Below are 72,089 nucleotides of genomic sequence, written 5' to 3' on the forward strand. Positions count from 1 at the left end.
CACGTTGAAAGATTGGCCAGAGTATAAGTAGCACACCCTTTGGGAGTATTCTTAGGCCAGTAATTTCAAGCACTTAATTGGGAATATGAGGCCAACAAAAACTTAGGGAAGCTTGACTAATCATCTGCAGGATAGAAAGACAATGGAGAAATAAATACAGAGAGAACCAGGCTGCACAGAAAATTGTCCTGGTGGTACATTAAACCCTATCAGGGACTCATGATCTCCAACACATGTGACATCTTTTGTGACCTCTCAATACCCCCACCTCATTGCCCTTCATATGTTCCCCCCTAGAATCCCACCTTTGGAAGTGTACTTACCCATTTTCAAGTCTTTGAAGGACAATAAGCACCCTTCCTCTTGGCCCTCCATTTGCATTCTCCTGATAATCAGGTGCTGTTCAGCCTCTATTGACCCGTTGAATACACATTGCTCAGCTTGCCTTATCAAATTACCACTCGGTACTGCCCCTCTCAGCACACCCAGGCTACACTTCTTTAAACCAGATATACATGACCTGTCTCCATATTAGCTTGATCTTCCCCTTGTGGATCACATACCCCAACCAGCGGAGGACAAATCACTTGGCAAGCACCCCAACTGATCTGCAGACACTGCCAATCCATGTACTGCCGCTAATTTTGCATGCCATGTTTATTATCTACGCCCCATCCAAGCAACTGCCACAGGGACCCTCTCCTTGCCTCATTTGTTTACACCTCCTTATTTGGCACATTTTGTTGCTCCCAAACGTATAGCAGGCATCTCTTCTTGCTCTTCACCCACTTTTCCCTCTCTTTGTGAGGATCCCAAATGTGCTCAGATGGCCATTCCTCCAAGCGTCACTGCATGTTCGCCTTCCTTCTTTGTCTCTACCTTATATAACTATTTCAGTACCTGCACACAAACTTTTTGGGTGCCCCCTTGAAGTGGGTGAATAAAGAAGAGGGTACTGCACAAGAAAGTTGCCCCATCTGACCAGTCCTTGTATACCACTAAGGGCTCCTTTCAATATCGTAACTGCAATAGGTCTGTGTGGTGCCCCCTCATGGTTGGTAATAGAAACTGTCATTGACATTTTCCCCAAGTCCCTCTACCCTTTTGGGGTACCCCATAGAGGAAGGAGAGCAATATAATAACTATGGGTAGCCCTCCAAAAACCCCACTAGCCACAGCATTCCGTGCCTCCTATCACCCTTTTCATAGTGCATCCCAACATCCCTTTTAATACTGCTCCTACAAATTTGACTGCCCCCATCAACTTATAGGTAGGGTAGGGCAGTAGAGAAAACCCCATCTGTCTCCTAAAGTGGGAGGGGCACTGTTGATTTACCTGCAATTGGCATCACTTACCTATGCTTCTTCTCTGACCCCCTACTCTCTACCCATGCTTGCTCGGTGCCCCAAACTCCACCTACATCAACAATCCTTTCTTTCTTTCTGGTACTGCCTTCCCTCTGTTACTCCACCCACCAATGTCCTCTTTCTCCCCTATGTTCCTGGTCTCCCTATGCCTCTGTGACACCACCCACCAGTGCTCCTAGGATCATCCCACACCTGTAACCCTTCCACTTCACTACCCCACTCAACTTGACATTCTTGCTTCACCTTCAGCACCTATGCTTCCGCCTCTTCACTATTCTTGGACCCACCCTTGTTCACGTCGCACGCACCCACACAGGCATGCACTCACACACACACCCACTCATGTACACACACACACACACACACACCCAAACACACACACAGAGGATTACCACAATCCGCTGGTGTACCCTCAAAAAGATACAACCCTATAAACACATTTCTTAGCTTTTCATTATTTTATGTATTTTTACTCTATTCGATAATGTTTTTAACATCAGTGCCAATTTTCTCCACAACAAAATGATTAAATAGGGGATAATAAAGGTGAAATTTGGTACCCCAAACCTTGGTTTTCACCTACCCAGGGTGGGATGGCAAATGTTGCTGGGATATGAGTTTACCTTAAATAATGAAAAGACAAGAGGTGTTTGGAAAAACAGGAACAAGTTGGATCAATTACACGCTGCGGCCAGGGGAGCCTGGACAGAGTGCATCAGCTCAAAATCTCTTGATGTACAAAGTTTTGGATGTCAAATTATACAGTTCATGTGGTACAATAAACTGATCTCTACGTTCCTAAATATCATCCTAGTAATAAATCAATCAAATATGTGCATCTGACAATGACAGAGATGGCCCCCCGACCTCAGGGAGAGCTAATGTGGGCCAGTGTGTATCTGTCCAGATGTCTGGCATGAGGAGCGTGTGATCACTACGTGTGGTGTGCAAGGTGTGTCCTGATTGGTGAAGTGTACCTATCTGCATGTGGCATCAAGCGTTGTGGTATTTCTGGGGAACGTGAGAGTTTGGCCAAATGAATTTTATAGGGGTCAATTACCTCTGACCAGTTTATGGTGCAAATACCTATCTGTGGAATGGATCAGGGTTTTCCCTGGGTGTGTGTTTGCCTTTAGTTTATGAGGGACCCCACCTGTGACCTGTTACTCTTTAGACATGGGTGTGAGTCACAGCTCCCATCTGACCACGTATCTCTGACTCGGGGTTGATGGGGTGGTCACTTTAGATGAATACGACAGCAAGGAATTTAGGGGCATTAAAATGATCGCCGCTTTAGCGGCAGAAAACTGCCGCTAAAGCGGCGATAATGGGCTTGATAATATGCCCTTGAGAATTCCAATAGAAGCCCATGTTGACACCAGAACGTTTATGTAAGATACCCAATGAACTTTATCATAAACATTCAGGTCAGCGGGTATACAATCAGGGCCAGGGGCCCTGCCTCTTGGAATCGATTTTAACACTAATTCGACCTCTGAACTGGTAAAACACAGAGTGGTTGTAGGAATAGGCCATAAGGGAATATCATCACAACCACTATTGGCAGTGAATTAAGCCACAATGTGTAGAACCCAATGCTCTGGGGCAACGTGGTTAGTTAGTGTCTGATTTAATACTTCACTGCCCCATTTTACAAGCTTCCAGAATTGGATCATATTTTTCTCCTTGCTGACTATGGTCAAATGTTGCCATTGGTATCATTATTGCTGATGTCGCCGCTGCTGTGGGGGCACAAGTTACGGTATACATTAAGATTGGATTGAAGGGCACTGATGTGGTTATGTGAGCACAGGCTATGGCATATGTTCACATTTCATTTACTGATATTGCCATTGTTTGGCCTGCACATATTGTGAGATTAATTTACATCGTGTTCACCCAGTTCAACATGAGGCCCGTTGCAATTGGGTTCAAGCCATTGAGTACACTCAGATTTTTTGCTTTTTGGTTCAACTAGTTTTGGACTTTTTACCATGATTGAGTCCCACTACATGTGTCTCACTTATGATAATAACATAACAAATGGACTGTGCGCGGTTACCACCAGTGCCTGACATTTAAGATAAGGCCGCTGCAATACAGTTAGAGTAAGGAGCAATTGGCTGGTTACACATAAACAGATGTGCACACACATGTGAGGTCTATGAGTGTGAAACTACTGTTGTGCGCAACCTGGTAACTGCACACACGTAGCTTAGCACAGAGGGGACTTAGTTAGGTCTTATAATGTTAATGTATACTCATAGGGAAAGTCAATGTGATTTACTGTTTTGTCTGCAATGACCCTTTAATATACATGTGGAGAAAACCTGCAGTAGAGCACAGTATTGCTTCACTGTGGCCTACAAAGTTCAGTTATAGAATATGATGGGGTGGAACATGTATGGGAAATCTACATCAGAGAGTTCCAAGAACATAGCTGTACAACTTTTGGAGTATCCAGGATTGTCATATTTCTCTGACTCAGCTCAAGATCAGAGCCCAGGTCTTTTGTCACCCTGCTGTGCCAAGTTAATTACATTTCTCTCCAGCAGCAGAAACAAAGACTGCCCCATACAAAAGGAGTAACTAACAGTGCTTCCCTTAGCTCCTCAAGCAGAACAGAATAAAAAAATCTACATTTGTTAATTATTTGTCACATTGCACTAGGGCTGGAATGATCCAGTACCACTGAACAAAGGAGGTAGCCCAGACAACTGGAACCAACACAGGGTTCTTCTTTGAACACTTGGTGGGAATGACCTTGGCAGTGATTTCTTCAAGGAGTGGAGCTGAGGCCCCAGGAGCAGATGTGACCAGTGACTCCTGGATGATGACATCTTGAACTGTTCTACTAAGCTGTGCAGAAGAGTTGAGACAAGAGTGGAGAGATGATATGCCAACCCAAGATTCTGTCTAGGTGGGTGCTGTTTGTGCTTTTAGCTGCTGGACCATGGGACTGAAACAGGCATGGATAACTGGAAGAAGAAACCTCTGATTTCCAAAATGACTAAGGATTCTGCTCCCAGTTACCCCCAGGATCAGTGGATCTCTCCAGGGCAAGTCCAGTGAGACGGCCCTCCTACACTTCATGAGGACAATTCGGAGGAAAGTCCTGCACTTCTGCACTCATAAACAAAGACCAGGAGGCAAGCTGGTGCATGAAGACAGTTAAACCATCTTGCTGTAGAATACATCACTTTGGAGGTGATGAGGTCTGCTAACACTGCTCCTCATGGCTATAACTTCCTACCAGGATTAAAAGAAGCCCAATGTGTCCAGATTGAACCAACAGATCCCGTGATAGGTGTTTTTAAGATTGGTGACCTTTGAAAAAATGGAGTGTGGGCCTCCACCGCATTTCCTGACTTTCCCTCTGTAGTTCACCAGGGACCGAGGGTCAGTACAAGATGGATGAATTGATTGTTTGCAGGGAGTGGTTGTGAGTGGGGCCCCTCCACAGACTCAATTGGCCAGAGGACCCCATTCCGTGGATCATATATAGTGTAAAGGGGAAAGAGACACAGACTCTTAGTTTACAAATCTTGCCAACATTTTTTTTTTTTAGTGTACCAAGCTCATTTTAGGAGTCTATAGACATTTCTGTCTCCCAAAATGGGATTGCGACCCAATTGTGATTTAGTATTTTCAAGGGATATGTCGTAGCTTGCACTTTCAAAAACAGAACATGTCTGATATGTATCAATGTTTTGCAAGCAAATGTGGCGACAAATTACATAATTCAAAGGAGGATTGGCAAACGCTTGCAAAAGTGAGAGTCCACAGCCTTGCTCTTCTTTCTTCCAGGAAACTCTCCAAGATTAACAGGGTTGGATATTGATTCTACCAGCCCTCCCAAATAATCTATAGGCTTTTTGAAGGGGGAGCTACATACAGTTTGATACGTTCACCATCTTCTGCTGCAATCACTGTGTTCTTAGAAATGGCATCCCTCACACAGCACATGGATGCCTCACCATGCGCACAAGCATGACATACATTCCAACTCTAAACCAAACTTTAAAAAAGTAAACATTTATTTGCACAGCTTCATATCCTTCAAGAAAGCAGTCAGGGGCATGGTGGTCTCCTGTAGTGGTCATCAAATGAGTGAATCAGAATTTGCAACCTACTTCTTTAATATTCAGGAGGTAGGTCAAATTACGAACCACTTTGAAACAGAATTTTACAAACTAACCTATTCGTACATAAGTTGATTTATATAATATATATTTGTTGCAAAAGTACTGGTCGTAAACTGTGACCAGATTTGTGTGACCAGCGTTTAGTATATCTGACAGTCAGATGTTTTACAAAAGAAAAAGAACTTTCAGGACATTTAGTAATACTCTGCTGCTTATTGAAGGATATAAAGCATTTCAACCATCTTCTTCATAGAGGCTTTTTCATTGAATGGACTGGGTGTTGTTAAGCCATGCCACAATAACCTCCTTTAGACAACAGGGTAGTAGCTGTGCTTCATATTGTTGTTTACTGCTCATGTCCAAGGGACTTGAATACTATTGTAATCCAAATGAATAAGCAATACTCCATTGGGGCTCATTTGACTCTTGGTTCTGCAAGGGCAGTTAGTAACCACTCAGGGAGGTGGTCTTGAGTTTTTATTTCAATTACAGCATCATGTTGCGGGAGTTGACCTGCTCGACGACCTTAAATCGTTTGGAATCAACTTAGTCAACTCAGGTGTGACCCATGAGAAAGGCCATCTACTCGATCCTATACTCTCTAACTTGGACCATCTTACTCCATCTTCGGCTCTTGCCCTGCCTTGGACAGACCATTATTTGGTGTCCGCGACTTGGCAATCTGACAGTCCTGTTGCGGTGGTCCCCAGAGTTCACACCCTGGAGAGAGCCTGGTCGAGGCTCCCAGTCGACATTTGGGCGGCACACCTGGAGGCTACGCAGCCCCCTCAGGGAGTCGACCCGATAGTCGCTGACAAAAATCTACATACCTGGCTCGTAGATTCTCTGGACACTCTCCTACCCAAAAAGAAACAACTTATGAGAGGGAAGAGAGTGGGCTCCGCACCTTGGTATTCGTTGGAATTAAGAACCCTGAGGAAGGGATGTAATAGGCTAGAGCGGTCCTGGAGGAGAGAGTGGAGTGAGGCGAGTCGTAAAGAATATCGTGCGGCTCTGAGCAGGTATAAATCCGCTATTCGTGTGGCTAAAGCAGGATTCTTTGAAGAGCGCATAGGCTCTGCGTCCAACTCTTCTAAAGAGTCTTTCAGGGTCATTAAAGAGCTACTGCATGCCCCCGTACCTCAGGTTCTTCACGAGGACCCTCGCAAAAAATGCGCAGAACTGGCCTCGTTTTTCAAAAACAAAATTGACAATATACTGGCTTCCCTTCCCCGGGTAGATGAGGTCACCTCTTTGGAGGATAATTCCAGCTCTCAACCTAAGATGCATTCGGTGGAGCTCGCCTCTCTAGGTCCGGTCACGATGGAGGAAGTCCTGGCGGTCTGAGGTCTATGAAGAGTGGCTCCCCGAAAGACCCAGCACCGATCAAATATCTCAAACAGGTGTCTTCTACAATCGGTGGCCCTGTGACGGACTTGATAAATCTGTCCCTCGCCCAAGGGGTAGTTCCCCCTAGCTGGAAAGGGGCAGTGGTTAAGGCCATTTTGAAAAAGCCTAATCTCGATCCCGCCGACCTTGCCAACTTTCGGCCTATTTCCTTGCTGCCGGGCATTAGTAAGGTGGCCGAGAAGCTGGTGAATAGGCGCCTCTCGGACTTCTTGGAAGCCAATTCCCTCCTGGGCGATTCCCAAACGGGTTTTCGTCCCGGTCAGGGGACTGACACCGCCCTGCTGGCGGTCGTGGAGAATGCAAGGAGCAGACTGGATTCGGGGGGATCAGTGGCAGTGATCCTCCTGGACCTCAGTGCTGCTTTCGACACCGTGGACCATCAGGTGCTTCTCCAACGGCTGTCGGCGGTGGGGGTCACGGGTCTGGCCCTCAAATGGTTCGCTTCCTTTTTGGAAGGTCGTACATTTGAGGTGTGGGAAGGCCATGAAAAATCATCTTCAACCCCTCTCCAGTGTGGTGTGCCACAGGGCTCTTCATTGAGCCCTACCTTATTCAACGTTTATATGGCCCCCCTGGAGAGTGTGGTACTGCCGCTGGGTATTAAAATCATCAGTTACGCTGATGATACTCAGCTGGTGGTAGGCCTTTCCCAGTCGGCGCACCATCCCGACAGGCTGCACACGTGTCTTGAGAAGATCCACACGTGGATGTGCAGCTCAGCCCTAAAGTTAAATGGCTCCAAGACGGAGTTGATGCTGCTGGGGAACTCTTCTCCATCTCTGTCCCCCAGCAGCTGGCCAGACTGTCTGGGACCGGTACCCCCCCCAAGCAGGAGATCAAGAGCCTGGGGGTGTGGCTGGAGCAGGACCTATCGTTTAAAACTCATGCCAAAAAGACTGCTGGCGTGTGCTTTGGCCTGCTCCGATCAGCCCAGAAGATTCTGCCTCTGCTCCCTGTGGCTACTCGAAGGCTTCTCATCCAGGGACTCATCATCTCGCGGCTGGATTTCAGCAATGCGCTATTCCTGGGCGCGCCCGAATCCACCCTGAATAAACTGCAGCAAGTGCAGAACGCGGCTGCCAGGCTTTTGACGGGTCTCCCCAGGCGTCAATCTGCTCGCCCGGCGTTGAGGGCATTGCACTGGCTCCCCGTAAGGGACAGGGTGAAATTCAAGTCCCTTTGTATTGCCCACAAAGTTCTGCACGGGGTAGGCCCTCCCATTCTTGAGGAGATGGTCCAGCCTTACAAGGCCTCTCGTTCCCTCCGCTCTGACCATCAACATCTACTCCAGGTTGGCAGGGTGAAAAAGGCTAGAACGGGTGGCAGAAGGTTCTCAATAAATGTGGCCTCCCTGTGGAACTCATTGCCCCTTCAACTTCGATCGGAAGCTAGTCTGCTTCGCTTCCGTAAACTCTTAAAAACGTTCTTGTTTACCGTTTAATCTCTTCATTTTGTTTCAGCAGTGTTATGTTCTGGAAGCGCTGGGATGCCTATTGGTAACCAGGTGCTATACAAAACTCAGAATAATAATAATAATAATAATAAGTAATCACAAGTAATACATTGAATGTGTGATTAGAAGAGAAAATTGTTCAAGGATTTAGGGAGGCCATTTAAACATCCCCCAGGTAATTGATAGCTAGCTGAGGCTGAGCTGACCCTGTCCTTGCCACCTCAGTGGAGAACTGCCTTCCGTACAGAAATTTAATTTTCTAGTAGAGTACTTCTGTTGCAGTTGAACTTTTAGCAAAGATGCATGTTTTTTTCTGAAATACACAATGCGATGGCCCTTACACTCAGAAAGTTTTCTTTCTGAATGTGGGGGCCATTTATGATATTTCTGCCATTTTCCACCATGCCTTGGATGATTAGCCACACACACACACCTTTCAAAGCTATAGTTCTTGCATCCGTGTGTTGAGCAGGCCCCTGGCTAGCAAGTTTCGACAGTTGAGCCAGCTGATGCTGAACTGTCATGAAGCAGGCAGGCACCCACCTTTGCTACTTTTTCAAAATTATAACTGCAGGCAGGTCAATGCAAGGCACGTCTTCCTGGAGATTACTGGATTTGAAGAGGGTGGATAGACCACCAGCTGGTCACAGCGATGTATTTGGAGGGACACAGGATAAATATCTTGAGAAAGGTCCCCCTGTTTGTAGGTAACTGTGATCAGAACAATAGGCAAAGGGCAAGACCTGGTCTCTGGGTGTTGTAGTGGGACAGGCACAGGCCACACATCTCTAGAAGAGTTAGGCTGTTACTGGGATGCTAGGGGACAAGGACGCTTAGGCAGCCAAACTGGATGTTGCTTTTTCTTTGTCCCAGGCCACTGTCCAAGAGTAACTTGGTTTGGATCTTGATTCCCTGAAATCTCACAAATGGTCTCCTACAGATGTTCATGGGGGAGCTACATGCAGATTGCACATTCGCCAGGATGAAGACAATATCTATCATATGCTGCATTCACTTTGACTCACAGATGGGACATTCACCCAGCACATGGACATCCACACCTGTACGCAAGCATCATACACATGCCACCTGTCGCAATCAATCCTCAAAGTACACTCAGGGGAAACAGAAGGACACCTATTATGGAGGACTGAATAGAACTTCTGAGAGGGGTCTGTAAGCTTTCTTCCAAGACACACAATAAAGAGTGTGTGTTCCTGTATATGTGATCAACCAACACAAACTGGGCCTCATTCATGAAGAGTGTTGCATCGCTGCATTAAAACAGCGATGCAACACTTTTCAGCATGCCCTCCTTGCGACACCATGGATGCGCCGTATTTCCTGTATGGCATTCCATGTCACAAGGATTGGCAGATACGTCAGGAATCCTGACATATCTGTCGGCGCAAAAATTGCGCATTGCTGGAGTGTGTCTGGAAACAGACGCAACTCCAGCAATGTGTCATCCACATGGGGCAAGCACCTTGTGAAAAGCCCTGTGTCCCACTTTACACCTGCTTCAAGCAGGTGCAAGTATTTGACGCAGTGAGGCCATAGAAGTGTTGCAGGGAAATCTCATGAATTTCACTGCAACACTTCTATAAGACTTGTCTTCGCCTGGATGCCGACCCTGCATACATTATACCATTGCAGGTATAATGTAGCGCATGGCTTTACAAAGTTACACATATTCCTAGATGTGCCACTTTGTAAATATTGCACAGTGTGGTGCATTTTTTACGCTGCTGCAGCATCACAAAAAGTGGCACAACTATGGCGTAAGGGTCTACTAAATAAGTCCCTGTGAGTTTTCACATATCCCTTTAACAGAGCAGTACTGACCCTCTCCTCAAGGCGAGGATCACTTTGAGTGCAAACCCTGTCTAGCAGAGTGCCCTGCTGGCAAAGCAGTAAAACCATGACAGCGTGTTAGAAATGGGATTCCTGTTGGCTGAGGTATGTACCCAGGCCAGGCTGGAACTTCCACTCTAGTCAGGGTAAGCTATGCACACACTAAAATGAACCTGTGCTCACCCTTTGGTAACTTGGCACAGAGCAGTCAGGCGCATCTAAAGAAGCAATGTGTAAAGTATTTGTGCAACACACACACACACACAGTAATAGAATGTATACACCACAAAAAGACTCCACACAGGTTTAAAAAAATAGATTATTATGTTGTCAACAAAACAAGACCAAAATGATAAAAATACAAATAATACTTTCTTAGGTTATTACTTTTTAGAATCTTTATGTAAAACAGTGCTCAACACATTCTTCATACTTCAATGAATATAGGCAGTGACACTGGACTGGTGAGAAGCAACAAAATCTAATCTTGGGTCCTTCAGCGAGGTTGCCGCCCAGTATCTCAATCAAATAAAACCTCACAGTCACTAGGGAGAGATCTAGGGGGGTCATGCAGCCCAAAACAGCTGTTATGTCTAGAGCCACCCAGAAGTGAGCCCAGGCCAGCTACATATGTCTCACAGGCCCCACTAATTCACAGTTTTCTTGCAGGGAAGGCTCACAGAAGTCCGCAAGCAGTGGAAGGTGCAGATGCAGGTGCTGGGCAGTGGGGATGGCGGCAGGCCTCAGCAGTGGGACCCACATCGTCGTGTCATCCCAGACAGGGAGTTACTGGTGTACAATACAACTTGTTAATCCTGGTGGCAGGGAAATGCCGAATAGCCTCACAGACCTTTGCCACTGGTAAGCCCCTGGTCTCCCTGGCAGTGTGACACTGGAGAGCCGCACTGGGAGGTGCCTCTGTGGCATCAGAAAAGGCAGTGATCGCCCACACAGTCTCAGAAGGTTCAGTGCGAGCCTCATGTGAAGTGCCGATCCTGACCATAGCAAATGCACTTGGTCTATAGCGAAGAGAAGCATGTGTTGTTTTACAAAACATGCTGCTGATCCAGCACGCTCCACTTCTTGTCAAAGTTTCAAATATGAAGAGCTGATCCTGAGCAAAACAAAAATGCTGGATCTGTAACTAACTAAAGCGCTTGTCAGTTAACAACACAAGGCTGGCGATCAGGCACGCTCTGCTCTTTGTCAAATTTCTGTAGTCCGGCTGCAGTGGTAGGACAATGACTTTTTGATGGACCTGAGACTTTGTGAACTGGGAGAAACCCAGCAAGCCCATGGAGATAAGTTTGAGGGACGGCAGAGTCCAACCCTCCTTCCAGCAGAGTCAGGGAGCAGCAGGGCAAAAACCAGAAAATCAGTCCAATTAAGTCTTTTAAGCAGTATCGCAGGCCTTCTGACGAAGGTTCATTTTAAGATTCAGAAGAGTATGGATTTAGGGGGACAGAGACCCAGTACTTATACCCAAAATATCGTTTGACGTAGGGTATGACTTCAAAGGATCTCTCAGAAGTGCACAATGATCCTTTTCAGCCCAATCTTGTCTGCCAGGCTAACACAAGGGGTAAATCAGTGCTTGCTGTGTGCAGAGGATGCTACCTATTGAAGTGTACGTGTCAGGCCCTCCCATTCCTCCTTGCCCAGCAAGACCCATCAGAATGCAGATGAATGCAGATGAGCACTCAGAATGCAGATGAGCCTCACTTTCCTGTGTTTTTGGCTGTCTGGAGGGAATACACAAAGAGTAGCTGTCACCCAACCCAGATGTATATTGGAGACAGGCTTGTTACGCACAAAGAGCAGTTAGTACATAGAAATGTCTACTTTCTAAAAGTGGCATTTCTAAAACAGTAATGTTGAATCCATCTTCAATGGTAAGGATAATTTATCATTATCATTCCAAATACAGGAAACATGAAAATGCTACTCCTCTCTGATCAAGAATTACAGCTCAAAAGTGTACTGGATTCCCAATGCTGGCCTATGAGAAGTAAATATCTCAGAGTAGTGAAAATGGATATGAAAAACATAAAGGTACCTGTCCTACCTTTTACTTACTTACTTAAATGCCAAGTCAAAGTGGCGATAAACTGCACACACAGGCGATGCAGTGGCAGGCCTGAGACAGGTTTGCAAGGCAACTTGTATGGGTGGCACAATTAGTGCTGCAGGTCCACTAGTAGCATTTGAAGTACATGACCTGGGTATATGGTATACCACTTTACAAGGGACTTACCAATACATCAAATATGTCAACGAGATACACCAATGTTGTCATGTTTAGGGGAGAAGCACATGCAGTTTCGCAGTGGTCAGAAGTGGGAAAGTGCCCAGAGTCCTAAGGCCGGCAACAAGAATCAACAAAAAGGGATGGCAAAAGGCAAAATGTTGGGTGAAAGACCAGGGGGAAATACTGCCCCTCAGTGGATGCAAAGAAATAGGCACAAAACAGGCACGTAATGCAATCACAGACAGTAGAGCAAAAATGTTTGTCTAGCCCTTATGTTGCGATGCCTGTGCATCAGTTAACCAGATGCAACCAGTGTCCCTTGGATAAGCCATGTTGGGGTCAAACAGAAGAAAGGACTGCAGAGCAGTGGATATCTGTGGATTGTGTTTTGTGTGACCACAACTGAGTTTTTTTAATGTCTTTTGTATTCAATGTTTTACTACCATAGTCATACAGGGTTGTCAAAACGTTTTATAATTATATAGCCCAGAATATAAGCTAGGCTTTTCATGGCAATGTCATTATTGGAGAAAAAAATGTATGCAGATATTTTTTATTTAGACCCAACAGGTTTGGACAAATCCCAGTCTTCAAAATCTCCTCAAACATTTGGTTGGAGGTTATCTTGAGCCCACTTCAAATCCTAATTAAGACTGAGTTACACAAGTATTTATTTCTCAGTTTCAAAACGCTCCGCTAGACACCTTTGAGAGTTCATGGGCGTATGATGATAATACTTAGCATATATTGTGGTCCCTCCCCATATGATGTTGCAACATGGCACATTTGTGAATGCCTGTGTACGTCATCCTGGTAAGGGCAGGACCAAAAATATTGGATCCATTGCAATATGTTACCATTCCCACTTTATAACAGTAATGGACTATTTCCTCATCACACCCACTATTACAATCCAACAAATAAAAACATACTTGTGAAACCCATTTAAACACTGGTTTACAAAAATAGACCACAAAGCACACACTGATCCATTTTCTACCCAAAACAACAACCTAGAAAATTGCACAACCTATACACTTACATGGACAGAGAATTTGGATCTGTTAATGCGTACGTTTTCAGCAACAGTTGAATTTAAAGAGTTAACCCTGACCCTTCACATACAGATGAAAGAGTTAAATATTGAAACATCCCCTTAAGTGGAGATGTCTCTTGGACCATGCTGGAAAATGATTTAAAAAATGGCCTTGTGGAAGAGGCAACAATTGATGACATTTTCTCAAGGTGAGATAGACAGCATCCAACCTTTTTGAAAAATATAAATAATCTCGTACTTTCGATTAATTCTCTTAGTGTAGCCCATTAAAAAGAGTAATTTGAAATGTAAAAGGATCACATTTGATTTTGTCGCACAGATAGAAATGCAAAAAGACATCCATAATAAATAATGTATGAGTGTCTGAAACTATGCATAAGTGCACAAGTAAAACAGAGATGCTATTTTCTATTGAAAAAGAGATCTTCCAATGGTCTTTCTCAAAGCCCCTTTCACCTGCTTGTTTCTCAGGCTGTAGATGAAGGGATTCAGCATTGGGGTGACAACAGTGTACATCACAGTCACAACCTTGTCTTTTTCGAGCGAGTAGGTGGATGTAGGGCGAATGTAGGTGAAAAGAATTGTTCCGTAGTACAGAGCAACAGTGATGAGGTGGGAGGAGCAGGTGGAGAAGGCCTTATGCCTCCCCTCTCTAGATTTCATCTTCAAGATGGCAGCAATTATGTTCACATAGGAAATAACTACAGAAAGAATGCAGGCCGTAGCAATGGCAGATGCTTCAACTAAGAGCAAGAGCTCGTTGGCGGTGGTATCAGAGCAGGAGAGCTTTAGCAGCGGTGGGATGTCGCAGAAGAACTGCTGGATTTTGTTCAAGCTGCAGAAGGAGAGCAGTGATATTGTCACACTGTGCAGCAGGGAGTTCATGAGACCAGTCATCCAGCAGCTGACCACCAAGAGAGCACACACGCTCCTGTTCATGACCACGAAGTAGCGCAAGGGGTTGCAAATGGCAACGTACCGGTCATAAGCCATCACTCCAAGCAGGATGCTCTCCAACCCAGCAAATAAAACAAAGAAGAACAACTGGGACATGCAATTGACAAATGAGATGGTCTTCTGTTCTGAGATGATGGTTATCAAAAGCTGAGGGACGATGACTGTCATGAGACAGAGGTCAACCAGCGATAGGTTCCTGATGAGGAAGTACATGGGTGTGTGGAGCTGAGAGTCAAAAGTAATCAGTGTGATGATGGTACCATTCCCCAGCACCCCAACCAGGTACATCACCAGGAATAGAGCAAATAGTGTGGTCTGCAGTTCTTCAACATTGGATAGGCCTAAGAGGATAAACTCTGTCACTAAGGTCAAGTTGTGGGCATCCATTTCTATCTCAAGCCTCACGTGCCTGTAGGAGAAATAGAAGTCATAGTATCAAGACTCAACTAGCATTACAATGAGCAAACAATTACTTCAGTATCTCATTAGGTGTGTGAATTGGTGTTTCCTGAGATGTCAGACATCTACTAATAAAGAATTAGGATAATAACAATGCTGTGGGGAAGGATGGGTGTTAAACGTTGCTTAGTTTAACTACTTCAATACGACTCAAAAAACAGTCCAACAAAAGGTTACCCAAAATCCTTCTTATCAATAAGGAACAGTTTCTGTGACCATAAATAGGAAAAGTTCTGAGAAGGAGAACCTGATCCTCCGAAAAGCACCCCATTAGCAATCTTGGTATGGCAGGAACATGGGCCTGAGAATAAGTAGCTTTGACAAACTTTCTGTTAGAGTGAAGGCTGGCCAAATTATGAGAGTTTACATTGGCCGGTAATGTGGAAAGAAAGATGTCAATGCTGGAAATAAATATATGGCTAGTCTAGTGCTAACACTACTGAATCACCTTGAAACTTGAGCTCCTTCTTACAACAATTCTCCTACTACTTGTAACTTTTGACAGGTAGTTGTGGATCTCTGCCGCATTCCTAGAGATCCGCACCACTCTGATGGAGAACTCCTTCTGGGAAAGCTTAGGGAAAATGGTTAAAATTATCAAATTGAGGGTCTGGGCCTGCAATATGGCTGATTGTTCGCATAGTCAAGAATCTCTCATTTCCCCTGTTGTTATACTGCACAATTCTGGCTAGTAAACCCCATAACTAATGTCAACCAATGTGAAGAACAGACTGCCTCTGAATCACAAGGTTTGTAAACAAGTTTTTTGTGTGATGAAGAAGGGCCTAGATGCTTGTATCCATGACAACCCAGCTTATGGTTATCGAGGCCTGTGCGCAGAGGAGCCCTGAAGAGGGAACAAGGCGGTGATCTTTGTATCTGAGGTACTGCTGCGGCTGACAGTATTGAGCCCCCACCTGAGATGGTGGAGGAGCACTAATTTGGCCTTGTTGCTCCTCAGATTTGAGCTGCTTTGCACTACTCCAGATTTATTAAGCCGCTCAGAGGCATGCAAAGTAGCTTTGTGTAGCTTCATAAATCTGTTTTAGAGGTTGGCTTTGTGATGTGCCACATTGCGTGGTAAAATGTAAATTGTAAATTGATACTTGTATAGTGCACTACTCACCCGCAAGGGTCTCAAGGCGCTTGTACGAATACCGCTGTGGAACCCATCCTGGCTTTCCCTGTGAGGCGTCCACTCCTGGGCACTCACCTGTGAGGCGTCCACTCCTGGGCACCCCCAAGGTGGAGGCCAGGCATCCTTAGCGTTGTGGGGGCCGTTGTAGAGATTAAGCAAGCTATTGCCCAGAGTTGCAGAGTGGGACTCCATGATTGGAATAGGCACCGAGGCGAGAATTATCAGGTCTGTGGAATTTTTGAGCCCAAGACCTGCCGAGGCGAGGAATTGAACCCAGGTCCCGGACTAGACCTCTGCATCAGGGTCTGCCGTTCTAATCATTGAGCCACACTTCTCCACGCAAACATAACACAAGCCTCTCAATAAGTATGCCCTTAAATTGTGTGCTCTAGGACAATTATCTTTTGAATTCATTTAGGTGTGCATACTTTCTGTAAATATTGGAAATTCTTTGAACCAGGCTAAATCCTCACAGTAAGTGTGTGATTGCAACAGTGATCTGGAACTCAGTATACAATATATATATATATATATATATATATATATATATATATATATATATATATATATATATATATATATATATATATATATATATTACACTGAGGAGCCTGCACCCAGCCTTATAGTTTAGTTGTGAAAATGTGGTATGGGAAAAGAGATGTCAGCGTGTTAAACAAGAAATTCAGTTTTGCAATCTTAGTTCTCCCACTTGATGAAATTATTTAATCCACTTTGATTTGGTTGGGTTGCATATGATCATGTTGTGGTATGAACTGTCTGACTCCCCCATAGAAGTCTCAGTTGGAACCGATCACTCCTACACATGTCATAAATTAGTGATTGCAGATTTAGGGCCATACATTTAACAGATGGGGTACTCCATCATAAAAGTGGCTATTGTATTGCATGTGTATCATAGTCAATGGCACTCATAATATGGTGGGCGGGGATATCCATCATGTTTTGACAGAGTACCCCATCCACCAAACTCTAAATAAGACCAATAGATTTGCATTGAAAATTAAACCCAAAGATTGTTATCCCTTGGTGTTAACTGGGTTTCAATCAAGGACAGTGAAGGATTCAATCAAAAATTGAAAAGGTATGCTGACATGTTTTTATAAGATCGGAGACCTTATTTTTTTAATGGGCTGAGGTGGAAGTGAAGGGTCGTAACCCTCTTTAGCTTAATCTGAAGGATTTGAGGAAGGTGCAAAATGTTGCAACCTGAGATTATCTTGAAACATCACTGTGTATTGTCAGTATACTAGCAGCATAAGATCACTGTGCATATAAAATGGACTTGCATGTTGGTTTGGAGCTTGTTACACTTTAGGGTGGGGCAACGATCATGCATCCCCTAAAAAAGCAAGAAAGAAGTGTTATGATAAGAAAAGAAACAAAATAGGGATAAAGAAAAACAGAGACAACACAGACAATGTAAAGGAAAAAAAAGATGATTTACACCTCTTCCACAGGAACCTAGTGAAAACATTGAAGGAGACAGAGAAGGAGAAAAGTGGAGGAGAGAAGTGATGGCTGTGAGTCTGAAATGAACACTAGATGCACAGTATAGCACAGCAACTAGTTTAGAGCAAGGGTGGCAACCTCCCCTGCCCAATGCCTCCTAACCCAAAAAAGGGACAGGACTAGTACAAGGCTCTTGCCATGCTCATGGAGGAATCTGACATAGCCAAGTGGGTGCCAGGATATTGGATTGTTCCTCTAAGCTAGCATTGACACACGACCAGTGGGAAGAGGGCAGCCAGGAGAAGAAGGCAGCCCAAAAAAGTCACATAGCAGCCCGATAAGAACCATTACAGGGCCCTAATAACACAGCAATAATAATATAGACCCATGGCAGTATTTATCTAGAAACTACATATCACAGATAGAGAGTTATTCAAGTTGTTGTAAATAGCGTTTTGAGAAAAAAAACAGCTGACTGAGAAACCTCTATAAACGTAGAAGATGGTTATGTAAGAAGAATACAAGAGTGATTCTCCTGAAAGAGACTCTCGGGAAATACAGAGAAGAGCCATATATAGAAATAAATAAATAGAAAATGATGGGTACAAAAATTCAGGGATATGGATCATAGAAAGCTTGAGAGTAATTGCAGGAACAGTGGCAAATAATAAAAAATAGGAGCAAGGGAGGGTATCCTAAAAGGATACTGTACCGACTTTATCTTCTCTGTTCCTCCCAAGGTGGGAGACTTGACGCCTGGTCCCTCTGCAAAGACCTAGAAGTGAAAGATAGGCCAAGCTTCATCCAAGACTCTGTCCTGTGGAATTACCAAATACCGTCTGTGCCCCACCATCAGCCTGACTCCCCAGGACTGGGAAGAAAGAAAAATGAGCATATTGGTAACTCCAAAATATTTTTTGTAGAACTCTCTGTAAAAATGTAGGGTCACATTTATGTCAAAAGTAGGCAGAGCAGCAAGCCGCCTTGCTGCGTGCCAGGGAATGGACAGGAAAGGACCATATGGTTTGGCTGCCTAGTCCCAACGCAGTCACCCTTGCATGATGGTGCTAGTCTGCCTGTGTTGTAAGGAGGATTGTTTTTAAGCAGGAAGGGGCACATTCCTTCACAAAAAGAATGGTTTAGCAAAGTAGAACCAGTAGTCAGGAGTTTCCAGGGTCAAGGATATGAAATGCATCATAGCCAGGCTGTCTCCATGCCACGCCACTGCCTAGTGCCAGGTTTCAAGTTGTCTGAGAGTTCCTTATGTGAAATGTCCAGAATAGGTAACTGGAGTATTGCAACAGAGAGAGCGAAAGAGACAGTGAGTGGAAGATGGAAAGACAGGGAACAAAAAGGAAAGAGAGAGACAGGGACAGATGCCCTGCACAGATAATAAAACAAGTGCAAATAGCATTTGCAACCATGTCAGCATAAACATCATTTGTGCTCAGTTGTATTTATGCACAGGTGCAGAAATTAATCTCAAAATTCATGTAACATATGGAATTAGCAAAATCGATGTAAATGATTCCTATTTTTTAGATAGAGAGATAGGTACAAAGATAAATAAAAAGGTAGATAATGTAATGCTGGACAGTTATATAGCTTGCCAGCGGTACATTGCACCTTTTTTGCAGGAACATTTCATCACTGCCTCCTTTTCCCTTCCCAGGCTAGGTTTTTCTCCTCCAAGTCCAGGTTTGACAGGTTCTGTGTTTGTGTAGCCCACTGTAGATCTTGTACCTCCAACAAACAGTAAAACACAGATCCAATCGGTGCATGAGCATGAGAGAGCTGTAGAAGATCTGGGAGAGAAGGCTTGGGTTTTATACACTTCTACCCACAACCACTTCTGAGCAGCCCCAATGCTGACATTGACAGAGACCCAGGAGACACCCACTCTCTTCTAGCTTAACAATGTCCTTTAGGACCAGTATCAAGTTAATTGTTGTCACCTGTGCTCTCTCCGTGGGAATGGTGACCAGAGCAAATCTTCCACACCGTCTTTGCAAACCTAGGCCAAAAAGAGGGCACATCCTTTTTATGTGAGGTTGAATTGTATGTGTCTGATAGTGGCAGAATCACTGAAACCACTGTGGGGACTTTATCAGGAATGCAAGATTTTTAACATACTTCTGAGGTAGCAGGATCCCACAGGACAGTTAGGGAAGGGAAGGCCAAGCCTCTGTAAGGGAGTGTTTATAGTCTGAAACTTCTACAGGGTCAGAAAAATCACTTAAAGACCTGTGGTCCACAGACTTCAGCTGATCACCGAACATCCCAGCCACAAGCTTCCCACAACCCTCTTGTCTCAAACATCTGCTCTAAACTGACTGATTAAGAAAACATATCACAATTCAGCACCTGATCTCAACTGTATTATTATTTGTATTTTTACTGTTTTCATGGCTAGTGCCGTATGTAGTGGGGGCTTCTTTAGGACACTTTGGGCCTGGTTATGAGTTTGGCAGTGCAGGAGTGGACCTCCTCACTTGCCGCTCGCTCCCACACCACTAAACCTATATGTGCACTGCCTGCCAGATTACGAGTTTCCTCATGTCTGGCGGGTTTGGTTTGCCAGCCTCACGGTGGTGTTTCTGAAAATGGGCACCGCAATGAGAATGCCAAAAACTGTTCCTGCACCGCATGGACGTGTAAAGTACATGCCATGCAGGAACTGGGGTGCATGCACACAGCGGGCTCATATTGTGCCCCCCTGCATGCACCTCCATGCACATGGGCAACAGTACGCCCTGTAGGGCCCCTTTTGTTTCAGGACCGCTAGCCTTTTCATGGAATTAAGACCTCCATGACACCACTGGGGTTCCTGGAACTGGTAATATGCATGGCAGTGCTGCAGTGGACCCACCAGCATATTGTTGAGCCCCTGACTGATGTGCCACCGCCATGGAATAGCAGTTGTATCAGTGCAATGGCGGTCCGACTGCCAAAGTTGTAATTGGTTGGGCTGACCGATGGTGCGGCAGTGGCTGGACCAACACTGATGCGACCCAGTGACTATGACAGTCCTCCGACCCCCGGGCTTAGGCCCTATGTGGCCTGGCAAGATTGAGGTTAGACAAACCAGCCAATTGGAGAGATAAGCTGGTGAAAAAGTTGGAACCATTAGGTCTCTCCAAGAACAAGATGGTTCCTGCAACTGCTCAGTTGAAGTGGGACTTCAGAATCTAGGCCGTAAAGCCTTTTCTGCCAGAGTAAACTTTCTTGACAAACTAAGCAGTGGTCCAAATGCACACTGAGGAGAAGAGAAGGATTCTTGCATGTGTCTGGAGGCCAGTTCTTATAGGTAAGTAGGCCCAGACATGTGGACAAAACAACTGACCATTATATTTTGAACGGTATCCAGTTTTTAGTGAGGAGCTTTATTGGGGCTTTATTTAAGGGATGGCTGTGATTTTTAGGGTAAGCAGTTGTATATTGCTGCTAGTCTTTGCATACTGTGTAATTTAATGAAGGCACTTCTACACAGACCCAAGTAGAATGATTTACACCAGGTATCAGCTGATCCTAGATTTATTGTTGTGCATAACAGAGGCAGTAAAGTTTGATAACGTCATTGATTTAGTTGTAGAGGAATGAATGCTGGTTTAAACAAGATATTATATGTCACATCCAGAAGAGGCTGACCAAGAGTGAGGATGCCGGTTTTAGAGCAAATGAGGTTCAGATAATTGGCGTACATGCAGACATGCATGTGCTCAAGTTAGGTGACATGGAAGAGGCATAGAGTGGCATCTGAGGAGCTGTGGCTTTAGAATCATATATGCTAATTAGGGTGTACCATGCATAACATTATGAAGATAGATTATTAGCCAGATGATACTAAGTAGTGCTGTTAAGGGGGCGCTAGAGAGGACACATAGACTGTTGGGGTCAGTGACAGGCCGTAGACCCGGCCCGTTGGTCTACCGCTGCTTCGCCCGACTGAAGGCCAAGTGCTGTCAGTGTTGCCTTCTTAGAAAATGGATACATTGTAAAATGAGACAAGCCTCTCCCATTGACCAAAAAACATTTTGTTAATGGGAAATTAAAGTTTCTTATGCTCGTACCACCATAATTCCATTACACAACCACAGTTAAAGTGCAGTTATGGCAATGAAATAATACATAAAACACCCTGGATTTGGCGAGCTATAGGTCTTTACAAAAACCACACACAAACCCCTGCACTTGATCAACAACTGTATTAGGAGTCCACTCAGATCTCTGTGATCCCTGAATCCTGGTCGAATCTGGGGCGCTGACTTTAGACCAAGGGAAATACTCTTCTTTTTCCAATTTGATGTATTATTTTTCTCAAATATACCTTGGTCTGGATATGAGATTCTAGATGCTCAATGAATCCAAGAATTAAGGCTACTGCTATACAAACATTAACTCGTGAAGCCCACCCTGCTCTATGTTCTAACACGTTAAAGTCGGCTTCAAACAATGAATGAATTTGCCCAAACCAATGAAGGGAAGGTTTGAGCTGGACAAGCAAAGTCAGTCATTTTTGACAAAAGGATTTGTGTCATTGTAGGATGCACTATGGGACAGAAACGAGCACACACTACATAGTGCATGATCACAAACTCTCAGATCATTTGGCAATCGGGTGGCCATCTTTAATGTTGAAGAGAAGTTTCATTGTGGTCCAATGTATCCTTACAGGGCAACTGACTTGAGATGTTTAGTTGCTGCAGCCACTAAAACCAGGACAGCCTGAGTAGGTACCACAGATGGCTTGCATTCTGGGACCCATCACTATTTTCAGGGAAGGATGCAATGCAAGTAACTTCGAATATTTGTATTTAGAGACTAGTCAATTTGATAAATCACGCATTTGAAATGAAATATTTACTACGATGTAATGGGATTTGCGAACTATTGTTTCTCATTGTATTGTATTACATGAAGACAAAGGTTCCTTAAAGCTCTAGACATTTATAATGTTTACAAAGTACATATTGTGTTTAAGGTGGTGATAATTCAAGTAGGGTGAATACAACTGTACTGTAAAATAATGATTTATCTTGTATATGTCAGTTCACTGAAATTCAAATTATATTTTCAAGAAACTATAACTACAGATAAAGGTAGGCATTATTATTCTAAAAGTGATACCATCACATGCTACATTATACTTAGGACAATAAACTTTTATCTATGCCAGTATTCAGAAATATCAAATGTTCCACTTCAAAAGAAAGAGAGAGATAGAGATAATCTGAATGTATGTTGTTGCCAAGGACATGTTTTCACAAATCCCCTCGTAATCACAGGCCCTGTCGATTCTCTTTGTCTTTTAGGGCAGCAATGGTTTGTACCAACCTACCAGCTTGATCAAAGAAACGGGCAGACTATGATCCACACATCTCCCACACCTCGCCTGGAGATAATGCATATGGGGCACCTATCAGAGCCTGCCAGAGACTTTCAGGAATGCATTTCATTTTTTGAGAGTTTCTGTAACACCTTTGGCCAAAGGATGGACACATACCAGAGATTTGCACTGTATTTTTAAAAGACTGTGGGGCAAATTACCAAGCATAAGCGATAATTATCGCTATGCTTGGTTAGCGGCTATTATTTTATCGCCGTGTATCGCCTATTTTTATCGCTTAGGAGCCTTGCTATTATCAAGGTTTATCCCCTAAGCGATAAAAATCAGCCGAAATGCATGAATATCGCTGAAAAGTCAGCAATATTCATGAATTACCGAGCCAATGCACTTAGCCATGTTATCCATCTACCATTGGATAACACGGCTAAGAACTGCTCTGGGCAGGCGTTAGCTTTTGGAGATATTCGCGCTTAGCGCGAATATTTCCAAAAGTAGGTAATAGGAGATAGCGATGTTAGCCACTGTTTTCAGTCGCTAACATCTTGGCACGCCCACTTTGCATGTCATTAGCGATAATTATCGCTGACATGCAAAGTGGGCCCCAAGATGATCGCTATCTCCTACTAGCTGTCGCTAACTGGTGTTAGCGACAGCTAGGTAATAGGGCAATAAAATTATCGCCGCTTTAGCGGGAAAAATTCCCGCTAAAGCGGCGATAAGGCCCTTGGTAATATGCCCCTGTATTATTGTATTAAAACCTGGGTCTAGTGCAGATTAAAAGAGACAATGTGTAACTGCAGATATAAGCATTATACTGAGCAAAATGAAGGCAAAGCATGTAATTAATATACAAATTGACAGCAAACTATATGCCCATTTTTGATGGAACCCTCTTTTCCCATTCCTAACTAATGACTACATTAGCTCCAAAATCTTGTCAAAAATAGGATCATGCTAAATGGCACACCTTCAAATAGGATTTGTATTTTCCATTCTGTCACCTGCCTGAAGGTTAGACTAGTCTTCATCCCTTTTTTTGGTGAGGTTTTCTAAAGAACCAAAAATCAAGTGTGAAAGCACAACCTTGACTGACGTAGCTGCGTTTTCTGGCATGTCTGGAGTGGTACCTCAAAAACATCTGTAACCAGGATTTATATAATATTTCCAAACATTATTTTGAAGAAGATTATTCCTGTGCTATATGGTGTCACGTGAGGTGTGAATAAAAACATGTGACATCCTTGGCATGTTCTTTGAAAGCTTCAGCACTTTTCTCTAAATGTCACACTTCATAAATATATAACATAGACACTATTGATACACTATCAAATTATATGAAACCATTGTTACACTATAAGTGCATTTAAGAGAAATAAAGACAGCAATTATGCATTATAAAATATAGTTAACCCTGTAAGTAATGATGAGCACGTGGGCAAATATATGTTATGAGGGGAGCTCAGCAGCAGCAGAAATAAAGAAACGCATACGACAGAAATATATATGAGTAGAATTACATGCAGCATAAATCACGGGCACTAATAATTAAATCTATTTTAGAAAACCACCATGACCAGTTGAAATCCATGCCCAGTGCCCAGGTGAACTGATGATCTTGGGAGTCTCTGCTCCCCTCTTGTTTTCCATTCTTATTTCCATGAGTCTGTTTTTCACTAACATATTGCAGGTGTGTTGGGTTGGTGGTTGGATACAGTGGTGTGTCTACAAGGTTAGTACTTTCTGACATGACCATACAGTATTATGTGAGTTGCATGAGCCTTGGTGGTGCTGTATTCTGTTATAAATCTACCCATAGCTGTGCACTCCACACTACTTTTAGTTGTAGACCCGCATCGCTATGCTAATATGCCCTCTTCAATGCCATCCATATATTACCAGGTGACCTACAATGTTCTTAGTGTAAAACTGAGCATTTATATTTTCAGAAATATCATTTTTCATAGACACATTTATTAATACCACAGTGTTCTGTACATTGAGTGCTACCTCATATGCAAGTTGAATGTAACTAGAACTTTTATGCAAATGACATGACCTTTGTGTATCTTACAGGGTCTAACTATGCATGTGGTGTCCCCATTGTAAGGACAAACTCACTTCCATTTGCAACCTGCTCTGAGCAGCAGATGAGGATGTGGCCTGGTGGTGCAAGTGATAATGCACCACTGTATCATGGTAGAGGAGCAAGGTAGAAATTATTGCTGCTGCTGCCGCTTGCCCTAGAGGGAACACCATCAATTCTTGGGGCATCGGGAAAGTGCTTTTAAATGCTTTTACACTTTTAAAGACTGCTTTCCTGCTGCTTACCTGTATATATTGGCACATTGCACTGTAAACTTGTCCCTAGCCCCGGCCCACCGCGGCAAGTGCCGTTTGCATGGAGGGCGGGACAACCTAATCACGTCCTCATGGCTGACACCAACACACGCTGAAAAGGGGCAGAGCCAATCTAACACTCGCCTTCATCAGTCAATGGGACAGAGGACGCGCAGTGGGCGCGCCAAAGGCGCGCCTAAGGCAAGTCCGTCTGTGCCCGTCCGCGTCCGGCCCGCGTCCAGCAGAAGCCATGCTGTCCATTTGCGCTCAGACTCTAGAGTAGTGTGGTCCAGGGAACAGATACTGGAACTAAGATCAAATAGTTGCCAAAATCCAACTTGTCTGCATCACAACACCACTGAACAATCACAATCAAGGCAGTGCCTACATTGTACCACGTGCCTCTTTGAGTTTGACAAAGAGTGGTTTGGAAGAAAGTGTAAGGCCATGAATGTGGCCTCCTCCTCTAGAACACTGCCCACAAACTCTAAAACCACTATTAACGCTTGCCTAATTAATTGTAGATCCCTCCCCAAACGTGCGGATGATGTCGGCTAACACTAGAATCTGGGATTGGGACCTTATATTTCTTACAGAAACCTGGTTGAAAAACAGCTCCAACCCTGACATCAAGATGGCCATTCCCATTAGCTACAACATAACCACAGTCAATCGAGCAGGCAATAGAGTGGGGGGTGGGTTAGCTAAGATTACAATCAACAACTGGGAAATCTCGCACAAGAGAATTTAACTAATAGGTCTGATAGAAGCAATGTCCTTCAGCATTAAAATCTCCCCCACCCTATCTATTGCAGGAGTACTAGTCTACAGACCCCCGGACTCTAAACCTCCTGAGATATTGGAGCTTTGCAATGCTATCGCAGATCTCTGCTGAAAAATGTGAATTTTATAGTCTTGGGCGACTTAATTGGATAGCGAACAGTGTACGCTGGCCTCCGAACTGGCAGATATTCTTAAAGGACAAAATCTCATTCAAAAGATCTCTATGCCTACACACGTAGCAGGCCATATGTTAGACCTTATTTTTACCAACATTCCAACCATTACCACCAAGGATCCTATTCCCCTTACGTGGTCAGACCATAGTCTGATACCATTTAATTTGTCTAGGACTACGTGTAAGACCCAGGCGAAACCTGCCTATGAAGATAGAAGGAACGGGAGGAAAGTTACACCTGATATAATAGGTCCTATTCTTAAAAAAACTCCTATGAACTGACCCGAGAACCCAACCGTGAAGTCATTTTATTCAATAACGGGGTCACATCCTCCCTAGATACTATAGCCCCTATAAAAACTTTGAAATTGACTAGAAACAAACCCACGCCCCCTGGTTTATTCCTGAACTCCATACTGAGAAGAGTTTATGCAAGAAGCTCGAGCGGATCTGAAAACCTACTATACTAAGTCCAAAAATGCTTACAGAATAGCATTAAAACACTTTCATAGATCTAAGCATCAGTCCATTAGGGACAACACCACAGTTCAAATTATATCTGCCAATAATTTTGCAAAAGAAATCTTTAAAATTGTCCAACATTTTACTAAACCTGAGTCAACGCTTAGCCACATAGTACCTTCTGCCACTCACTGCGATGGCCTCTCAGTTTTCTTTCAAGACAAAATACGAACCATTTACGCCTCCTTTCCTATAATTTCCCATAAGGGAACCAACTATCCCCTCATCTCCCTTTCTTTATACCTGGTCTGAATTCAGACCTTTTACCCGGGAGGCTTCCCACAGTCAGTTGGAAAAAACGAAATCCAACTCTCTAATAGACCCTTGTCCAGCTAGGCTTTTTAATCTTCAGACCCCAATCTCAATTTACTCTGGTATTCTTCTTTGATCACTGGTATCTATACTACAGTCTGGAAAACTGCACTTGTTCAACCTGTCCTCAAAAAGGAAGATGTAGACCTGACTGAATTGAAGAATTTCAAGCCCATCTCCCTCCTGCCAGCACCGGCCAAGGTTCTGGAATTGGAAGTACAGAAACAGTTCTCCAAACAACTCCCAGTCTGGCTTCAGGGCAGCCTACAGCACTGAGACAGCGCTGTTGGAAATAACTGAGGGGCATAATATCAAGAAACTGCATTAAAATTATCGCTGCTTTAGCAGCAGGAAACTGCCGCTAGAACGGCGATAATCGGCTTGATAATATGCCCTTGTGAATTCCCATAGAATCCCATGTTCTGGTGTGAACATGGGCTTCTATTGGAATTTTGAAGGGCATATTATCAAGCCCATTATCATGGCTTTAGCGGCAGTTTTCTGCTGCTAAAGCGGCGATAGTTTCAACGCCATGTTTGATAATATGCCCCTGAGACTGTCCGGGAGACCTTGGACAAGGGCCACTTTGTTATGATCGTGCTGTTAGATCTGTCGGCAGCATTCGATACTGTGTCACACATGATCCTGCTTGGCAGACTTTGACAACTGGGAGTGACAGGGACCACTTTATCGTGGTTTGGCTCCTTTCTGGAACACCGGTCCCAGAAAGTACTGCTGCATCCTCACATCTCATCTTCGTGCCCCATCGTCTGTGGAGTTCGTTCCCCAGGGCTCAGCCTTGAGCCCGACTCTTTTTAATGTTTATCTTTCCCCGCTGGCCCCGCTCATTGAACAACATGGGGTGAGTGTCATTTCATAAGCTGATGACACTCAGCTCGTGTTTTCCTTTAGGGATATATCCGAGGCAGCATTCTCTAACCTCAGACATTGTCTGGTTGATATTTCAGCATGGATGACAGAGAACTGTCTGAGGTTAAATACCAATAAAACGGAGGTCTCATTCTTCAATCAGCCATCTCAGCCTCACTCGAACTTATGGTGGCCACCTGAGCTCAACCCCCACCTCATCCTGTGCACTCTGCCAGGAACCTTGGGTTCAAGTTTGACTCTGCCCTCTCATGCAAGAATCAGATTAGCCATGTGACCTCTACTTGTTTCTGGAAAATTAAGTCCCTATGGAGATTCCTCCACATTAGTTAATGCACTCATTACGTCTCAGCTAGACTACGCCAATAGTCTGTGCTTGATTCTACATGACTACTTGATCAGAAAGTTACAGACTATACAAAGTGTACAAAATGTGGCTGCCAGGCTCATTAGAAATATCCCAACACTTCACCACATATCCCCTCATCCACGGAGCATACACTGGCTGCCAGTAAAGGGGAGGGTAGAATTCAAGGCGCTAACTCTTGTCTACAGGGCAATTAAATAAACGGGCCCTCTCTACTTGAGGAAAAGACTCCGCAACTACCATCAGTCGAGGAATCTGATATCTAACTACCAAGTACTACTTGTTACTTCCTGGATCAAAAGAGCCTGATTAGGTGGGCGGTCCTTCACGGTAAGAACTGCCAAGCTATGGAACTCCTGACTCGAGTTCATAAGGAAGGCCAATTTGGAATCTAACTTCCATAAACTCCTAAAAACCTGTTTTTTTACTCTCCTCTAGCACCTGTAACGTTTAGCTGCCTGCTTCCTCCTCCTCTACTCCGCACCTAGCGCTGGGACACCTCCGCCGGAGGTAGCTGTGCGCTCTATAAACTTCAAATAAATAAATGGTAGGGTCTGGACTGGAGCTGAGGGCCAAGGTTCAGCAAGAACCTGATGAGATATTTGTGGATGGATTTTGTGGGGAGTAAAATCGAGTCTGGTGTTCCTGCAGTTGGGAAATCTGAGTGTGGGAATGCCGTGCTAGTTGTAGTTGGGTGGAGCGGTATCCCACTCAAGACTATTACCCGTCCCTACTTACTATCAGGGCCACTGTAGATACAGATTTCTCTGCTAACTACAAGAAAAGGTAGGCAAGTCACTGAAGTGAAATATGTATGAGTAGCTGATTGCTGCTGTTCTCTTGGAGGCTTCAAGAGGAATCGCTAGAGGTGAATGAACATCAAGCGATGCAGGCTGATTTGCCGTGAGAGCTCTGCTGCCCCTGTGTTCCCAAAGACCACCCATTTTGACTCATTCTGAGATCCCCCATCCCCACCAGCTGTCGTTGTGCCCTCCATTAACCTTCCCTAGAGCGCCCTTTATCGCAGGTAGTGTCTAGTTCCACCGGCAACCCCAAGTGTCTGTGCCTGAGAGGGAACTCCATATGAACCTGGTATCTGACCAGAAGACTGGGCAGCAACCTTGTCCCTCAACCCAGTGTAGCATATCTGATAACACCATCTGGGTTGGTGGATGGAGTTTAACCTTGCATTGGGGTTTAGGCTTTTACTTTGAAATTGACGTTTATTTGGGACTTTTGAACTTTGATCTTTAGGAAACATGTTTCTTTTCTTATATAGACGTGTCCCCTGACATTTCCAATGTGTCGCAGCCTCCATTATTTTCAAGTCACAGTGTTGCAATAAGTTTGATGGCCATGCCTGGTGCTAGACTTATTCCAAAGCTGGGCTGCAGTTTATTAACAATTAATTTCCAGATGTTTTGTGTTGTCGTAACTTTAGAAGTGTAGGTTTTATTTATTTTATTTATAATTACATTTATTAAGCGCGCAGCTACCCGAAGGTTTCCCGGCGCTAGGGCAAACTGAACGGTGAGAGGAGGGAGGAAGATAAATTCATAATATTAGTTATTAAAGAGCCAAGTTTTTATTCCCTTACGGAATTTCAGAAAGCACAATTCAGTGCGCAGAGATTGAGGGAGAGAATTCCATAAGGATGGGGCCAGCAGGGAAAACGAACGTCCTCCCATCTTGGCTTTGTTGGTGCGTGGAATCTTGAATTTATTCTGCGTCGAGGACCTGAGCGTGCGGGGGGGGATATGTTGCTGCACCAGAGCAGAGAGATAACGAGGGGCTCTACCAGTCATGATTTTATGCATGTAGCAGAGTGCTTTGAAGTTGACTCTGCTTTCAATCCGCAACCAGTGCAGATTCCGCATATGGTGAGCGACCGAGGATCTGGCCGGAAGGTGACAGATCAGGCGGACAGCCATATTCTGTACCACCTGGTACTTCTTGATTACCTCTTTAGCGGCACCTAAGAGCAAGATGTTTCCATAGTCCAGGCGTGAGATGACAAGAGCCTGGACTACGGTCCTCAAGGTGTCCGCAGGCAGCATCCAGGTGATCTTTCTCAGCCACCTGATGATGGTAGTACAGGTGGCTGAGACTTTCACAGCGTGTTGTTTGAAAGTAAGTTGGTTGTCGAAGATCACACCAAGATTTCGGGCCGACACAGATGGAATGGGTAGAGGACCCATCTCCGGAGGCCAATGGTGTGGGCCCCAGAGAGAGGTGTCTGGGCCAAACAGGAGCAGCTCAGTTTTGTCCCCGTTTAGTTTTAGTTTGTGCTTCAACATCCAGTCCGATATATGTTTCAGCCCAACTTGGAGAGAGGAAGAGGGGAGGTTTTTATTGGTGGAAAGGGAGTAGATGACTTGAGTGTCATCAGCGTAGGAATAAATTGTGAGGCCAGCCTGCTCCGCCAAGAAAGCAAGAGGCCTCACGTACAGGTTAAAGAAAAGGGGACTAAGGATAGACCCCTGGGGAACACCGTGAGAGGAAGGAAGAATAGATGAAACAGATGTGGAAGAAAAAACTTGAAACGTGCGGTCAGAAAGAAAATTAGCGATCCAGGCCAGGGTGGTGCCACCGACACCGACTGCCTCCAGGGTGGACAATAAGATGGAGTGGGAGACGGTGTCAAAAGCGGCACTCAAGTCAAGCAGGATGAGTGCCACAGTCTCACCATTATCCACTTGGCGCCTGATGGTTTCTGATACGCCAAGGAGAGTTGTTTCCGTGGAGAAGCCAGCCCTGAACCCGGATTGAGAACCATGAAGAAAATTGGTGGATTCAACAAAAGAGTTAAGCAAAGAGTTAACATGTTTCTCCAGAATCTTGGAAAAGCAAGAAAGCAAAGAAATAGGGCGAAAATTGGAAGGATTATTGGGGTCTGCATTGGCCTTTTTTAATAGAGGTACCACCATTGCGTGCTTCCATTCATTTGGAACAATCGCTTCTGTTAGGGAAGCGTTCAGGACATCCAAAATAATGTGGAGTAGGGCTGGGTCAAGGGAACTCAGAACTTGAGGGGGCAAAGGGTCAAGGGGGGAGCCAGATTTGATGTCCTGGAGATACTTTTTTAGAAGCGCGGGGGAGATAGGATCCCAAGCGTGAAGTGCAGTGGTGGTGAGCAAAGAGCAAGGAGTAATAACCGAGGGAGAATTACAAGGGTCTTGGGCAGCGTGAGTTGAGTTGAGGTTGTGAATAGCAATAGTATTACTTTTTGTGGGTGAGCTTTGCATTAACACGTTCCTCCGTAAACACCTCCTTACCTCTCTCTTAACCCCTCCTATTTTCTAGTAAGTATTCCCCATTTCCATCCACTCCCCTGGTTTCTCCCACATTTACTACTATGATCCTAATTGCAAGTGGCCAACCTGGAAGGCGATTGTTGTCACACTTTTTAAAATCCGATTCCAGGCGGATTGGAAAAAAAATGATGATTTCCACCTATTGCAAGTAGTGCTATTTGAAATGGGGCAAAACATGTCGATTTTGGTACTTTGTGGAACAAAATCAGCAATTACTTGGCATTTTCCCTGTAAAATTCAGTGTTCCATCTGTCGAAATGTGTGTGGGGAAAACGGAGAGGCATGTGGAAACTACCACAAAACTTATAATTCTAATTCCTGTCCAAACAGTAGTTGGACATGGATTAGAAATGAATGGGCAACTCATATTGAAGGCCTAAGTAGCCAACTTACTTGTGAAGAGATCACCCCTTATAAAAGAAACTAGCAGCCCGTCCCGACGTTGTCCGGGTATGAATTGCTGCCGGCCAGTAGTATATTGTTTTGTAGGATTTCGTTTTGATAGCATTTCTTATCTGTGACAGGCCTGTGAAATGCTCCGTTTCACAGTGCACTGCTGATGCACTTAAGAGTGCGCGTTCAGTAGTGTGTGAACTCGAGTTTCCCTACTTTATTTTTCCTTGCAATATTATATAGAGCGAACTTGAAAACATGGCATGAGCACAATTTACATTACAGAAGAACACATTCATATGTGGTAGGCACGGGGAGACAAAGCGATTTGCCTGGAATCACAGGATGTTGAGCTGATGCCGAGATTCGAACATAGCTCCCCAGCTCTGAAGTTCGCAATTCTAGAACTTGTGGCAGGAGGTGTGTCTGAAAGAGTATGTAGGTGCTGGCCGGTGGTGAAAAAATATGAGTATGTTGCTGGAGATGTGGGCCGCCGTGCCACCAATGTACTTACCGGGGGAGGGTAAACACCCATTATTCCGCAACTTTTTTTACGCATACCATCACTCCGCATACTTTCATTACGAAAGTACCATGACTCCACAATGCCATTATAACGCATGGCATTACATTTTACATGCTTTTACCACGCATACATTTACAACGAAATTCTTTGTAAATGCATGAATGGTAAAAGCATGTTTTTTTAATGTTTGGATAAGGTAAGTATGGGTATAGGGGTATATGTTTTGTGGTACTGATGCATATGTTTTGGGGTGTTTGGGTATTTTAAGGGTTCAGATATAGTTTTGGGTTATGGGGTACAGGGGTAGTTTTAGGGTTTAGCGATAGGTATGGGGTTTGGGGTACAGGGGTATTTTTAGGGTTCAGGGCTAGGTTTGGGTTTCGGGGTATAGGGGTATTTTTAGGGTTCAGGGGTAAGTTTGGGTTTTGGGGTACCGGGTTATTTTATGGGTTCAGGGCTAGGTTTGGGTTTTGGGTTACAGGGGTATCTTTAGAGTTCAGGGCTAGGTTTGGGTTACAGGGGTATTTTAGAGTTCATGGGTAGGTTTGGCTTTTGGGGTACAGGGGTATTTTTAGGGTTCAGGGGTAGGTTTGGGTTTTGGGGTACAGGGGTATTTTTAGGGTTCAGGGGTAGGTTTGGGTTTGGGGTACAGGGGTATTTTAAGGGTTCAAGGCTAGGCTTGGGTTTTGGGGTACAGGGGTATTTTAGGGTTCAGGGGTAGGTTTGTGTTTTGGGGTACAGTGGTATTTTTAGGGTTCAGGGCTAGGTTTGGGTTTTGGGGTACAGGGGTATTTTTAGGGTTTAGGGATAGGTTTGGGTTTTGGGGTACAGGGTATATTTATGGGGTTAAGATGGGTTAGTGTTTAAGGACGTTGGGGTATTTTTTTATTTTTTATTTTTTGAAAACCTTTATTGTGCAGCAAGGAAAGAACAAATACGGGCCCACAACCATCAGGCCGGCCACAAATACTCAGAAGCACCAGTGCATATTATTTGGCGACACTGTAATACGTCATTACAGTCAGCAAATATTTAACAGTTACATTATAAAGCGCTGTGATACCATGCCCCAGGATCAGTGAAGGTTAATTAAAAAAATTTTTCTTGCAACTATTAAGATTCAATATGTACGTTATCATAGTCATGGAGAAAAACAAGGCTAAGAAAGCATAGTCCGTGCAGGTGGAACATGACAGTAGCTACGATTAACCATGCAATCTGACAACCCAGCAATCAAGTCCCCCCTGGGCGGCATGGCAGCTAGAAATATATGCAACAAGGATATCAGTCCCAACATCCCACCCAATGCCCGGCGCCACCCACCCCCTAGTAGACTAGACACGGACCAAGACAGAAGAAGAGGAAAAAACAAAAGTGAGAGGAAAAATAAGGCACCATAGAACTAAAACTAAAAACTAAAATTCTAACCACCCACCCTACACGCATGCAGAGGCTACGGCCTGCCCCCCCCCCCAGCAGTGTGTCTGTCGCCCAATAAACCCGAAATATAGCAAGAAGAAAGGGAAGAAAAGAAAAGGAAAGAAAAGAATACTGTAATATCCAAAATATAGAGAGTGAGAAAAGGCCATCCTAATCTCCAACTCTCAAAAAAGGGCGGGAGGAGGTGAGTTCAACATACTCCGGTCACCACCGGCCCCGTTAGCGTCCCCCACCCCAATTACCATCCGCACGACAGAAGTAGCAAACAGGACTGCGGGTGGGGAGAGTCATTCCAAATATGCGTATAAATCAGACAAAAAGCAGTCCCATCCTAGTCCCCGCCCGTCAATGCGTCCATCACACTAGAGAAATCACCTAGCCCTGGCCCGATCTCGGGTGTCCCCACGTATCCACCCCCCGTGAGAAGCCACAACCATCGAAGAAAGGGAGAAAGCCCACCCCAGTGAGAACAAAGAGGCAAAATGGCCGCCCTCGATGATGAAGAGATGTCCAGGGACAAAATGGACGTCGCCAGTCCCAACCAGAGCCGACACATAGAAGGAGCTGCATTTTCAACATAATAACTCTTTGCCTTGCAGAAGGTGTCGATGTCTCCATTGAGTAGGCACAGTCTAAAAGGATAGTCAAATGTTGTAGCAGCAGCCCCGTGGACTCAGTGGGCGAGGTTGTATGTTGCGTCGGGGAAAGAGACATTGTAGCAGCGCCAGGGCGGTTAGAACGCAGCTCACACTCTGTATCCTCACGAAGTTTCCGTTTAGGCACACACTCCCACGGCAACACTGTAGCACTGACAGGGCTCAGCGGAGGCTGATCGACATAGCGAGGAGAGAAAACGGGCAGAGTAGAGCACGATCCAGTCACAAACACATCCAGTTTCTCCATTATCAGTCTTGAGTTTGCACTCCACTCATCCCGCAGTCTAGCAAGAGCACAAAGCACAGAGGCGCGGGTAACTGCCTGTTGATCATTCATTACCCCCGTGGTGCGAGGCGCCGCAGACAGGTCCGCCTCCCAGTCAGGTACAGGCTGGGCACACCGGGCATGAGCCGAGGCGCCGTCCGCCATAGTTGTTGGGGAGCCAGCCGTCCCGTTCCTGCCTCCAGGGACAACAAAGGATTACCGGCGAGGCCAGCGCGATGGTGCGGCACTCAATCCCTTCGACACAGGACAAGTCCGCGTTCGTGGACAGCTTATATCAAGGCGTCCCTCTCCGCTCGGCACAGGCAGAGGCGAGGCAAGGAAGGAGCCCCGGTGGCCGGGGGCACCTCCGACACTGGAGAGAGCAAAGCGCGGCTCACCTTCAAAGTCCCCCAGATGAGGCGGTAAAATAGACTTCCATCTGGCCATCAGTACCCTCCACAGAAGCGCCCGGTGGGAACGACCACAGAGTCATCCGATCAACCCAGGATATCGGCGCCGTTTCAGAGCGATCAGCCCCCGCAGCCGCAGCAGAAACGGGCGGTGCGCTGTATCTCGGGTCCCGGGTCCAGGGCTAGGATAGGAGTCGGCATGTATCTCGACCAAACCTCGGGTCAGCAGACAGGTAGGGACTTCGGAGGAACACCATTAGAGTCAGGAAACGTTTCCAGACATCCCGCTTGTACGCAATTGCAGGATAGTGGACAGGATGGCTGTGCGGGAAACAAAGACTCCGGGAGCCGGGAGACTACACGTCCGTCTCCGCGGCCATCTTGGCTCCTCCCGATGTTGGGGTATTTTAAGGAGCAAGATTGGGTTATGATTGTGGGGTGTAGGGGTATTTAAAGGGAGCAGTGTGTCACGCCCCACAGCACACACCAACAGCACAACGCAGACACGCCCAAAAGGGACTACTTTGCTGGCACGGTTCTTTTACCTTTTAAATGTATATGGTGGGAGTCTGCATAGCCTATGTCCTTCTGCTGCAACTGCCCTTTCCATCTCTGTATTGGGGGTTGTGATTGGAGCTGTGGTTCATGGGATTACCCGCCTCAAAGGTTTGGGCTCTCTCTTTAATATATTAGTATGGATAAGGTGGAGCTGGGGGTTTATACACATAGGTTGGTGTAGTACTGTAGTATTATTTTGCATACTACAAATACAGTTTGTGAATCAGGCCCATTGTTTTTGAATACCAATACTCCTACTCTTTTGTGGCTACTGTCTCCCTATGAAAATGTATAGGGAACATTATCAATGCTTATCATTTAAAATAATGATGTTATTGCCTAGTGTAACACTAATTTCACATACTTATTTTAAACCTAGAACTAATCAAATAAAATGTTCCAGCACTTTAACTCATCAATTTCATTGTGTTACGTAATACAATATTGTAAGTTTATTTAATGCACAACTAACCTTTTTATACAACAATTGAAGATAATTCCCGCCCTTTCTAACCTTTTTAATTTTATTTAAAATGTACAACATTTTGTTCAACGTTATGCGGTTAATAAATGTAAATTTATTTACATTTCTGTGTTGCAATGTATTGATGATTCATACTCAATGTCATACAGTAGTCAGGTTATCTCTAGTAACATGCTTTCATAGTAGCATGCTATTACATATTGTTTTACATATTGAGATATTCCTCATGTTCTCCACTTTCAGTGTTCCCCGTCTTTTGTTTGGTGTTCAACGTTCAGGACCGGATTCACAAAGGGCCTCTACACTCTTGGTGCAGACCCCACAGTGGTGATGGGTGGCCTGCAGTCGTAGCGGGACCTCCACAATGAGAAACTGTAATGCTGAGGTCCTGCCACAGGTGCTGTCCCACGCTGCGACTGTGGAGCCTCCACCCTTCCGTGAATCGGGCACTCCCCCTCCTCCTCTATAGAGGATGACCAGAAATTAAGGTATCCTGTCTTGCAAGGTAACTAATTTGTTCATACAAAGTTATCGTATGCAGCCCTATATGACATTCCTCATGTGTTGATGATATGTATCTGCCAAGGTCTCTATAAGCATATTTATGTCATGGCTGTTCATTGACAGCGTAAGAATAGCTTTGATATGTTTGGTTCAATTCTAGTGGTGTGCACTACAGCTAGTCTGCTGGATGTTACAAGTGGGTGGCCTAAAAATTCATTTAGAGTTTTCCTTACTGATATTCAATGGTAATTTAGAACTGTTCAGCCCCAAAGAATGTGCAACAAGCTACTGTCAATCCTTTGGCATCTGCAACGTGTTGTGTCTCTGATGAATCTTGCTTCCATCAATCTCTGCAGAGTCAAATACCAATTTTAGAGTATTTCAAATTGATTGAATTTTACCCATTCTGCTCTGATAATAATGTCATGTGATTCGATGATCTGTGTCCAGTAATCTTCAGAATTCCAATGGCCAAGGTGTGTTTTCCATTTATCCCATAGTTGTTCCTTCAATTGATTTAGCACCTAGATAGTTTACTAGAAGGATATAGAGGCTGAATAGTGCTCTTTTAAATGCCCCATGCTTGTATGTATTATAGAACAAGGGTGTCCCTGAGGTGGAGGACCTAGTTTGCTCATGAGACGTTCTCCATGGAATGTTTTTCAATCCCTGGGACATTGGGAGTTGCAACTCACCTTAAAAAAGAGAGAATGATTTGAGTTCATTATTCAGCAAATAAATTCCCACCCTTTTCCCTGTGTGGTAACTTTCATATAATTTCCCCTGTTCTAGTAGTTAAATTCTGCCAGATAGCTGTGTGTGCGCGGATCTTTGTGTCAATCTTCAGAACTTTGTGGCTTGCTAATCAAATTCTTCTCGTGGGGAAACAACACTTACAACGCAACTTTTACAACGGCCTACCTTTACAACGAAACTTTTACACCGCAACATCCATTACAACGCATGCCATTACAACGCAACCATTACAACGCATGTCACTACAACGCATACCACTACAACGCATACCTTTACAACGCAGTCATTACAGCGCATACCATTACAACGCATACCTACACTATCCAACACTTACACTACTGTTGCACCCCCTGGAGTTAGAATAGTAATTTTAACCCCTACACTATCCAATACTTACCATATATGCAATGTATTGGTATGCGTTGTAATGGTATGCGTTGTAAATGTAGTATGCGTTGTAGTGGAATGCGTTGTAAAGGTAGTTTTTAAGATTTCGTTGTAAATGCATGCGTTGTAATGGAATGTGTTGTAATGGATGTTGCGGTGTAAAAAATGCGTTGTACAGGTATGCGTTGTAAAAGTATGCGTTGTAACGACATACATCCCTTATCGTGACATGTGATTCACAGTTATGCATTCATGATGAGGGCATAAAGGAGAGGTAAATCTTCCATTTCCCCATTAGTATCAATTTCTAGTGTCACTAAAATTTTGATGTCTGTAGCTTCTGAAATCATGAGTGTTAGATGTAAAAAAGGTGTAATGCCATATGAGATAATATTTTATGCTTGGCAAGCCTGATCCCACTGATTCTCTATTGGTGGTTAGTTGATAGGTTTTCATTCTCAATATTCTGTCTATCAGTAAAGAGGATCTAGTGTCCTAATCTCCAGCTCTTAAACGTTTGGTTGGTACTATTGAAGCCTAGGACCAAAACCATCTTAACCTTCTGGACCCTACCCCATAATGACAGATGCAGTTGTGACCGCCTAGCCCAATCAATAGACGATTTGGCAATTAATGGATATACATGTGTCACCTGCCTTAGGATACCATTGATGAGAATTCCTACATTGGTTCCATGGAACGTTCTAACCCTAAGCAGAAGCCAGTGTAGCAATTCTCTTTCTTCCATTCCTCTTATAATGCACTATTCTGGATAAGTTAGCAATAATTTGGATAAAGGCTGGTAGTGAGGTTTCAGACTCAGTAAGAGTTGGCAGGATGTTATCTGCATCCAGCAGCACTTCTAAAGTTCCTGCTGGTGCCTCTATACCAAACAAAAGCATTTGTGTATGTGTGTCTGCTGCCAGGGGTGCCAAGGCTACTAAAAATACAAGGGGAAACAGAAGACAGCCTTGGCATGTACCTCTGTTGATGAGAAAGGGGTCCACCAAGCAGCCAGTGCAATCAACTTGTGCTTTAACGGTTTCATTTAGCAATTAGTTTTGAAATGTAATTATCCCTAGAACCAATCTGTGAGGTGTTCAAAACATAAAGTGCCACTCAATCTGATCATATGAATTCTTTGCATCCAGAGATAAGACTGATAGTTTTTTAGTTGGCCTTTAAAAAACTATAGTGGTGAACTTGGGGTGTATATGATTTCTTGATGATCTACCTGGGGCGAACCAAATTTGAGATTAATGGATGAGCACTGGTATCCCTTTCCTATAACTTATGTCATGCATTTCACCTACCTTTTCATAACAACATTAGGTAAATATACAGTAAAACAGCAGATTAATTGAAGTGGATGCATGCCTGATTTGGAGAGTACAGTACAGACATCAATGCTTTGTTGGATACGGTAGAAACAAATACTTTTTACAGACTCTTTGAAGGCCTTGTGTAATATGTATACTGTATCACCTTCTATAAAACTTTCAAGGGAATCCACCGTCACAAGGAGCGGTATTATATTGCAAATATGATATGTCTTTAGAGATTTACTCTTTTGGTATCTCCCCTTGTAGCAAATCTCTGCCGTTAGGTGTTAATTTTGAATTGTAAGATTCCTAAAGAAATGTTCTTCAGCCTCAACATTGTCTATGTATTCAGATTTGTAGAAGTTGTTGTAATAGATTGCAAAGGAGTCTGCTAGCTTAGGAGGGAAGCTTGCTAGTTTTCCATTCCCTTTATGAATGGTATGGCCAGGATGATTACTGATGCTTCTCTATGTCTTAATTGGGCCACCAATAGTCGGCCTGCTTTTCCTCCTTGATGATAGTGGAAAGCTTTACAATGGTAAAGGGCATATTACGCCTTTGAGGTATGAAGAGAATAGAGTTGGTTTTGACATTTCTAATTTCCTCCAACTTCCAATATCACATATATTTGTGACTTTTCTTTCAGTTCTCCCTTTCTAGTTCACTTTGGGCAAGATGTACGACCATTGGAAATTGCGACTTGAAAATTGCACCAAAATGCGAGTCGCAATTTCCAATGTACATCAGTGTCTGAGACACTGTTTGCAATTCTCAATGGGGCCGCAAACTGCATGCCTCATGCATATTAATTAGGCTGGAGCAATTTGTGACCCCATTGGGAATGGCTGGCCCTCCCAGGGATGGTGGCCTGCTGGAGTCAGCAGGCCTCCATGTCTGGAACTGCTTTTAAATAAAGCAGTTTTTGTTTTAAACTGCAGCCCATTTTCCTTAAAGGAAAATAGGATGCATTTAAAAAAAAAAGAAATGAAACGTTTTTGTTTCATTTTTTAAGGCTAGGTAGTGGTCCCTGGCAAAAGATTTTAAGCACCCATTCACAAAGGGGAAGGGTCCCCTAGGGCACCTCTTTCCATTTGCAAATGGTTTACCACCCTCTTAAAGAGGGTGGTAAACTGCAAGTGTTTTGTGACCGCAATTGCGGTCGCAAAACATCCTTACATTGGTGTTCAACTCGCTATCAGGAAGGGACACCCTTGGAACGCCCCTTCCTAATAGCGAGTCCCTAACCCTATTTTGCGAGTCGCTATTTAATTAGTGACTCGCACAATAGGGTTAGTACATGGGCCACAGGTTTTTTGCATGCGCAAACAGGTCTAAAACCCAGTTGCGCACGCAAAAAAGTTGTACATCTTGCCCCAAGTCACTGACAAAAAACTCTTCTCCATGTGGAACAAACCTGCAATTCAATCCGACACCATGAAACAGCAGGTCTGTTAACTTTCATGGCTGTTCCCCTTCAAGCTCTCAAGCAAAAGTTCTCAAACTTCTCTTGGTGCTCAGAATCACATTAGTACACTTCCAAGGCCCCAGGACCTCAGAGGGAGCCCACTTAGGGTGTCAGGCGGAGATTAACTGCAAAGTTCAGTCCAGCGATTGGTGCCACTGGTCAGCTGGGATACTTCACATGCATGTCCTCTTCAACTTTGTTATGTTCCAGGAATCACCCAGGGGATAAGTCTTATAATCCTTGGAGAGATTTATGTCCTTGGATTTCATTTGGAAGGGGGTCCAAACTCCCCAGGCCTGCATCACAGCTCACAGATGCCAAGTGCTGCAGGTGCAGTCCACTTGGTATCCATTTGCAAGTCCAGCAGTGTTCTGAAGAAGATACCTCAAGGTGCCACTTTTGGTTGGCACCTCCAGTGGGTGGGGGTGACTCATGGTCACTAACTAACTAATTGGGTAAACACGTCTTTGCACTGGGATCAGAATATAGCCCTGCACTTGTATTCAGGACCTACGGGTGAGGGGTAATAAGTCGCTCATCAACAGTCATCCACATGACGTTGCACTTCACGCTCTTCAGAACCCCTTTAAAGTTCCTTTCAGCTAGAAGTATATTGTCTGTTTCACACAGGTCCTTTATTTGCTTTAAAAGAGCCACCTTTCCCTCTTTTCTTTTGTAGGCATTGTTCAGTTTATTCAATATTGATGGCCTAATGCCAGTGCAGTAGTGTCTTAGACACTAGGCCTACCCACACAAGTGAGGTGACATTTTTATCAGAAGACTTAGGGAAATGCTGGGTGGAAGGAAGTTTGCGACTCCCCACAGATTCCAGAACTTTTCATCAATGAAATGTGAAGAAAAATTGTCTTTTTATTCAATATTTGAGGTTTGCAAAGGGTTCTGGGTAAAACAACATGGTGAGAGTCATGCACATCACACACTTCTGGATTCCCCTAGGTTTCTAGATTTTAAAAAATGTACAGATTTGCTAAGTTTCCCAAAGTGCCGGTTGAGCTAGGGCCCAAAATCCTCAGCTATCTCCTTTGCAAAAAACAGATCAGTTTTGAGGGCAAAGTGAAGTACCATTTTTACCAGAAGACATATGGGAGCATAGAATAGTAGGATATTTCTTATTACCTAATGGTTTTCTCTGCATTTGTGCCTCTAGAGGTAAGCCAGTGTGCAAGATGGAGACATTTGCTAGTATGAAGTCCAACAAATTCAGACACACAAATAACCACTGCTCCTGAACTCAATATCTCATGCCCATTTCAGAAATGCATAGGTTTCCTTGGTACCCATTTTGCACTTGACATGTTTCGCAATATGAATTGGTCTATGCTCTGTACACAATCAAAAAACATTATATGGTGCAGCTCAGTTGCTGGCTTTGAGTACTTTGGATTCCTGGCAAAACGTCAAACCCTGTCCATCACCACAACCAAAAGGGCCTAGTGGACGTAAAGGTATGTAAATGTACATGTGAATGTAAATCGGCTGTATTGAGAAACAGTTACAAATTAAAACATTGTCACAGAGAGATGTGTTTTCTTACCCATTTTCAATATTTCTTTATTTCAACAGTTAGTTTATTTGGGAAAACTTTGAGAGGGATCTACACATATTACCCCTTGCTAAATTGAAAATGTTATCTACTTTCCAGAAATCTATAGCTTTTCAAGATCACCCATGAGTTACAAACTGGTTTCCACCACAAACTGGAAGTAAAATGAGGACAAAAAGACCTCTTTGAAAAATGCCAAACACTGTGGTAAAAAATGTGTTATTTTTGTTCAGCTCTGCATGTTCCTGAAAGAAGGAAAGATGTTGACTTTAGCACAGCACACCGTTTGTTGATGCTATTTTTATGAATGACATAAGACACTTTTATCTAGAGCATTTTTTTCCTATTTCCCCCCTCAAAACCTAGCTATATTTTGGCAAACTTCTTGTTCCTCTTCAGGGGAATCAACAAACCCTGTGAACCTTTAGAATCCAAAGGATGTTGGAAATCAAGGACTCTTATTTAGGGATAGCTTATGTGAATAAAAAGTTATGGAGCCCTAAGCGCAAACTACCCCAAATAGTGAAAGAAAGCCTTAGCATTGTGAGGAAAAAGGTTTAGCAGCGAAAGGGTTAAACATATGTGCGCTGAGCAGCCCAGAGCTTTACACATGCCATTGATTGATTGATTGATTGACATGATCAAAAATGAAAATAAACAGTCTGTCATCTAGGTGTTTTTTTCAGAGTGCATATACTGTTGCTTTACAATAAAAGGGCTCTTCAAACCTTTTGTAAGGGCTCCAAGGGATTTAAACTTGATTCAATTACTTGAAATAAAGTTTCATTACAACTACACTCACCATTTGTACCACCAGGCTCTATCAAATTGGTTCCAAATTGGATACTAAGAACCGAGGGGTGGATACGTGTAAAACCTTCTAGGGGATGCATGCTATTTTGATGAGTTGCCTAACTATACGATGAACCATTAAGTGTTTGATTCTGATGCGGGTTGGAAAGCTTCCCGACCGAATCGGTTTGGAAATGGTTTCCGACCCACTCGGATCGGGAAAGTCCGACCGACGGAGTACGATGCATCCTGATGATTCCAGATACGATTTGGTTGGACTCCCATTGACTTAAATGGAAGCATATGGTCCTGACCGCATCATAATTGGGCCCTGATTCGGGAAGACACTTTCCCAATTCGATTTAGAAGGAGCAAATGCCATTAGGAGGCCTTCCTAACCACATCAGAATCAGTCCCTAGGTGGGAATGCTTTCCTAACCGCATCAGAATCAGGCCCAGAATGTTAGCTAAAGTTTGTATAATGTGGTCACTTTTTAGTTTAATTGACAAAGAACTGCCTTCTGAGGTGTAATTTAGGAAGAACACACAGCAGAGGAATTCCACAGTCAATTCTAGACAACACAATTTGATTGGACAATTACATTGAGGCCATGTTATGAGATAAAATGATAAATTACCTATAAAAGTTGCAATTAGAAGCACATGCTGTTGGCTATTACATAATTTACGATTTAACTTGAGTCTTTTATCAAGAATGAAATACAAGGATTTTGTGCTGTCAATGATTTTTGGTGTACTATTGATAACATTATATCAGTTAATCCTAAATGAAACCGCTGAAGTTGAATATGAAGGAGAAAGAAAGAGTAGTGCTAGCATAGGATCTAACTTATATTCATCATCATCACGTATGCTATAAGCTTCCTCAGTCGGAAAGGCATTAGTTCTACCTTTCTTGAGTCTAACTTTCTTGAGTCTACCTTGCTTCACTGCATGGGGACTTATGTGGCCAAGTGAGATATTGAGAGAATGTTAGTTAGGGGAGATTTTAATTCACCCTTAGATGTCTCCTATGACCCAAAAACTCTTGTATAGTGACCTTTGTTTAGGTATTAAGCACCCAGATTTAAGGAAAAAAGTAGGATCCACTAGTCAAGGGAGACAAATGTATGACTCACCAACAAGTATTACGGTTTACAGAGGCAATTATTCAAGTAGACTGAATTACATCTTTGCTGACATAAATGCATTGGTAACAATGTTTGATTTGTGTGTAGTCAATATGATGGAGAATCACAATAACTCTCTGGTGTTTCATATTCCCTTCATTTTTGGTCCAGGAATATTCTGGACCATCAACTGGTTCAGATTGAAGAACTGAAGAATGGGCTCCAGCCCCTTTAGGCATGTTCAGAGGGATGAGTAATACATTACATAGGGCAAAGATGATAGTTGCTCAAATATAAAGCCTATCCTTATACAAAAAGTGTTCCTGAAGCAGATTTATAAATTGACTCAGTTGACTCTCATGTATTCATTTTGTACAAAATTAGGTGTAAGAAGTATCTTATTGAAAAACAGATTTTGGAATAAGATGATTGTGGAGGAACCAAATGCAATGCTGGTACCTCTATCATCAAATGTTTATGAGAAGAGAGATTTTCCTAGGCCAGCCAGATAGCATTGGAAGTGAGAAATCTTTAGGTCAAATATTTTCTGGGTACCCTTTTGCAAGCTGTCTGCAAAAGGGTTACAGTTATACTCTAGTTTCGGTATGTGTAACACTAATTATCAAAAAGATGAACTGCACCTTAATTTTAACAATAATAAAAATTCAAAGCTATTCAAGGCTAAGAAGTGTTTCGCGGAAACCAATTATAAGAGATTTAATGTAAAGATGAAAAATGCCTTATTTATAGGTAAAATTGGATGTTCCTTCCATGTAGATCTGTGTTTCATCTTTATGTGATTGGCAGCAAAGAAAACGGTTTCTTCGGCTAATGTGAGGGGCTTTTTTTGTTGATTATGGCATACACAATGTGGCGGTAAAGGTGGACAGAGCCACCAGGAGGCGATTTAAAAAGATCAGATATGCGACCTAACACCAATAAACGAAATTATAAAGAACAGCATTGGAAACAGGGACCATCTCAGGATATAATTTTGCAAATTGTGCATATAAATTAGATCAAAAATCTCATTTAAAGATTAGTGTTAATGGGCATCTACTAAAACCCGGTGGAAGCTCTATCTACTAAGATTTTACCTCCACCACATTCATAGAAGGGGGAATTGCTGAACAAGAACATACTATATGGGGTGATGAGAGACTTGTAATATTAGTAGGAATTATCTTGCATTGAAAGGTCCATAGAGCCTTGGCTAGGAATAGGTCATCATTTACAATTAGGTAGTGAAGTGGCAGCTGCCAAAAATTGGTGATCATCCCCTCTGCCCAACACGTAGTTCTTTTGCCTTATTCAGAGGTGATTAGAGTGCTTTGCTTCTGATATCAGACCAAGCGGTAGCTCCTCTATTGGAAACACCTTGTGCACTGTACAGTTGGCTTGCTAACATTCCATCACTATGCAACCTGTATTTTTTCTTGACTGCGCCTCTCTTGCAGAGCATGGTAGCAAGTAGAAAAAAACAAGCTTTGTACTGCTTCTGTCTGAATCATCAATGTTTAATTTCCAGTAAACAAATGCCAATGGCTCAGCATTCTGACATGGCATGAGAGGACTGGCCGGAATTGCTATTTTTGCTAAAAGTACGTACAGCCATGTTGGTGGAAGCACATTCATTTAAAAAAATGCCAATCTGGCAGGCACACAAGATGAGCATTTGCAGAGGGTTTGAGTGACGAGCCAGTGCCCCCATCATCCCAGCCACTTAGCAGCCTGTTCTCAAAACACTCAAAATAATATCAACCATAGGTCATTATATGAATTCTGTTAAAAAAGGACAGCTATTAAAATTTGTGATCATAGAAGCATCTTCCTATTGCTTTTCTCAGTGCCTGTTTCATCTGGTCATTTCTCAGGCTATAGATGAAAGGGTTCAGCATGGGGGTAACAATGGTGTAGATCACTGATACTACTTTGTCCTTCTCAAATGAGTAACTAGAGGTCGGCCGGATGTAGCTAAATAGGATGGTCGCATAGTACAAACTGACAACAATGAGATGGGAAGAGCAGGTGCTGAAGGCTTTGCGTCTCCCCACACTTGAGTTGATGCTCAAGATGGTCATTATAATGCGGGTGTATGAGACCACAGTAGAGATCACTGATACTAGAATTATGGACAGAGACTCAGTAAGAATCAAGAGTTCGTTCACAGAGGTGTCTGAGCAGGAGAGCTTCAGCAGCGGTGGAATGTCACAGAAGAAGCTTTCGATCAAATTGGATGCACAAAAGGACAGTCTGAGAATCATCATGCTGTGCAACAAAGAATTCAGGAGACCAACTGTCCAGGAACCAGCTGCTAACTGGCCACAGGCCCTCCTGCCTAAAACCATTAAGTAGTGCAATGGTCTGCAGATCGCCACATACCTGTCATAGGCCATTGCCCAAAGTAGCAGGAGGTTAATGGTACCCATGGCAGCAAAGAAGTATAGCTGTGTGATACAATAGGAGAAGTAGATGGTCTTCCTCTGTGAGATACTGTTGACGAGAAGCTGGGGCACTATGATAGTCAAGCTAGTGATGTCCACCAGTGCAAGGTTCCCAATGAAGAAATACATGGGTGTGTGAAGCTGATGGTCAGAACTGATGGCTGTCATGATGGCGCTATTGCTTAGTAGACCAACCAAGTACATCACAAGAAAAAGTATCGAGAGTGCTATCCGAAGGCCTGAATGATCCGACAAACCCTGGAGAATAAAATTAATCACACTGGTTTTGTTCTTGGCATCCATTTTTCATCACCAATGATCTACAGCTAAAAAGATATCTAGGAATCAATGGATAAAGAACAACAATTATTATGTAAACAGGACATGATTAAAAAAATTACAATGTGTAGCAGATTAACTAGTACATTAACTAGTAATTCTAGGCCCAGGCTGTGAACTCTGGTCCACTCGCGGAGTTTGTGGAATTTATGCACTCGGCGTTCTGCAGTTCTGGAGTTCCTGAATTCCGCCTTCCCAGGCGCAAAGCAGACTTTTTTTCTATTCATGTGTTCGAGATTTGTTTCGGCACTGGCCATTGAGCGCCATGATAATCTCCGGGCATTAGCGAGCTCTGGCAATACTTGTATGGGTTACTGCCATGACGGCATAAGTGTAGTGCTGATCATGAACGCACCGCTTGAGCAGCTTTTGTGCTTGAGAAGCAGCTCAGAGGCTTTTTTAGTGGATTTTCTTCTCTAACCATTGGAGTTGTTTTTTTGTGCAAGAAGCCCTTTGTTTTTACTTTTTCCCACCAGGAAGGAAGGGCCCCAGATCCTCCAATGTCCTGTTCATGCCCAGCAGAGCTTTGTTCATCTCCTGGTCACTGTTTGATTGGGGGCATGCACCCGGATTTGTTTGTACTTTTATTCAATTTTTAGAATTTATTGTGGTGGGTGGCCTGTAGTTTCAATAGGGGCCTAGTTATTTTTTGCATGTCATTTTACTTCTTTTGTAAAGGAAAAATGTTGCATAGTTTAGTACATTAACTCGTGTTTTTAAAAAAATGACTATATTTATTTAATTTAGTATGTGGCCTAGTCTGCCAATGGGCCTTTCTGCTAGTAGGCCCAGTACTAGTTAGGGGTGCAGAAACAACTGTTAGGCCATGGATGGCATTAGATTAAATTACAAAACGGGTTTCTTTTTGGGGAATTTCACTTTTTTACCTGCAAACAGTGTATAGATGTGGTAATATATTTGACCCCTTAGGAGGATGTGTGTTGTTGTAAAATCTTTTAGCCCAGTCAGATTTCGTTTTTGGCATTGCTTAATTAATGTTGTTTCCTTCTGTGTTACCAATCACCATGCCTCCTTTAGGCTTGCATAGAAAGATGAGATATCAGTTTAATATTAAGGTTGAGGAGGATAATTTTAAATGTATGTTATTTTTTATTATTTTTTTAGTTTAATTTTTAATTTTGGTTTCAATTATAATTTTGTTCACTTTTTTATTGTAAATTATTTTGTCATTTTGCCTTGACTGATCCATCATCCATCCACCAAAGGCACACAGCCATGCAACAGCATTCAGTTGTTTAGGTATATAATTCTGTTTCCTCCTCTACACCTTGGCTTCGTTGCACTTTAGAGTAGACATTAGCATCATTAATGTGTCTAATGATGATGATTATTCCATTCCCACCCAGACCCCATTGCCTGCCATAGGCGAATACTAACCTCCATTTTCAAAAGATTACTATTCCATTTACCCATTCAGTTCCCTGAGTCTACTTTAGAATATATGGACATAAAGGCAAGAGCTCTAAAATTCTGTAAATTGCGTGTTATTCTGATGGGGAATTATGGCTTGGTGGTGGGGTTTGACTTTAAAGTGGTTACCTAAGTTAAGAAAACGACCACAATAATATTGCTTTTGCCTGAACTAATTCAAACTGCAAACAATGCTACAGTTCACACTAAGGGGTCGATTATAATGCCATTCGGAAAGGCTTGGAATCGGATTCAGGTCTGCCAAACCCGATTCAGAGCTCATCTTTCTGCCCAATTACAATGTTTGGAAAGCATCTAGACTTTCCGAGTCGGTTCTGAATGGCACTTGGAGGTACTGAGTTGTTCAGGACGACTCATACAGGTCAAAGGACAGCATTTCTGACCTAGCAATTATGATGTAAAATTCGGACAGCCTTTCTGAATCGGTTGTTCTGACATGGATCGGATGATGGAATTTGACTTTTGGGGCCTGTAACAGGCCCACTTTGCCCAGAGCCTTCCGAATGGGGCCTACAGGGGTACCCAAGGGACCCCTCTTTGCAACCATGCACAGTGTGGCAGGCACCATGAGGTGCATGCCACAGGGTGCAAGTTTTTCCCCAACCACCCCTTTTTTTAATGGGAGCCTGTGTTCTTGTTTGGAACACAGGCTCCCATTGAAGTCAATGATAGTCCGACCGAATGATGTTGGCAAGCATCGTAATTGGCCGGTAGGACTCGTAGAACCTGATTCGGTCTCAAACAATTCTGAAACCGATTTGTTTGGAAGAGTTTCCGACCTATATGTTTACCTTGATTGTTTGCTTTTAGGTGCATAAGAGAAGAGACAACCCACACAGTACTGCCAAACAGAAGGACTGTGCAGTCACAAATCAGTCTTCCACTGTCTTCCGCTTATGCAGCTTTGTGCAACTGCTAACTGAGACCTTTTGCCCCAAAGAAAGATGCTTCCAAGAAAGTGAGAAAGTGGTCAGCGAGAAGAAGCAGCTTTCCACTAGTGGCATGTCGCCCCAAATCTGCGGCACTGGCCTCCATGGATCAAGCTGAGAGCAGCACTCCTACATTAACAGCACCACTTACACCGAAGCCCAGGACAATGTCTGTCAGTGAGCCACTGCAATCATGTTGATGCTGACAAGTAGTGACGTTGAATTGGATTTGTCCCTTTCACAAAGTAGTACTTAATCCTTTCAGGAAAGAGAGGAAAGTGGACAGCAGTCACAGCTAGCAATAGTACATTTTCCTGATTTTGGAACGGAACAAGAGGTTGAGCTTGCTTCAAAGCAAGAAGCTCCTCTTTTAGAATCATTGGCTCCCGGATTACCAGCATAGAAAAGGGTAGGGTACTATTCCATCATCTTCTCCAAGCGTCTCTTTTGGTGATGATGATGATAGGGACATGGAGGGGACTCTGGTAGAGTCCAGGAGACAGCAGGAGAGCCAAGGGAAAAGAAATGTTTTTGAAAGACTTAGGTTTATGGAAGGGAACAATTAGAAGATGATCTCAGCTCGGCAATCATTTGTGGAAGAAGACACAGTAGAGTCTGAAATTGTTATTCAACCTGGTCCAAGGGATGTGACAAAGGTAGCACCGCCATATCCCATAATTTCACAGCCCCAGCTGAGACCTGCACCAACCGCTACCTCAGGAGAAGTATTCACTGCAGAGAGGCAATCAACAAAATTCCAACCTACCTCCAGTTCTTTTTCAGGCATTGGCAGTGACAAAGTAAAAAAGCACTTCTCCCAGTTTTGGTCTTTTTATAATTAACAAAGATTCGAAGCACATTGAACTATTCAGCATTTGCAACACAAAGGCTCATCCAGGTACGCCTGGCACACATTATGGTACTGGAGGCCAAACAACCCATTTGAAAAAACACCACGTAATCAAATGGGAAGAGCACCTTAAAAAATTGCAGAGTGTGGTCGTGGTGGTGAGGAGAGCCTGGAAATAGCAGCTACAAGTCCAATTACGGTCAGAGGTAATGATGAGGAAGAAGAGGGTGATGGCTTCATGCAAAGCTGCCTTGTCCCTAGCAGTGCAGCAGAACCACCCACCTCAGTGACTTTCCAATGGGAAAAGACTCAGAGTGAGATGGAGACACCACGGCATACAGTGACTATCCCACCATGACGCATATTAAGTCTACCACTATCATCTACTTCTCAAAAGAGTAGGCCTCGGAAAGGAAGAACATTCTGGCTACTAATATGGGCATGTTTAAGTAAGAGGGGCCCTATGAGTGGAACCACCCAACAGCAGATTTGTGCAATGAGAAACTTGAAAAACATTTAGCACTGTACCGCCTCCCTTTTTCTTTGGTGGATGGAGTATGAATTTTAGAATTTGTGGGAGCCATACACCTGAAACTAAAGGTAGCAAGTCAAACCTATTTTGCTACAGTTGCTGTTCCAGTGCTGCATCACGATGTGCTGCAGTTGGTTAGATAAGCTTTGCATCTTAGGGCCTGATTCCAATCTTGTTAGGAAAGCCCTCGTACAGCTTTCCTAGCGAATCGCACTGTGCGAGTCGGACCGAACGAGTACGATGCAGCTTTATTCTGACGGGCTTGGTTCGCTCGGACTCCCATTGAACTCTATGGGAGCCTGTATACCGACGCGTCCACAGGCTCCCATAGCAAAAAAGGGGTGGGTGGGGTAAAGTGTACACCATGTGACGGGTACTCCATTTTGCCTGCTACACTGCATAGTTGGATCAGGGGGACCTAAGCGCACCCCCTGCCACTGATTCAGAGGGTTCCTGGTGCAGGGGGGCCTGCTCTGGCTTACCGAAGTCTAAATCTAACAGCCGTTTTGTCTCACTGAGAACGAGTCGATACGGCAGTCCGAATAATGCATCACACTCACTTGTACGGAAGCCTGGTACATTTCTTGGCATGATTCCGCTCCGGACAAGTCGGACGGACAGATTCAGGTTCAGAAACCATTTGGTCGGCGTGGACAAGATCTTCACATCGTACTTGGTTGTTCGAAATGGAGAATGATTTGGATGAAAACAGTGGCTCCGAATAATATTTGGTCCTTCCGGATCCTGTCAGGAGCCCTCCCAAACTAGATCGGAATTGACCCCTAAGTGTTGTTCACACTATCAACCTGATGATAGACATGTGGACCAGTTGTCAGGTGACTGATTACTTGTGTATCACTGCAAACTGGATCTCCTTTGCGGGGTTAAGCAAAAGATATCTGCAGGACCCGGCCCTGAAGGAAGTTTTAGGAGCATTCAGTGGCATGCAAAAGTTGCCATGTTTGCCATGGAGAAATCACATACAGCTGTAAACATCTTGGACAAATTTAATGGCAAAGTGTAGGAATGACTGCGACCCAGAGGTTTCAGAATTGGATTTGTTGCCACGGAAAATGGCAGTAACATAGTCAGGGAATGAATGCAGTTAGCGCTCACCAAGTCTATACAATAATTACCAAGAATCAAAATGTACACTCGTACGCGTGCCACCCAGCGAAACGGTCCCAACCTCTCTATAAACAAGGACTGCAAGTGAACTATTCACTTGTGTGCTGGATGCACATCATGTGAATAAACTAATTCACTTAATCCAAAACGATGAACAAAAAATGAAGCATAAATTTGTCACAATGAAGTGTAAACACATATAAAACTTTAATTGTACAATATTTGTAATAGTCTTTATTTGGCTGGTGTACACAGTTTTTCAGAAAAATCAACCATAGTCATTATGTGCACAGAACAAAGAATTGGCATAAAAACCCGATGATTGTGTTCAAATAAACATGAATTTCAAATTTTCTTTAAGTGCAAGAGTTTTTCAAAAAAGAAGACATAGTCAGCAATTTCAGCCATCCTTTCAAAGCCCAGAATCAGCTGAGAATCATACAGTCCTGATACAGGAGGTGCCAACACTCTGGAACTCGACCTATTACATGTTGCAACATCTATTTGAGTAGTACAAACAGATCAATGACTATGTCAATTTAGGCGGAGGGGATGCTGTTTACTGATTAGGACACATGGGGCCTAGGGAAATGTCTGACACAAATGCTACTCTGATTTGAGGTTCTGTTATGTCCTCAATCTAGGCCTAAGTAGCAAAGTGACCTTTCACTTACCTTTGTCCTACCTTGCCCTGCACAACGGTTCTAGCAGTGACCTTTTACCTAATTACGTACTGAATAAATGTTGATTGTTTTCCTTGAAATTAGCCTACTTTATAATGCATGAGTATTCTAAGTGAAATCCCCTGCACATGACATACATAACAGGATTAACACACTATGTCATTGCTTTCTTTCATCCTTGGGTGATCAGGCTACTTTGCCTAAATTACATTTATTTATTTGGGCTCATCTTCTTAATCATGGTCTTAACAAGGCTATCTTTCCTGTATAAAAGAACTATATCTTCACTAGTGCACAACACACAGTAGTCTGACATCCCTTGAGGAGTGTCCAACGCGAGACGAAAACGGGGTCCTTCATTCTCTCCCATCAGGTAATGGGATGGGCTCTTTCCTAGGAAAATCTTGGCTGTAGACCCACAATCATGCTAGATAGTGTCTACATCCTAGGAATACGCTTGATTACTATCATGATTATATACCGGCATATATTCACTGTTTAGGTGCCATGGTAGAATTCCACCTTCTATTTACTCAGTTGGTGCTCGTACTAATATATTTGCTTCTGTCTATTGATTGTCGCAGCAAACATGTTTTATACAAGAATGATGCTGGTTCATTGAATGCCTATTGAAAACGTCCCCAGCGTTTATTCTCTGTATCTCTCTGAGACTAATTGAGCATGATTAACTGAACGAAAGGTACTGTACTGTTTCCACGATCCCTGAAGGACTGATGGCTGTCATGTTTTATGGTTGCCAGAAACTATTCGCTCCTTAGTAAGGTATGGGAGCTTTTAGGTGCACTGTGATTTAGCTGTTCTGTATGCTAACATATCCTGTGGGGGAGCCCGGAATCAGTCTAGACACCAATCCCTTGGTTTATGTTGTCCAAACGCGCATATTCTATGTATTTTTAGAAACTACATGACAGTTCAAACACAGGAAGTTAGCAAGGAGCACAGTACAATAGGCCAAGCCATCCCATTGTTGCATCTGCAATAGGACCAGATAGGATAAAGAAGGTGTCTGTACGGTTCGACCCTGCAGGTCTGAATGAAAACACAGAAGTGCATGTCCTGGTTAAGAACTTAATACTTCACTTGGCTTGTAATACAAGACTGGAGCATGACATCATCACGTCCAAAGAGTACATCTGTGCCACACTACTTGATCCACAGTGCAAAACAATTTATCCACTTTCATTCCTTTTTTCTGAATGGGATATTTCAAAATACAAGAGGTGGATTGTAGAGCAAGTCGGAGACCTGGAAGAAGAACAACTGGAACTTTGAGTCCCCCCACAGTTTTGGGGTGCCACCTTCAACTACCAGAGATGGCAGTCTTGTCTCACAGCAGCCAACAACACCATTGACCAGAACACTGGCAACAACAGTGACAGATGGACCAGACCTAACCCCTGTGTTGTATTGGTTTCAATCAGCAGGGCTTAAGTCCAGTGCAGAGGTGAGGGCAAAAAGGTTTGAGCAAGTGGCAACACCAATGACCATCCACAGGATGTTCCAGTAGTAAATCTATGATCCAAAAAGGTCTATGTGGATCAAAACCAATTGATGTATTGATATGGTAAGATGCGCCAATGGCTAGAGCTCAGCAGGCTGTCAGTAAAGTATCTGGTTTGCCATGTAGCTGACTTTGTGTTCTGTGCAGTTGGTGCAGTTGTTACAGTGAGAAGGACCAGTCTCTTGCCTTAAAACTTGGAGAGGAAGACTATGATCAAAGTGATACACTTCATACCACACAATTACACTGTCCCTGAAACAGCACAGAAGGAGTTGAGGATGATTGCTCAGAATCAAGCGTGTTAGCTGACCAACTCTTTTTTTGAGGACAAACTCTCCTTCATGGACTGCATAAAAAAACTAGCGCTGCCACCTCCTCCTAGCTAAAGATCGCCCGGGGTTGCACACCTGTGCAGTGGTGCTGCCTGCAAGGTAGAATTCCCTCTGCCATGGTGCAGGGTGGGGTAAATAGAGATAAGGAAGGAGGGGAAAAGAAAAGAACAAATCAGAAAGCAAACAGGCATAGTAAACAAAATTGAAAAAAGTCATGAAAAGCAGTGCACCCCAAAAATCACAATAATACATAAAATACACAAAGACAAAGACACACCTTAATATCATAAATACAAATGAGGGGGAGATAAGTCTGATAGTGAAGCATGCTCTAGTTTTACCATATAACGCCCCAGGCCCATTCTGTCCACACCTGAAGCCTGAAAGTCTCAAAGATCCCTGCCAAGCCATGGAGAGGTTTATGCAACACTGTTCATATTGCTCCAAGGGTCGGCCCTTTTGTAACCTCAGATGAATCTTTCCTGCGAAGGCCAGAACCTCAGGTCACTGTCTTACTGATAAATAAGTCCAGAGCCCCTGCCCTCTGTGCTCATATCTTACTTTAAATTGAGACCATACAGAGATAGGCAGTATGAATCTGCCATCCAGAAGAACAAGATGGGGCAAGAGTAGAGGTGGGGGCCAACCACAACTTTGCACCTGATGTTTTGCTAGCTTTTGAAACTAAGACAGCTACATGGCTCAAAATAGCCCATAATCTTTGATAAACTTATTTACCTTTTGTCACTTCTGCTTTCTTATATTCCAAGAAGTGACAAATTGTTCTTGATAAAAGCCCAGCTTTTGTTATGTTCTGCGTTCAAAACACCTGCTTATGTTTTGATCCTGTGGTCACCCTATTAAAACTGTACAAAAGGTCTGCCCACTGACCAACTTGTTGATCACCTCATATAGGGGGTCATTAGGATGGCGAGCGGTTTGCCCCCGCCAGGCTGGCGGTAGCCACCGCCGGCCTGGTGGGGGCAATGCGCCCGCCATCCTAAGCTAAGTGCCCCCCGCCATATTAGTATGGCGGGGGTGACCGCGGCGGACAGAAAGACCGTCCGCTGCTTTACCGCCCGGTCGCCTTGCGACCGGGGCTGAAAAGGTCTAACATGGTGGCGGTGTCTATTTGACGCCGCCAGCCGTATTAGGATGGCCCAGGATAGATGCCTTTCCATGGCGGCGATGCCGCCACGGAAAGGTCTTCACTTTGAGGACCCCCTGTGGGCCCCCGGAGTGAAGGGGAGGTGGGGTGTGCACAGGGGGGGTACCTTTGGTACCCCCCTGCATTTGCATTAACAAAGCGGCAGGCACCTCGCTGTGCCTGCTGCTTTGCTAATGCAAATGCATTCGTGCATGTTTAGCATTGTGGCGGGCGGTGCTGTCCCCCATAGTGTCACTGAGTAGTGCTCCGAGCTTGACGACTGATTTATTAAAATTTCATTGCTAGATAAGGTTATACTGTCTATTTGCATTTCTCTATTCAACTTCTCTTTCTCTGATTTACAGTGATTTATCTTTGTTTGGTTGTGTGGTTTCATTCTTGAATAATTAAGTGTCTTTGACACTTGGTACCTACTAGTCTAAATAAAGTGCCACTGCTGACTTGATCCCTACTTCTCAGAGTGTATCTTGTTATTCCAGATATGACATCAAATGTCAGTTCCTGCTTGGTAAACAAAACACTCTAACAATTAAGGAGGATGAAAGAGAATAAAGAGTGATTAAAAATTAGGCCATACCAGTGAGTAGAAAAACAAGATGGCCCCGCCTACACAAACTGCATGGGGCCTTTTTCGCATAAATTGCAACAAAAGGATGCACATGAAAACCGCCTGGTGCCGTTTGAACATATTTTGGAACGCGAGGCATCACTCCGCATTGCACATGGCTATGCGGATGTGTGCCTGGCAATCTCCGCCCACACGCAGCACTCCACCTCATGCTGCAGAGTTTTTTACCCGCTTTGTGGAGTTCCACGTAGCGCAACTCCACTCAAGTCAGCCGTGGCCTAACTAACACTACTTCTATACTGCAAAATTCAGTTTACAAAACTTTGGCCGGAGACTTGCTCTTCCGCTCATCCTATATTTTCTGTGGGGACATATTTGCTCAAGAGGAGATCTCAGCACAGGTAGAAATATGTTTTAGTTGTAAATGTGGGAGGAGCCGGAGTGAGTGTTGGGAAAACTGGGGAAAGTCTACCACTACATGAAAGGAGTTTAGACATTTTTAAGGAGGGGTTTGGCAGGAACATGATAACACAAACACACACCCTTAAAAGACCAAAACCATAGCTCTTCACAAGCTACACTTTTAACGTGAATACAGAGTTAAAAGTGTTAAAATGACCTCAATGCACTCTAGCCTAGCAATCATAAGCACCACACATGGCCAACCACTGGCACTGCAACACACTCCCATTAAAAAAAAAATATTAGAGGCATAACATAATTTAACATGACTAAACAAAAGTTAAATAAATCTAGTTAATTTACCTTTTAAATTATATATGTATATAACAAGATAGATAGATTGATAGACAGACAGACAGAGAGACAGACAGACAGACAGACAGACAGACAGACAGACAGACAGATAGATAGATAGATAGATAGATAGATAGATAGATAGATAGATAGATAGATAGATAGATAGATAGATAGATAGATAGATAGATAGATAGATAGATAGATAGATGCAGAAACTGTAATCATCTTTTTATTACGATTATGAGTGTGGATCATGGCTCTTGGAGTGGGTCATGATGCCCCCAACCCTCAGCAATGGTAATAAATAGCATATTATAATCTGCACATCGCATCAATGGATTATGCAATGGCATTTTCAGTTTGCATTTGTTTTAACAAAAGGAATGGAAACAAAACCAGGATACATCAGTTTGAATTTGGGCTGTAAGATAAAACCACAATGAAGATGTTTCAGGGCGATAAAAACATTTTTGTTTTCTTGTTCAGAGGAATTGTTACATGCTATGTGTCGGCAGTGAACAGTGTTTTTCCAATGGTAATGTCACATACTTTAAAACAAATCCAAAAATCCACTTAACAACCAGACTGTAAATTGACATTACAGTTAGATGTTGAAATGAGATCTAAAATGTTAAAAATAATGAAAACCACTGAAATTTGCCAGTTATAGTTTAGTGAATTAACTTTAACTTACTCCCCCTCATGCACTCCAGGCTGACTAACTTGAAATATTCCTTCATTCATGCATAAACCTTTATTCATTCATAAACAGTCATATTTAGGTGTGAGAATAAATGGTAGAGTGACACCACAGCCTAAAGGTCTGGGGAGCCCTGCTCCTTGATCGTTATGGCTTTTTACTGCCTGTGCTCATTCAGTGGTGAGGGAACCATATCACACCATTGTTAGACCACTGTGCCCCCAGTTTTGATGCATTTTCAGTTCCAAATGCAGATGGTATAATTCCATTTCACTTGTTTGCATTAGTGCTCATGGCACCCATGCTAAACCACTGAAACCACTGACTGGAAGCATTCCAAGGCCATAGGTACCCGCAACGTGCAGAATTCGCTATCCTTACCATATCTGGTATGGGTAAGCTTGCCAGAACACTGGGATCTGGAGAAAGCATTGGACATGATTAGGGAAAGGAGAGTTGCTGGCTTGAAAGGGACAGAGAAAGGAACACAACAAGGAGTGTTATGGGGCAATTGTGCCTGCAAGAAGAACTGCCTATGCATGGAGCAAGAGGGTGGAGCTGGGGGAAGGGGTAGAAAAATCTGATTCAGAGCCATGGTGCTCTAAGGTAGGCTGTGTAAAGAGTAGGTGAGACAAGAATACTGAATTAATAGAAGTATCAGGCATGATAAGAGGTAGGGGCAATGGAGGAAGCACCAAGCTGAAATAGAGAAAAAGGTTCTACATAGGACTGGAGCATGGAGGCCTGCTTAAGTGTGGGGCTGGAAAAAGCAAAGGGCGGCCCAAGACATTATAGAAGGTGATGGCGTACAGGGTAAAGGAGACTGCTGGAGGAGAAGCTCAACAGCACATACACAAAAGGCAAGTAGACGTGGCATGCAGATCCCATAGAGCAGTTGGCGTCTTACCAATTCTGAGGGTTATCCATCCAAGTACTTCTGCAGGGTGTGGTTGAATAGTCCTAATTAGGTACCTCATGTATTCATTGTGCACAAGAATGGAGCAAGGGTAAAGAAAGTCCTGCTCAAGACTAGAAGAAGAATCCGAGGGATGAGGGAACAGGAGAGAGGTGGAACAGAGGATGGAGAGCCTGGGTGAATGCAAGAACAAACGATGGTGTTGCAGCCCCAGCCAGCTTGATGGCCTCAGGGTCCTCCATTAAATACCAGGGTTTGGGATTGGTCACTCGTCCTCTGGTATGAACATAGTCTGCTCTTGCAGAGGTAGATGGTTTGCATCTAGAGCACAGTGGAATGTCCAGTGGCGGGTGAAGTCAACCAGGCCTCCCCTCAGATTACTGGGTTCTTTCTGATTGCCCTAAAACTTGATTGCAAACCGTGGGGAGGAAGTGATTGATGCATTCAGATCCTAATGTCCCCGTTTATGAGAGGATTTCCAGGATCCTTTTTTTCATTCTAAGAAAAAGTTTTCCAAGCTGTTAACCTACCCAAATGAGTGCATAAGCCCATCTGGGTCAAGTGAGGAAGAGCTATTTGGGATTCCTATTTATATAAGCATTTACTATCCTTCTTGCATTTCAGCCTTCTAGGGCATTTCTGTTGGTGTTATTGTATGGCGTTTGAGATATATTTTATGCTTTTCTCAGTGTTTTCCTCTTTTTTGAGGTGTTTGCCTCCTGTTTCTTGGACCTGTGCCTGTTAAATGAACCTACCCCTTTATTCCTCCTTATTAACCCCTCTCAGATTTTGAAACCGCCTTTTAGTAATGACATGGTGGTTCCAGCAGAGTGCAACACTTACTTACCATACCTTTGTCAAGATCAAGAATAAGGTAAGGACATGGTTAAGACTGGGCCTTAAAAGAACTATAGGAAATGAAACTGGAGAGAGTATTGGATCAGAACAAAAACGGGTGGGTTGACCACAGACTGTGTTGTGGGAGGATGTGACTAGAGAAAAAATAAGAGACTTTCAGGAACGACTAATTGAAAAATGAAAATATGGGATCTGTTGGGGCACCAGGCACACATGGAGGAAGGAAGACTTTAGAAAAGGGCAGGATTAGTGAAGTCAAGTGCTAAGTGGACCAGGTCAAGGACTTCACAAAAGGAAGCATAGGCAGGGACAGACACTGACAAAAAGTGAAGTGAGACTGGAGGTATCGACCTTCGAGCAGATGGAGAGGCAAAGTCAATAGCACAGAGATTACATGAGAACAGGCAATGGTGTAAGTAGGACAACAGATGGCAACTTACTATTTCTGCAAAGCATTGACAAGCCAAAGTTGAGACTTATAGATCTGTGGAGATTGGTTAAAATTAAATGATCCTCGGTAAACACCCTGTGCACTGATTCTGGGCTGTCAGAATGTGTGTATGTATGTGTATGGGGGCTACATAAAGCACAAATGTAGCCATAAAGCACAGGGTGCAATACAGGGAAACGGAGAGACATGCAGAAGGGAGACATGGATTTAAGAACTTGATACAATGTTAAGAGAATGGAGAGAAGTGACATAATGGGTCATGTGACAAAGGTAGGAAAGTAAAATATGAAATGAGGTAGGGAAAGAGGGTGTGGTAGTAGACAGTCTTCGGGCTGGTACAGAGACCAAGGGAAGACGGAGCAATGACGCGTCACTTGAAGAGTAGAGTCTTCAGTTAATTTCTGCAGTAGAAGAGGGTCTAGAGGATGAAACCCCAAAGACCTGATATATAACAGGAAAATGTTTGATGCCTGCTTTTCTACTTTCTACACTTTATGGTTTATAATATGGTGATTGTGATGCTAAAGTCTTCACATTGTCCCTCAGATGGCTTAATATCTGAAGCCAGGTATGACACAATGCAGTGGCTGACTGCTTCATATAGGATCCAGCAGGTGCTGAAGTTGAAGCTGAAGGTCTCAGGTTATTGGGGTTATTCTAGTATGCCTGTGGAGGCCTTTATAGATCATGTTTCAGACTGAAGAACATTTATCAGGTTAAGAGAAGGGTCTCTGGGATGGTGACCTGTAGAGGTTTGCCTGCAGTGAAGAGAGATAGAACCAGCACCTTGTGGGACATTCTGAAGTCATCTTAAAGGAGAATGGGCTTGACAATGAACAGAGATACCGGTTGCAAGATGTTTGAGATTGTGACTATAATATAGGCGCTGAAGCTGAGACTGGCATTGACTTGGCGGCCTAGGGACACTTAACATGACGTTAACTAGATTAAATTCATCGAGCCATTCCTAGAACTGATATTGCATGCTGGCATTTGTGATGAGGGCCAACTCTATCTTGCTAGGATTCAGTTTCAGAGGGGCTTTGGCCTTGGTCACGCAGGTTTATATGTTGGTGAGACACCTCTTCATAAGGACCATGTTGTGGCTGCCCTTAGCTTTGAGGTATAGCTGCGGTGTATACTAAAATGCATATTGATGTTTAAGTCAACCAGAACGCTTTCCGAAGGCTTCATGCACCCGATGAAGCTCACTAGCAAGGGCATAGAGTCTTGAGGATACTTTTTGTAATGGAGCAAATTTTGACTTAAAGGTCTGGACTCATCAGGTTAAAAAAAAAGCACATTAGAATGTTGCCCTCACAGTCCTTTAGTGGATCAAGGTATGAAGGAGGGTCATTATGTAAATGACATTGAAGGTTGCAGTGAGACAAAAAAGATGAGTACATTTTAGCCACTGTTGCTTGTGATCTGAACTAAAATGTAACTTGTGCAGGACGGCATTTGTCTTGATATTATTGTTATGTCGTTGATCCGCAATGACATTGATAATGATCCTTCCCAGGGATGGAAGTTGAGTAATTATTCAATAGTTTTTAGACTATCTTTGTCTATGTCGGGTTTATTGAGGACAGTATAGTTTGCAATGAGTCAAGGCTAACACAAACCCTCCGAGAGAAGCCATGTTATTGCACTTGTCCTTAGGAATGGCAAAGTGCACATGCACCAGAAGACTACAAAGACTTTGCCTCAATGTTTCCCACCTGCTTGCTCACATTTCCATGCCCAGAGAGTTCCTCCCAGCCCTGACGTTTGCCACAATCTTGATGTGCATTTCTGATTGTAAGACTCAAGGGAGCACTGAGAAATGACATCAGCTCCTGAAAACGTGCTGTTCACTGGCCATCTTGTGTGCTGGGCTGTATGAATATCACACCTAGGACCACAACTGGTTGCTTTCCTTTCAACCTAGCATCTAAAGAGGATTATACTCACTGCTCCTGCTCACCGCTCCTGTGCTCTGCTCTGACTATTCTCCTGTGTTTCTGTCCAAGTTCGCAGTTCTTGGGCATCAGACTGTGAATCTTTACTTGTTGGGGGGGGGGACAAATGTAAAGAAAGTTTAGTCAGCATTTTTGCATGCATGTGCAGTATATCACTAGAAATAAAGGGATTACACAAAAGGGCCACATAATGGAACCCTAAATTGTGTTTTTAAATCTGCAAAATCAGATTATGCTTTCAAGTTAGTCTAAGGAACAGTGACTATATTTGGCAACAGTGATTGCCACTGTACAGTTCAAGTGAACTGGTGGATGCAACTAATCGTGGCCATCCGAGAATCAGACAGAACCATTCAGAAGGAAGAGAGAATTCAACACTAGTTGAGCTTTAATATGTAAGAAAGTACATTATTATTTGGGATGGACAGCCAGGTACATTAAGGAATAATGACACTTATTTATGAGGGTGAAACACAAAGTAACTTAATTTACCTGACCTCAACCCCATCTGAGCTATGGTACAGAACAGACAAGATTAACACAAAGGTCTATGTGACATAAAACAGTAATAAAGTAAATCACTGCTCTTTAAAACCACACAGCACATCAGATAAATATAGTGAAATTTAAGAAATACAATTGCACTCAAATGAAAAAGAAATATCAATAAGGATGACTAGTCCAAAAATACACGTTTGTGTCACTTGTGTCACTATGAATTTTATGATAATGTTTACACTTCGCCTCCTGTATTTTTACAATGCTCTTACTTGCAATATTTAGTTTATATGTCATGCATCACTGTACACTCCCGACATATTGTGGTAAATAGTACACACCTGTACAGACACACACAATTTGTTTTTAAGTGGTGGTGGTTGTGGGCATTGTGTTTGTGGTGCCTGTGGGTGTACATACAATAATGTGTGTATGTTGTTGTTGTACAATGCTGTATATGAAATAAGGCAATACAAAAGGGGATGATGGACGGAGCATTTGAGCAAATCAAACACTTACCCCCAGTCAACTGATCTGGGTTTAATCCATCACCATTCTTTAGCTCACTCCACCCTCCCAGTTCAGACATGGCCATATGCAAATCAGTCTGACCCTATGCCTGATGGGAACAGGCCAACCCGAACTGCCAAGCCATGTCTTCCCTGGTCCAGAAACAAGCATCCTGGGACCGGTTTCTGGCATTTCAGCTGTCATCAGCCAGGCTAGCATGAATCCAGTGGCAAAGTGAGCAAGGGACACACGTCTGAGCATACCCTGCCAACTTAGGGCGAACAAAGCGCGATACAAAAGGGGATGATGGATGGAGCTTTTGAGCAAATCAAACACTCTCCCCCAGTCAACTGATCTGGGTTTAATCCATCACCATTCTTTAGCTCACTCCGCCACCCCAGTTCAGACATGGTCATATGCAAATCAGTCTGACCCTGTGCCTCATGGGAACAGTCCAGCCCGAACTGCCAAAGCCATGTCTTCCCTGGACCGGAAACAAGCATCCTGGGACTGGTTTCTGGCATTTCAGTCATCATCAGCCAGACTAGCATGAATCCAGTGGCAAAGTGAGCAAGGGACTCACGTCTGAGCATACCCTGCCAACTTAGGGCGAACAAAGCGATACAAAAGGGGATGATGGACGAAGCATTTGAGCAAATCAAACACTCACCCCCAGTCAACTGATCTGGGTTTTATCCATCACCATTCTATAGCTCACTCCGCCACCCCAGTTCAGACATGGCCATATGCAAATCAGTCTGACCCTGTGCCTCATGGGAACAGTCCAGCCCGAACTGCCAAACATGTCTTCCCTGGACCGGAAACAAGCATCCTGGGACCGGTTTCTGGCATTTCAGCCGTCATCAGCCAGGCTAGCATGAATCCAGTGGCAAAGTGAGCAAGGGACTCAAGTTTGAGCGTACCCTGCCAACTTAGGGCGAACAAAGCGATACAAAAGGGGATGATGGACGGAGCATTTGAGCAAATCAAACACTCACCCCCAGTCAACTGATCTGGGTTTAATCCATCACCATTCTTTAGCTCACTCCGCCACCCCAGTTCAGTCCGAACTGCCAAAGCCATGTCTTCCCTGGACAGGAAACAAGCATCCTGGGACCAGAAACCGGTCCTAGGAAGCTTGAATCCAGTACAGGGAAGGCATGGCTTGGCAGTTCAGGCTGGACTGTTCCCATGAGGCACAGGGTCAGACTGATATGCATATGGCCATGTCAAACCGTCTGAGAGTCTTCTATCCCACCTTTGAATAACTTCCCAATAATGTATAGTATTTTTTCATGTCATAATAGGTATTATCACATTTGTGTTGAACACCAGTGTAACAACTGTCCACGAGTTTAATAAGAAAACACTACTGTGAACTATGTGTTCTTAGCACTGCCCCAATACCCACTACAGCCTTGAAACGCCCCAGGCCTGCACACTTGGAGTAGGTGAAACACACGTTTACTATCATATGTCTCGCATGATTACAGAATATAATTGGTTATTTCACTGCTTGAACAAGCAACAGATAGATATATTCTTTTAATCAGTATTTCTTCAACCTTTTCAATGTAAAATATAACTTTGTGAAAAAGAGTGTCCAGTTCTCTGTGTTTCCATGACCAAGTAAATGTATAATTAATTATTGTACCACTAATTAACTCCATGTGTTGGCATCATGCACTTCACCACAAACCAAAGGATGGGGGAAATGTTCACTGTTAAGCCTCTTCCACAATCAATCTCTGCCTCTTTCATTCTTCCATGCAATTCTTTACCTACTACCTTAAGTCAGACTACGGGGCAGATTTATGAGTTCTGGCGCATCTCTGCAAATCAGCAGGGATGCGCCAGAACTGATGCGTCACGCAATTCCTTCCTTGCGGCACCACAGATGCGCTGCATTTACAATGCGGTGCACCATGGTGCAAGGAAGGGCAGATGCGTGACGCATCTTGTGGTGTACGGGCGGCGCATTGCTGGAGTAGCGTTGCAAGTGCGACGCAACTCCTGCAATGTACAGAGGCCACCCATACATAACGTGGTGCGTCACTCCTTACGCCTGCTTCAAGCAGGCGTAAGGATTTGACGCAGCAGCGTCGTAAAACTGACTCAGTGAAATCTTGTAGATTTCACTGCGTCAGTTTTACGGGGCTTTCCTACGAGGGAACGCCCACCCTGCGACAGAACGCCCACATGAAACCTGACGCAGGTTCCATGTGGCGCAGGGCTTTACAACGTGACGCATCTGCCTAGATGCGTCATGTTGTAAATAGGTCGCAGGGATGCGCCACGTTTCCGCGCCGTTGCGTCACGCAACGGCGGCGTAAACGTGGCGCAAGTCCGACATAAATCTCCCCCAATATCTCCTTCCAATGTGACTATCTACAGAAGCGTTGATTGGGCCCATGCCCCTGCACAATCCACATATCTTGGACAGAAGGGGGGAGGGAAAATCAGAGGCTATAGATTAGGACATTCAAAGGTTAACTGCAGCATTCCGTCCATCAATTGTGTGTCTTTTGCTTTCATGCCCTAAGTGCGCCAGGTATGCCCAGACGTGGGTCCTGGGCTCACTGTGCCACTGGAATCAAGCTATCTTGGCTGAAGAGGGGTGAAACCCCGAAACCGGTCCTAGGATGCTTGTTTCCGGTCCAGGGAGGACCTGGCCTGGCAGTTCGGGCTGGACTGTTCCCATGAGGCACAGGGTTAAGACTGATTTGCATATGGCCAGGTCTAAACTGGCGTGGCATGGGGCGCAAATGAATGATGGATTTAACCCAGATCTCTTGACTGGGGGTGATTGTTTTGATTTGTTCTGCATTACGTCAATCAATTGTGTGTCTTTTGCTTTCGCACCGTAAGTGCGCCAGGTATGCCCAGACGTTGGCCTGGGCTCACTGTGCCACTGGAATCAAGCTATCCTGGCTGAAGAGAGGTGAAACCCTGAAACCGGTCCTAGGATGCTTGTTCCCAGTCCTGGGAGGACCTGGCTTGGCAGTTTGGGCTGGACTGTTCCCATGAGGCACAGGGTCAAGACTGATTTGCATATGGCCATGTCTAAACTGGGGTGGCATGGTGAGCAAAAGAATGATGGATTTAACCCAGATCTCTTGACTGAGGATTGAATGTTTTGATTTGTTCTGCATTCCGTCCATCAATTGTGTGTCTTCATGTGTGAAACAAACATTGCTAAATCAAGTAAACAGCTGCTGAGCTGATGCTTCTGGCTGGGGTTCAGTATAACACTAAGTTATGCATATATTTTCGATCTCTACCCAGAAGGCTTTGTGAACAGAGCAGAGCTATTCCGGTTGATCCAGGCTTCGCTTGGTAGCCATTGGAGAGCTTTAAAAACTTTACTGTCAGTATAAAGTGTAAGGAAAAAAATTATTGCCTCTAATTCTACTATATTCACACTCTGGCTGAGATCAGGAGTTGCAGCCTCTCTTGCCCACTCTGCAGTACACAGGCACCTAGGTGATTTTTATTTATTTATTTTATTTATTTCGAGTTTTGTATAGTGCGTAGTTACCCTAGAGCATCCCAGCGCTTGTTCCAGAGCAACAGAGAGGTAGCAGTCAAGCGTTTTCAGAGGCATCAGTTAGGAAAGAGGTGTGTTTTGAGGAGTTTGCGAAACCGGAGAAGACAAGTCTCCGAGCGTAGACTCAGGGGGAGTGCGTTCCAAAGAATCGCTGTGTTCACTGAGAATCTTCTCCCCCCCCCCCCCCCCCCGTACGTGCCTTTTTAACTTTAGGAATTTTGAGCAAATGTTTCTGATCTGAGCGCAAGGCTCTATAGGCCTTGTAGGGCACAACTAAGTTCTTCAGGATAGGAGGTCCCTTGTCCTGAAGAATTTTATGCGCAATGCAAAGGGACTTAAATTTGACCCTTTTGCGCACAGGGAGCCAATGCAGCGCCTTCAATGAGGGTTTAGCTGAGTGTTAAGACGCGATACATTGCCATTACAGATCCCACGCTAAACATTACTACTTTCTGTAAAAACAGGACCTGGAACGTGTTAGGTTTTCCGACAATTTCATGCTTGGCTCTGCTATGTGCTCAGCATCTTATCATTCCACTTTTATGTCTATCTGAGTTAGCGGATCGTTCTAGGGTTGGACTGCGCATTTCAGCAAGACACTGATTAAAATATCACAAGCTTATTTGTTCTGCATGCTGCAGCTGATTGGGCATCAGGGAAGCCCTCTTTTAAGGAATAGTAAACGAAGATTAAGAGCTAGCAGGCATTCTCAAAACCATGTATTTACATCCACCTACAACTTTACGCACACCCATCTCTTTCTAAAATCACCTACCTGTGTCTGCACCTGCGCCCAACTACTTCTGCTATCTCCTTCTGTCTGTAACTACCTGCCTACATATCTACCTACAACTCCTCTCACCCTCTGCCATCTAAACCCTCAACTTTACCCTACATTCATTTACATCTACCCTACTCTACCTACTGTTACCACAGTGTGCAGCCACCAAGCCCTACCGGGAGGGATGTGTAAATAACAGAAACCTCCATTAGTAGCAAACCTTATGTTGACATTTTCATCAGTTGATGAATGTCCATTCCTTCATGATAAATACATGTAAGTAAGTGAAGGGTAAGGCAAGGTCAACTCCAGCCTTCTGTTCATCTACATTCACCAGACATGCACCAATCTTACCTTTTTTCTCCCCGTAATGCCAACTAAGGAAATGTGGAAACAATTTTTACCATATTTTACAGTTGAGGAGTAAGTGAAGCTAACACCGTCTTTCCGTTTTTACTGCTCAGTCACCTTTTCCCGCTTTGTTACACATAGTTAAAGTAGGGCAGCCTGTGATCTTGGCTCCCAGATCGGGTTCAATCCTCTGGGCCTGGCAGTTCCATGTCTGTTGTGTAGTCTGTGAGGAGAGTGGACATCAATCAATCGACAGAGTGTTTGGCCAATGCCGTGTGACAGCAGACAGTGATAAAGTTAGACTCACACACAGCAGTGGCCTTTCAGACGTCAGCAATTTGTGTTTCCTGATTGTGCATCCGAACATATCACACAACAACATAATGCCAATAAGACAGCGCAAAAACTTAAAACAAACCAAACCTATTGGCTTTACCAATTCCTGTTAGGTCTGGCTTGACAGTTCAACCATCTGCTAGACATATGTTTATTAATTCTTTAAAATATACCTAAAGTAGGTGTTGACTCCAGCCAATGGAGTGTTACTATCTCTCACACATCATACTTCTAGCTGTTTGGTGCATCATTCCACCTTTTAGGTAAGTGCCACCTTTGAAGAGCATGAGGGACCCTTTTATATCTAAAATGTACACTCAATTATCAAGCTGTCTGCCAAGTCCAGTTATGTCGTATACACATTCCATACAGAAAGCAAGTCGTTTTTGCAACTTTTCTTAGCAATGAGGAAGCCAATAAGGCAGACATTAAGTCAAACATTTTATTGGTGCATGCGGTGCATGCTGGCACATTAAAGCCAACCCCATTCGTTTTACCTGTGTTTGTTTTAAGAATTGTGTACATTACCACCCAGAACAAGCACATATCTCTGTGCCACCTGCAGATGTTGTGTTTCCTCACTTTTAGACATCATTTCATCTCACTCTTTTGTCAACATTTGTTTCTGATAATTTGTGTTTTTATACATTAAGAATAAATATCCTTTTGAAGTAAAGGGGTCATTTGTGTCTTCTCTGAATCGACCTCCTTTTGTCGCCTTTCACTGACAGACTTCTAGAACACAGATACAGATCTTCATAACATTGTGGCTCCCATGCAGTCAGTCTCCTGAAGTGTAACCAGGGATTCACACCAGACAAATATTTCTGAGGATAATGTTAAAAATGTCTTAAGTTGCAGAGCAGAGCAATCATGAGAGGAACTTATGACATCACTACCAGAGCTGCCTTTAAAACAGACCATCTTAAGTAGAGAAACACACGTAATTCCGTGTGGCGTAATCATGCAAAATTACCTAAGAACTCTAAGGGGCATATTACCAAGGCAGGCGAATTAAAATTATCGGTTTCGGCCGCAAAGCGGAGATAATTTCATCACCCTATTAGCAAGCTGTCGCTAACATCAGTTAGCGACAGCTTTTAGGTGATAGCGAGCGGTCTGGGCCTGCTTTACATGTCAGCGATATTTATCGCTAATGACATGCAAAGTGGGCGTACCCAACCTGTTAGCGACTAAAAGCAGTCGCTAACATCGCTATCGCCTATTATAAAACGCAGGCGTGGCAATGGAAATATTTGCGCTAAGCGCGAATATCTCCAAAACCTAACCCCTGCTCAGACCAGTTCTTAGCCTGTATATCCAATGGGAGGTGGATATTCAGGCTAAGACCCTATTGGCGTTAATGCGTGAATATCACTGTATTCCCAGCGATATTCACGCATTTCGCCGCACATTTTATCGCTTTAGAGATAAACGTTGTTAATAGCACGTTATCTTTGCAATAAAATCCAGCTATGCGCGGCGATAAAAAGATTGTCACTAAGCCCATTTAGCGATACATGTTGCTATTTGTTGATAATATGCCCCTAAGAGATTAAGCTAGAATCAGGTGGTAAGAGTAACCCTGCATTTAGCCCTATTTCTTAGCTCAAAAATGCACCCTCACAAGTTGACGCAAGGATGCATTTTGCATTAAGAAATAGCGCTAAATGCAACAGAACAAGAATAGTTAGTGCGAAAGGCAGCTCGTGTTCGCTAACTGTGTTTTTTAGTTAGGTATTCCGCTTTTAACTACTAACAGCATTTAGAGCTATTTTCTTAGTGCAAAATGCATCCTCACATCTACAATGGACGCGCAGCTGAATCTTATGCTAAGAAACAGGGCTAAATTCAGCTCGTGCTGGGTCAATGTGCTCTCACAGTCGGATTATTTCCTCTCAAATCGCTCTTAATTATGCAAGTAAGAGAAATTGCGTAACTATTGGCAATTCCCACGTCAAAGGGTAATGTGGAATTACCTAAATTACCTTGTGCGTAATCAAAATTCTGCCCAAACCTGATCTTAAGTTGTGAAATTAAATCACTTGTAAAAGAGGCTCAGACGGATGACCAGGGGTCGAAGCAGGTGATTTACTATCAGCAGAAAGACACAATTCTATTGCAGATAGTGCAAGCTGTGACTGACCATACACTACAGTTCCACATAGCAGCCACATATTACCTAATATGAGCTACAAAATGCAACAGTGGGTACTAGTAGAACGCTCAGGGCATAACACATTCCCCCTTCCAGTGTTTTTGCAAATTTTCCAATTTCTTGCCTTCAGTAGCAGCTAGATTTCCACAACCCTGTGGATGTTTGTGTGCTGACACTCCCATCACTATCCTTACTCTAAAAAGTGTTACAGGAAAATTGAGTAGACAATGGGTGAGGTCCTGTTAGCAGAAAACGAATTCCATTTGATATCTGTATATTCCTAAACGTCTCAATATGCAGATTTATAAATATGTCACAATGAGTGTTTCTAAACTTACAAAGAAGTGCAGGGCTCACTCACTGCATCAGTAGCTTGAGCATGTAGGAACATCAAACAGCACTTTCTTGGGTTGTAGCCACACTTGAAAAAGTAATTGCACAGCATAGGAGGATGGATCCTCCAAGGAAAGAATCCTTGTTCCTTTGACAAGTGGCAACTTATATAGAAGGCACGAGTCAATGCACATGGCAGAGATTTCCCCAGGTGTGCTCTGACAAACCTCAACAGTTCTGAGGGAATTTGCTGACAACCCCTGTGGCCTCGGCAAGCACACAAACCTTACTGAATTCTAACAAGTTCCTGTGGGTTTTTGGAATACCCAGTGGATTTTCTAAATCATTGCACTACATAACCACAGGAAACTATCAGCCTCAAAAAGCACTGGAAGGGGGCCCCTAAAAAATATTGGCCATTTCCACAAAAAAAGTAGGTTATGAGTGTTTCAAAATTTGGGGAAGTCTGCTTCATTGGCATGGATTTTAAAAAATCCTGAAATGGCTGCAGATTTCTCAGTATTGGAACATATAGTGGTCAGGCCCCAGTGCCAAATGTAATGTGAATTGCCCAAAAAGTCACTGACTAGTGTCATATTTAGGATATCGGGGACCCTGGTTAAGTTATATGTTAGACAGATTTGAATTTGTATTACACATTTCCTACTAATTAGCATAAAATTTGTAATACAAATTAGACCATTTTGTAGAAATGTTGGGTGCTCCATTGAAAACAGTGGAGTGCTGTGAGCTTCTAATGGCCGGTAGAAGCCCGGAGCATCAACATTCCAATGTTTAACAAAGGCCTCACTGTGCCCATAAAGATTTCAACATCCTCGGGCTCCATGAGGCCTTTGTTTTTCAAATTAGAGCATTCTGCTCTCTCGGGCGAAAGTTCCTATAGCCTTAGAGCCCCCCGTAGTCGGTTCTACTTGAAATTAAAGGCAATGTCCCTTGTTAAAGGCCCTCACCTTCAGCTCAGGTCTTTAACATTGGAGTGGGCCTTTAATGGCCGGTAGAGCCCACTACAGTGGGATTTAAGGCTATATTACACATTTCCTGCTCATTTAAGCCTACAAGATGAAGAGCAATACTACAATATATATTTAATTTCACCAGGGTCACACAAAAAGGTTTAACATATGGCTTGCCCGGGACCCCAAAAATCCTTAAGATGATACTGGGTAGAGAGTCAGAGTCAGAGGTAAAAGCAAATAGAAGGAAGGGTTTAGGTACACAAATAGAATGGACGGAGGTCAAATAGAGAGAACGTTTACTTTGAAAGGGTGCCCCTTCGAGGTTGGGGGCCCGGACGATTGCCCACTTTCCCCATGTCTAAAAATGTTGTGTCACATCCAAGAGATACCTGGCTCTGAGTCGAGCAGGTGTCCCTGGCCTACAAGTAATGCTTTCTATCAAATGCAATCAAATAAATCCCTGTCTTTACCACAGCTTTCTCTTTCATTACTTTCACTACGTACACATTTGAGAATTCTTTTTTAACTTGTGAAAATATTCGGAGGTGTTGTCACTGCCATTTAGAAAAAATATAGGTGATTTCTCAAATAATAAACTGTGTGATTGCTTAGCACCTTTTGCAGCATGGCAGCGAGACTGGATGCTCAAACCACTGATGATTTGTCCATTTATTCATGTGTCCTCTTTTACTCTTGCAAAAAGAATAATTGATGGACATAATGCAGAACAATGTCATACAGCCACCC

The 72,089-nt window shown here is 43.7% G+C and overlaps 2 protein-coding genes across 2 annotated transcripts; both read right to left on the reverse strand.

The window, feature by feature from the left end:
* Nucleotides 1-4,017: 4,017 nt before the first annotated feature.
* On the reverse strand, nucleotides 4,018-14,879 carry LOC147684454 (olfactory receptor 1G1-like). Its single transcript, XM_086942313.1, has 4 exons — nucleotides 13,960-14,879; nucleotides 7,552-7,626; nucleotides 6,344-6,371; nucleotides 4,018-4,227 (listed from the first exon to the last, which is right to left on the reverse strand). Exons 1-4 carry the CDS (start codon nucleotides 14,877-14,879, stop codon nucleotides 4,018-4,020), a joined length of 1,233 nt encoding a protein of 410 aa, XP_086798439.1.
* Nucleotides 14,880-46,061: 31,182 nt separating this feature from the next.
* LOC147684455 (olfactory receptor 1L6-like) lies at nucleotides 46,062-47,006 on the reverse strand. Its single transcript, XM_086942314.1, has one exon. It carries the CDS (start codon nucleotides 47,004-47,006, stop codon nucleotides 46,062-46,064), a length of 945 nt encoding a protein of 314 aa, XP_086798440.1.
* Nucleotides 47,007-72,089: the final 25,083 nt, after the last annotated feature.

Source organism: Lissotriton vulgaris, chromosome 10, assembly GCF_964263255.1.
Source record: "Lissotriton vulgaris chromosome 10, aLisVul1.2, whole genome shotgun sequence".
NCBI classification, from domain to species: Eukaryota; Metazoa; Chordata; class Amphibia; order Caudata; family Salamandridae; genus Lissotriton; species Lissotriton vulgaris.

Coding starts and splice junctions, on each gene's coding strand:
- LOC147684454 (XM_086942313.1), bottom strand. CDS start 14,879: ATGGATGCCCACAACTTGACCTTAGTGACAGAGTTTATCCTCTTAGGC. Junction 6,372..7,551: donor AAAGGCCTACCACCAGCTGA/GTATCATCAGCG, acceptor CTTTTTGGGTAG/GAGAGTGTCCAGAGAATCTA. Junction 4,228..6,343: donor CCAGAGAATCTACGAGCCAG/GTATGTAGATTT, acceptor TCTTCTGCACAG/CTTAGTAGAACAGTTCAAGA.
- LOC147684455 (XM_086942314.1), bottom strand. CDS start 47,006: ATGGATGCCAAGAACAAAACCAGTGTGATTAATTTTATTCTCCAGGGT.